Consider the following 58,154-nt stretch of genomic DNA (forward strand, 5'->3'; position numbering starts at 1 on the left):
CAACTTTAATATTGATGGTACCTGATCCCGCTTAGGCTAAGATGTTTTCAATTTAGAGGTCCATATTTGCTCTGCTCTCGATCTGTATGTTTAATTGAACTTTGACCTTGAATTTTGTTTGTTTTCTACCTATTTCATGTAAAAAAAAAATTTTGAAGGAAGTAGAACGTTTAGAGAACTAAACATCACTAGAATTCTCTAGACCTCTGTCATGTTGAGTACAATTGTATTTTTTTATTCCAAAACTCAAGAAAACAATCCAAGGAAGAGTTGACAATTTAGGTAAGCCATGGAGTACACTTCATCAATGATTTGTGAACATCCCTAAACGATAATGTATTGTGGTGCTCTAACCATGGATACAAAAACATTTGTGAGTAAAGGAATACGTCGAGGGGTAGAAATTGTTAAGAAACTGCTGTTTGTAGATAGCACTTTCCAAGTGTTTCGGAATATTATAAAAATGCACTATTCCAGGACATGTATAAATCTTAAAAATTAATGAAAATGTTAAAATCGACGGTAAATCTGATTCGATGTTTTCCCGTTGATATCTTTTGTGAAAAAAAAAAACCACCACCACAACAGCAACCAAAAAAAAAAAAACCAAAGTATCTATTCACTTGCCTTCAACGACAATCATACAGAACAAAAATAGCTTAGTGAACAAATGATGCTGAACGGTTTTATTGCATCTGTATTAGAATATCACAGGACTATTGTACAATCGTTTATCCGACGCTCATGTCCGGGGGTACGGTGCTGCTGGGGACGACGCACGGCCCGTCGTACGCCACTACCACGTTATCGTCATTCCTGTAAAAGGGAATAAAACATTGCTTATCAAAGTGGGGTGGTACATATTTTATTATGAACTGTTGTCACATATCAGAGGAGTTTACATGATACCATAAAAGTGTAAAATGTGCAGATGGTACCTCTTGTTTAGTATCTTTGTGTAACAGTAGCATTCTATGATTATATTAAATTTTCGTTTTACTATATAATTTGTGTTCACATACATGTATTTCATAAAAATGTTCTGTGTTCCAGGTGGGGAAAGGTAGATAATGAAACACACCAAAGTATAAGTACAGACTGTCAATCATACAGGACTTACAGACAATTGTGTACTCTCAGTAGGCAGTCATTGGCATACGTGTTTCCATCAGATCCACAAATGGGTCGATAAATGCGGGGACATATTTGGTTACAGTGGGCTTCCCGCTCTATTGCTGAGCAGTCTGCAAAAAATATGTTTGAATTGTACAATGCTACAATTGGTTGTATTATCACGGTAAGTTTGACGGAATACACCCTCCTCCCCCTCCCCCTCAATCCTTGCTTCCCCCGACGCATTCTAACCATACATATACTTACGTACAATGAAGCACAAGACAAAACACAAAGCAAACTTCATTTCTACAATAATCCTCACGATAAAATGAATCGCACTTTTGTACCGTATGGGAAATGGATCAGCTGTTAGATTATCATGTGAAAATAAATTTTCTAGAGCTCCATGTAATGAATTTAAAAAATATATATAATCTAATAAATAAACAGTTTCTTTTAATATAGATAGTCGACAATATAACGTAGCAAAACAGAATCTTTCTGACCTTTTATATACATGTATACATATCAGCATAGATTTATTGTCTCGTCTAATCCATATCGATTACCTTCACATTTATCGACAAAATGTATGAAATCTAGTCCACATATTTTGCAATATTCTGTTAAATCATTCATCCTATCCATTGATTGAAATTTAAGTATACGATGTTGTATATCTAATCAGACATCAATATCCACGATAAGGTCGATCTTAGCTCTCTTGTTATACTTGTAACTTCAACAATATTGTCTCTCTTATTGGACTCTTAAGGTAGACGGAAACTTAAAAAGAGATTTCAAATGCCCTCAGATCCATTTACATGCTTTTTTACCTTGTGTACATATAGATTTGTTCTTATTTTTCCGCACTGCTTGAGTTAATTTAGAAAAAGATTTCTACTCATTGGTCAAACACAGGAACTCTATCTTTATGTATTTAACTAGTCGTTTGATCAACGAAAAAAAAAGATATACAGCATATCATATTAATCTCGAAATGATTAATGGGTAGGGAATTTGGATTCATATCAAAGACAACAATCATACAAGAAAATGTAAATAAAAATAGTTTATTTAAATCTCAAAAGAAAATTGAAATAGAAAAATGGTCAGTTTCAAATTCATTTTCAATATAATCACGTAAAACAAAATTGAATGTAATTATTTTGAATGAAATTGCATTCTTGTCCACTGCAATTCTTATTAAGATAAGCTGTTACAGTAGTAATTCTCATCTGAATAAAGAAATATACGAATCAGTCAAAGAAAAGTGTTCATTTCATCTGGAGGTTCTCGAATACAGTACCCTAAGTAGTTGTTCGATTAAAAAAAGTCATAGGTTGCTTTATCGAAAAGTCCTTCGAGAAAGTTTTGATTGTAAATTTTCATTCATATCAAACAGAACAAATATTTTGCAGGATTTATTCTCTTCGAAATAAAAAAAAAATCCACTGATCAGTCAAAGTCAAGTTTTCCTTTCTTCGGAATGTTTTGCGCATACCAAAATTTTTCATCAGTACGTAACTTTGTCGAAATGTCTTTGGACACAAATACTAATGGTTAATTTTGATTCCTATAACAGAGAACAAATATGAATTTTAAAAAAAAACAAAACAATTATTCACTTCAAGTTTTTTTTAAAAATTCAGAAATAGAAATTGTGTGGATTCAGTTACAAATTGACTAAGTTTATTTTGATTGGTCAATTTGCAAGGCATTACAACGTGTTGCATTGTATTGCAGCAGAGTGCAGTCAAGCACAATTATTACACATGTCAGTGTAATGGAGATATTCCCCCACCATCCACCCTTCAAAGGCAGCCTTTATATACATTTTTCCTTTGCGACTGAAAGTAAGTTGTAAAATTTGCATAATGTGTGTTTGTTACAAAGTTCGATAACTCAAATTATGGCCCTTTGACCAACGTAGATAAAACGATCTTTGCTTTCTGCTTTATATTATGCAAATGTTCAGACTATGCTTACAGTCGGCAAGTTTGTAAACTATATAAGACTTCATACAGTCTTTTCCAGGATGAACAAGTGTCAATGGCAGAGTGACTTACAAAATTGTCACTTGTAAAGTTTGGTGTTAATGTGAGTTTATCTCACTAACCAAGGCTTGCCCTATAAAAACCAGACTTTAGAAAGCGCGTATGATTGTTCTAAATTGAAGTCGGCGCTTTGTATTATTGTGTCTCGGAAATGTTATTCGTTTGTCAAAGAAGAATGTCCATTTCTATGACTGTTTTGCATACCCCAATAAGGCATCACAACAAGATAATGTAACTTTATCACAAAGTATTGTCGATATTATTGATGTCTTATTCAGAAACATATAGAAAGATAATGACCCTATTAAAGTTCATCTAATAATTATAAACAAACCTACGAATAATTGTAGATAAACCTTAGAAGAACATTAAGTAGGAAAATGAGAACATCTTCAACATGATTTTCATAAAATCATACTTGAATTAATATTGACCAAGTATGTTTTAAATAGACAGTACTTCAAACAGTACAATGTAATGCACTGCAGTTTAGTTATATCTTTATTTAAAAGGAGAATTAATTAGCTTGCAACTATTAGAACTCAACTCAACACAAAAGTTCCTCTGGGTGTTTCGCATATACCCAATCAGATTTTGATATTAACAGATCAGCAAAAGTAACCGTTGTTTTGATGAGAACTCAGCTCTGAGTACTGTTCTAAGGGTAAATTCCGTTATCCTTCTTGGTATCAATATCTGTATCAATCTAAAACATTTCTACCCATCAGTCAAACACAAGAATTCTATCTATATATATATCTAAACTAGTGGTTTTTACCAAAGAAAAAAACCAGATATACGGTACAACTCATATAAGTAATCACTGCATTGTTAATTTGGATTCTTATCAAAGACAACAGGCCTACCAGAAAATATGAGTAAAATATTCTATTCAGTTTGTTTTTCAAATCCCTTTAAAAAGAAAACTGAACTAGAAAAATAGTCAGTTTCAACCTTATTTTCCATAAAATCAATAAAAACAAAATTGAATGTCATGATTTTGACTTCAACATTGCATTCTTGTCCAGTGCAATTCTTATCAAGATAATCTGTTACAGTAGTAATTCTCATCCGAATAAAGAAATTTATGAATCGGTCAAAGACAAGTGTTCATTTCATCTGGAGGATTTCGCTTACCCAAAATAGTTGTTGAAAAAATAGAAATAGGTTACTTTATCGAAAAGTCCTTCGATAAATTTTTGATTGTTAATTTTCATTCATGCAAAAGAGAACAAATATTTAGAAATTGCGAATAAAAAAAAATCCCCATTAATTAAAAAAAAATTTCTGGAACACAAAATAAGAAAGGTGTTGATTGCAGTAAAATTATTGTTAGGATACTCTTTGAAATAAAAAAAAATCCACTCATCAGTCAAAAAGTCGGAATGTTTTGCGCATACCAAAATTTTTCATCAGTACGTAACTTTGTCGAAATGTCTTTGGACACAAATACTAAAATTTTGATTCCTATCAATACGTAACTTTGTAAAAAAAAACAAAACAATTATTCACTTCAAGTTTTTTTTAAAAACACAAATACGTGATGGTTAATTTTGATTCCTATGCAGCAGAGTGCAGTAATCTATATAGATCAATGCATACTATCTTTGCAAGAGAAGCTCACACATATTGGTCCGACCAAAATAATTCCATCATGATAAGTAGATACAACATTATTGTTCATGATAAGAGTAAAGTTGTGTAAAATGTGAATTAAAAAAAAAAATAACAATTATTCACTTCAAGTTTTTTTGTTTGATTAATTAGTCATTCTTCGATTCATATCTTTTTTTATATCAACAATTGTATTTACATGTTTATAGTCCGTTAATTATCATACAATTTGTTCTTAAAGAAAAAATTCAGAAATAGAAATAGTGTGGATTTTCAATCAGGGTATGTGTTTTTCGAATTCAGTTGCAAATTGACTAAGTTTATTTTGATTGGTCAATTTGCAAAGCATTACAACGTGTTGCATTGTATTGCAGCAGAGTGCAGTATCTTAAACAAGCACAATTATTACACTAGTCAGTAATGGAGATATTCCCCCACCATCCACCCTTCAAAGGCAGCCTTTATATACATTTTTCCTTTGCGACTGAAAGTAAGTTGTAAAATTTGCATAATGTGTGTTTGTTACAAAGTTCGATAACTCAAATTATGGCCCTTTGACCAACGTAGATAAAGCGATCATTGCTTTCTGCTTTATATTATGCAAATGTTCAGTCAATGCTTACAGTCGGCAAGTTTGTAAACTATATAAGACTTCATAGAGTCTTTTCCAGGATGAACAAGTGTCAATGGCAGAGTGACTAAGAGAATTGTCACTTGTAAAGTTTGGTGTTAATGTAAGTTTATCTCACTAAACAAGGCTTGCCCTATAAAAAGCAGACTTTAGAAAGCGCGTATGATTGTTCTAAATTGAAATCGGCGCTTTGTATTATTGTGTCTCGGAAATGTTATTCATTTGTCAAAGAAGAATGTCCATTTCTATGACTGTTTTGCATACCCCAATAAGGCATCACAACAAGATAATGTAACTTTATCACAAAGTATTGTCGATATTATTGATGTCTTATTCAGAAACATATAGAAAGATAATGACCCTATTAAAGTTCATCTAATAATTATAAACAAACCTACGAATAATTGTAGATAAACCTTAGAAGAACATTAAGTAGGAAAATGAGAACATCTTCAACATGATTTTCATAAAATCATACTTGAATTAATATTGACCAAGTATGTTTTAAATAGACAGTACTTCAAATAGTACAATGTAATCCACTGCAGTTTAGTTATATCTTTATTTAAAAGGAGAATTAATTAGCTTGCAACTATTAGAACTCAACTCAACACAAAAGTTCCTCTGGGTGTTTCGCATATACCCAATCAGATTTTGATATTAACAGATCAGCAAAAGTAACCGTTGTTTTGATGAGAACTCAGCTCTGAGTACTGTTCTAAGGGTAAATTCCGTTATCCTTCTTGGTATCAATATCTGTATCAATCTAAAAATTTCTACCCATCAGTCAAACACAAGAATTCTATCTATATATATATCTAAACTAGTGGTTTTTACCAAAGAAAAAAAAAACCAGATATACGGTACAACTCATATAAGTAATCACTGCATTGTTAATTTGGATTCTTATCAAAGACAACAGGCCTACCAGAAAATATGAGTAAAATATTCTATTCAGTTTATTTTTCAAATCCCTTTAAAAAGAAAACTGAACTAGAAAAATAGTCAGTTTCAACCTTATTTTCCATAAAATCAATAAAAACAAAATTGAATGTCATGATTTTGACTTCAACATTGCATTCTTGTCCAGTGCAATTCTTATCAAGATAATCTGTTACAGTAGTAATTCTCATCCGAATAAAGAAATTTATGAATCGGTCAAAGACAAGTGTTCATTTCATCTGGAGGATTTCGCTTACCCAAAATAGTTGTTGAAAAAATAGAAATAGGTTACTTTATCGAAAAGTCCTTCGATAAATTTTTGATTGTTAATTTTCATTCATGCAAAAGAGAACAAATATTTAGAAATTGCGAATAAAAAAAAATCCCCATTAATTAAAAAAAATTTCTGGAACACAAAATAAGAAAGGTGTTGACTGCAGTAAAATTATTGTTAGGATACTCTTTGAAATAAAAAAAATCCACTCATCAGTCAAAGTCAAGTTTCCCTATCTTCGGAATGTTTTGCGCATACCAAAACTTATAATAAATATGTAACTTTGTCGAAATGTCTTTCGACACAAATACTGATGGTTAATTTTGATTCCTATAACAGAAAACATTAAAGAAAATGTGAATTTAAAAAAAAACAAAACAATTATTCACTTCAAGTTTTTTTTTTAAATTCAGAAATAGAAATAGTGTGGATTTTCAATCATATTTCGAATTCAGTTACAAATTGACTAAGTTTATTTTGATTGGTCAATTTGTAAGGCATTACAACGTGTTTCTTTGTATTGCAGCAGAGTGCAGTATTTTAAACAAGCACAATTATTACACTTGTCAGTGTAATGGAGATATTCCCCCACCATCCACCCTTCAAAGGCAGCCTTTATATACATTTTTCCTTTGCGACTGAAAGTAAGTTGTAAAATTTGCATAATGTGTGTTTGTTACAAAGTTCGATAACTCAAATTATGGCCCTTTGACCAACGTAGATAAAACGATCTTTGCTCTCTGCTTTATATTATGCAAATGTTCAGTCAATGCTTACAGGCGGCAAGTTTGTAAACTATATAAGACTTCATAGAGTCTTTTCCAGGATGAACAAGTGTCAATGGCAGAGTGACTAAGAGAATTGTCACTTGTAAAGTTTGGTGTTAATGTGAGTTTATCTCACTAAACAAGGCTTGCCCTATAAAAAGCAGACTTTAGAAAGCGCGTATGATTGTTCTAAATTGAAATCGGCGCTTTGTATTATTGTGTCTCGGAAATGTTATTCATTTGTCAAACAAGAATGCCCATTTCTATGACTGTTTTGCATACCCCAATAAGGCATCACAGCAAGATGATGTAACTTCAATCATCACAAAGTATTGTCGAATTTATTGATGTCTTATTCAGAAACATATAGAAAGATAGCGACCCTATTAAAGTTCATCTAATAATTATAAACAAACCTACGAATAATTGTAGATAAATCTTTGAAGAACATTAAGTAGGAAAATGAGAACATCTTCAACATGATTTTCATAAAATCATACTTGAATTAATATTGACCAAGTATGTTTTAAATAGACAGTACTTCAAATAGTACAATGTAATGCACTGCAGTTTAGTTATATCTTTATTTAAAAGGAGAATTAATTAGCTTGCAACTATTAGAACTCAACTCAACACAAAAGTTCCTCTGGGTGTTTCGCATATACCCAATCAGATTTTGATATTAACAGATCAGCAAAAGTAACCGTTGTTTTGATGAGAACTCAGCTCTGAGTACTGTTCTAAGAGTAAATTCCGTTATCCTTCTTGGTATCAATATCTGTATCAATCTAAAAATTTCTACCCATCAGTCAAACACAAGAATTCTATCTATATATATATCTAAACTAGTGGTTTTTACCAAAGAAAAAAACCAGATATACGGTACAACTCATATAAGTAATCACTGCATTGTTAATTTGGATTCTTATCAAAGACAACAGGCCTACCAGAAAATATGAGTAAAATATTCTATTCAGTTTGTTTTTCAAATCCCTTTAAAAAGAAAACTGAACTAGAAAAATAGTCAGTTTCAACCTTATTTTCCATAAAATCAATAAAAACAAAATTGAATGTCATGATTTTGACTTCAACATTGCATTCTTGTCCAGTGCAATTCTTATCAAGATAATCTGTTACAGTAGTAATTCTCATCCGAATAAAGAAATTTATGAATCGGTCAAAAACAAGTGTTCATTTCATCTGGAGGATTTCGCTTACCCAAAATAGTTGTTCGATGAAAAAATAGAAATAGGTTACTTTATCGAAAAGTCCTTCAATAAATTTTTGATTGTTAATTTTCATTCATGCAAAAGAGAACAAATATTTAGAAATTGCGAATAAAAAAAAAATCCCCATTAATTAAAAAAAATTTCTGGAACACAAAATAAGAAAGGTGTTGATTGCAGTAAAATTATTGTTAGGATACTCTTTGAAATAAAAAAAAATCCACTCATCAGTCAAAGTCAAGTTTCCCTTTCTTCGGAATGTTTTGCGCATACCAAAACTTATAATAAATATGTAACTTTGTCGAAATGTCTTTCGACACAAATACTGATGGTTAATTTTGATTCCTATAACAGAAAACAAATGTGAATTTAAAAAAAAACAAAACAATTATTCACTTCAAGTTTTTTTTTTAAATTCAGAAATAGAAATAGTGTGGATTTTCAATCATATTTCGAATTCAGTTACAAATTCAAATTGACTGATTGGTCAATTTGCAAGGCATTACAACGTGTTGCATTGTATTGCAGCAGAGTGCAGTATCTTAAACAAGCACAATTATTACACTAGTCAGTGTAATGGAGATATTCCCCCACCATCCACCCTTCAAAGGCAGCCTTTATATACATTTTTCCTTTGCGACTGAAAGTAAGTTGTAAAATTTGCATAATGTGTGTTTGTTACAAAGTTCGATAACTCAAATTATGGCCCTTTGACCAACGTAGATAAAGCGATCTTTGCTTTCTGCTTTATATTATGCAAATGTTCAGTCAATGCTTACAGTCGGTAAGTTTGTAAACTATATAAGACTTCATACAGTCTTTTCCAGGATGAACAAGTGTCAATGGCAGAGTGACTCACAAAATTGTCACTTGTAAAGTTTGGTGTTAATGTGAGTTTATCTCACTAAACAAGGCTTGCCCTATAAAAACCAGACTTTAGAAAGCGCGTATGATTGTTCTAAATTGAAATCGGCGCTTTGTATTATTGTGTCTCGGAAATGTTATTCATTTGTCAAAGAAGAATGTCCATTTCTATGACTGTTTTGCATACCCCAATAAGGCATCACAACAAGATAATGTAACTTTATCACAAAGTATTGTCGATATTATTGATGTCTTATTCAGAAACATATAGAAAGATAATGACCCTATTAAAGTTCATCTAATAATTATAAACAAACCTACGAATAATTGTAGATAAACCTTAAAAGAACATTAAGTAGGAAAATGAGAACATCTTCAACATGATTTTCATAAAATCATACTTGAATTAATATTGACCAAGTATGTTTTAAATAGACAGTACTTCAAATAGTACAATGTAATGCACTGCAGTTTAGTTATATCTTTATTTAAAAGGAGAATTAATTAGCTTGCAACTATTAGAACTCAACTCAACACAAAAGTTCCTCTGGGTGTTTCGCATATACCCAATCAGATTTTGATATTAACAGATCAGCAAAAGTAACCGTTGTTTTGATGAGAACTCAGCTCTGAGTACTGTTCTAAGGGTAAATTCCGTTATCCTTCTTGGTATCAATATCTGTATCAATCTAAAACATTTCTACCCATCAGTCAAACACAAGAATTCTATCTATATATATATCTAAACTAGTGGTTTTTACCAAAGAAAAAAAACAGATATACGGTACAACTCATATAAGTAATCACTGCATTGTTAATTTGGATTCTTATCAAAGACAACAGGCCTACCAGAAAATATGAGTAAAATATTCTATTCAGTTTGTTTTTCAAATCCCTTTAAAAAGAAAACTGAACTAGAAAAATAGTCAGTTTCAACCTTATTTTCCATAAAATCAATAAAAACAAAATTGAATGTCATGATTTTGACTTCAACATTGCATTCTTGTCCAGTGCAATTCTTATCAAGATAATCTGTTACAGTAGTAATTCTCATCTGAATAAAGAAATTTATGAATCGGTCAAGGACAAGTGTTCATTTCATCTGGAGGATTTCGCTTACCCAAAATAGTTGTTGAAAAAATAGAAATAGGTTACTTTATCGAAAAGTCCTTCGATAAATTTTTGATTGTTAATTTTCATTCATGCAAAAGAGAACAAATATTTAGAAATTGCGAATAAAAAAAAATCCCCATTAATTAAAAAAAAATTTCTGGAACACAAAATAAGAAAGGTGTTGATTGCAGTAAAATTATTGTTAGGATACTCTTTGAAATAAAAAAAAATCCACTCATCAGTCAAAGTCAAGTTTCCCTTTCTTCGGAATGTTTTGCGCATACCAAAATTTTTCATCAGTACGTAACTTTGTCGAAATGTCTTTGGACACAAATACTAATGGTTAATTTTGATTCCTATAACAGAGAACAAATATGAATTTTAAAAAAAAACAAAACAATTATTCACTTCAAGTTTTTTTTAAAAATTCAGAAATAGAAATCGTGTGGATTTTCAATCAGATTTCGAATTCAGTTACAAATTGACTAAGTTTATTTTGATTGGTCAATTTGCAAGGCATTACAACGTGTTGCATTGTATTGCAGCAGAGTGCAGTATCTTAAAGAAGCACAATTATTACACATGTCAGTGTAATGGAGATATTCCCCCACCATCCACCCTTCAAAGGCAGCCTTTATATACATTTTTCCTTTGCGACTGAAAGTAAGTTGTAAAATTTGCATAATGTGTGTTTGTTACAAAGTTCGATAACTCAAATTATGGCCCTTTGACCAACGTAGATAAAACGATCATTGCTTTCTGCTTTATATTATGCAAATGTTCAGACAATGCTTACAGTCGGCAAGTTTGTAAACTATATAAGACTTCATACAGTCTTTTCCAGGATGAACAAGTGTCAATGGCAGAGTGACTTACAAAATTGTCACTTGTAAAGTTTGGTGTTAATGTGAGTTTATCTCACTAAACAAGGCTTGCCCTATAAAAACCAGACTTTAGAAAGCGCGTATGATTGTTCTAAATTGAAGTCGGCGCTTTGTATTATTGTGTCTCGGAAATGTTATTCGTTTGTCAAAGAAGAATGTCCATTTCTATGACTGTTTTGCATACCCCAATAAGGCATCACAACAAGATAATGTAACTTTATCACAAAGTATTGTCGATATTATTGATGTCTTATTCAGAAACATATAGAAAGATAATGACCCTATTAAAGTTCATCTAATAATTATAAACAAACCTACGAATAATTGTAGATAAACCTTAGAAGAACATTAAGTAGGAAAATGAGAACATCTTCAACATGATTTTCATAAAATCATACTTGAATTAATATTGACCAAGTATGTTTTAAATAGACAGTACTTCAAATAGTACAATGTAATCCACTGCAGTTTAGTTATATCTTTATTTAAAAGGAGAATTAATTAGCTTGCAACTATTAGAACTCAACTCAACACAAAAGTTCCTCTGGGTGTTTCGCATATACCCAATCAGATTTTGATATTAACAGATCAGCAAAAGTAACCGTTGTTTTGATGAGAACTCAGCTCTGAGTACTGTTCTAAGGGTAAATTCCGTTATCCTTCTTGGTATCAATATCTGTATCAATCTAAAACATTTCTACCCATCAGTCAAACACAAGAATATTCTATCTATATATATATCTAAACTAGTGGTTTTTACCAAAGAAAAAAACCAGATATACGGTACAACTCATATAAGTAATCACTGCATTGTTAATTTGGATTCTTATCAAAGACAACAGGCCTACCAGAAAATATGAGTAAAATATTCTATTCAGTTTGTTTTTCAAATCCCTTTAAAAAGAAAACTGAACTAGAAAAATAGTCAGTTTCAACCTTATTTTCCATAAAATCAATAAAAACAAAATTGAATGTCATGATTTTGACTTCAACATTGCATTCTTGTCCAGTGCAATTCTTATCAAGATAATCTGTTACAGTAGTAATTCTCATCCGAATAAAGAAATTTATGAATCGGTCAAAGACAAGTGTTCATTTCATCTGGAGGATTTCGCTTACCCAAAATAGTTGTTGAAAAAATAGAAATAGGTTACTTTATCGAAAAGTCCTTCGATAAATTTTTGATTGTTAATTTTCATTCATGCAAAAGAGAACAAATATTTAGAAATTGCGAATAAAAAAAATCCCCATTAATTAAAAAAAAATTTCTGGAACACAAAATAAGAAAGGTGTTGATTGCAGTAAAATTATTGTTAGGATACTCTTTGAAATAAAAAAGAATCCACTCATCAGTCAAAGTCAAGTTTCCCTTTCTTCGGAATGTTTTGCGCATACCAAAACTTATAATAAATATGTAACTTTGTCGAAATGTCTTTTGACACAAATACTGATGGTTAATTTTGATTCCTATAACAGAAAACAAATGTGAATTTAAAAAAAAACAAAACAATTATTCACTTCAAGTTTTTTTTAAAAATTCAGAAATAGAAATAGTGTGGATTTTCAATCATTTTTCGAATTCAGTTACAAATTGACTAAGTTTATTTTGATTGGTCAATTTGCAAAGCATTACAACGTGTTGCATTGTATTGCAGCAGAGTGCAGTATCTTAAACAAGCACAATTATTACACTAGTCAGTGTAATGGAGATATTCCCCCACCATCCACCCTTCAAAGGCAGCCTTTATATACATTTTTCCTTTGCGACTGAAAGTAAGTTGTAAAATTTGCATAATGTGTGTTTGTTACAAAGTTCGATAACTCAAATTATGGCCCTTTGAACAACGTAGATAAAACGATCTTTGCTTTCTGCTTTATATTATGCAAATGTTCAGTCAATGCTTACAGTCGGCAAGTTTGTAAACTATATAAGACTTCATAGAGTCTTTTCCAGGATGAACAAGTGTCAATGGCAGAGTGACTAAGAGAATTGTCACTTGTAAAGTTTGGTGTTAATGTAAGTTTATCTCACTAAACAAGGCTTGCCCTATAAAAAGCAGACTTTAGAAAGCGCGTATGATTGTTCTAAATTGAAATCGGCGCTTTGTATTAATGTGTCTCGGAAATGTTATTCATTTGTCAAACAAGAATGCCCATTTCTATGACTGTTTTGCATACCCCAATAAGGCATCACAGCAAGATGATGTAACTTCAATCATCACAAAGTATTGTCGAATTTATTGATGTCTTATTCAGAAACATATAAAGATAATGACCCTAAAAGTTCATCTAATAATTATAAACAAACCTACAATAATTTATAAATTAGAAGAACATTAAGTAGGAAAATTAGAACCCTTCAACATTTTCATAAAATCATACTTCAATTAATATTGACAAGTATTTTTTAAATAGACAGTTTCAAATGTTACAATGTAATCCACCAAAAATATTTAAAAGGAGAATTAATTGTGTAATTACTCAATCAACACAAAAGTTCCCTGGGTGTTTGTTAAAAGATTTTGATATTAACAGATCAGCAAAAGTAATTTCATATGTTTTTGTTCTAAGGGTAAATTCCATTTATTTAATTTATCAATATCTCAATCTAAAACATTTCTACCCATCAGTCAAACACAAAAATTCTATCTATATATATATTAAAATGTTTTTACCGTGTATGAAAAAAACCAGATATACGTACAACTCATATAAGTAATCACTGCATTGTTAATGGTCCAAAGACAACAGGCCTACCAGAAAATATAGTAAAATAAAGTTTGTTTTTCAAATCCCTTTAAAAAGAAAACTGAATTATTTATTATTTTCCATAAAATCAATAAAAACAAAATTGAATGTCATGATTTTGACTTCAACATTGCATTCTTGTCCAGTGCAATTCTTATTAAAAATTGTTACAGTAGATTTTCTGAATAAATAAATTTATGAATCGGTCAGACAAGTGTTCATTTCATCTGGAGGATTTCTTACCCAAAATAGTTGTTCGATGAAAAAATAGAAATAGGTTACTTTATCGAAAAGGCTTATAAATTTTTGATTGTTAATTTTCATTCATGCAAAAGAGAACAAATATTTAGAAATTGCTAATAAAAAAATCCCCATTAATTAAAAAAAATTTCTGGAACACAAAATAAGAAAGGTGTTGATTGCAGTAAAATTATTGTTAGGATACTCTTTGAAATTAAAAATTAATCAAAGTCTCTTTCTTAATTATCCAAATTAATAGAAACAAACTTTGGAAATGTCTGGGGACACAAATACTAATGGTTAATTTTGATTCCTATAACAGAAAACAAATTGAATTTAAAAAAAAACAAAACAATTATTCACTTCAAGTTTTTTTTAAAAAAGTCATCCACATTTCAACATATTTAATTCAGTTACAAATTGACTAAGTTTATTTTGATTGGTCAATTTGCAAGGCATTACAACGTGAGCGCTTTTCCAGCAGCAGAATTAAACAAGCACAATTATTACACTGTCAGTGTAATGGAATAACCTCCACCCTTCAAAAGCCTTTATATTTTTTTAATTTTGTGTAAGTTGTAAAATTTGCATAATGTGTGTTTGTTACAAAGTTCGATGATCAAATTATGGCCCTTTGCAAGTAGGATAAAAATCTTTGTATCTGCTTTATATTATGCAAATTTTCAATGCTTACAGGCGGCAAGTTTGTAAACTATATCTTCTGCATTTTGTGTTAAAGTCCATTAATATAATTATATTAAGTGAAAAAAAATATTTTACTTCTTTTAATCCTGTTAAGTTTTAAATTTATATTGTCTGAAGCAGTGTAAAACAAAAACTTACGTGAGGACTTAGAAATTTTGATTAGTATAGAAAGATAGCGACCCTATTAAAGTTCATCTAATAATTATAAACAAACCTACGAATAATTGTAGATAAATCTTTGAAGAACATTAAGTAGGAAAATGAGAACATCTTCAACATGATTTTCATAAAATCATACTTGAATTAATATTGACCAAGTATGTTTTAAATAGACAGTACTTCAAACAGTACAATGTAATGCACTGCAGTTCAGTTATATCTTTATTTAAAAGGAGAATTAATTAGCTTGCAACTATTAGAACTCAACTCAACACAAAAGTTCCTCTGGGTGTTTCGCATATACCCAATCAGATTTTGATATTAACAGATCAGCAAAAGTAACCGTTGTTTTGATGAGAACTCAGCTCTGAGTACTGTTCTAAGAGTAAATTCCGTTATCCTTCTTGGTATCAATATCTGTATCAATCTAAAAAATTTCTACCCATCAGTCAAACACAAGAATTCTATCTATATATATCTAAACTAGTGGTTTTACCAAAGAAAAAAAAAACAGATATACGGTACAACTCATATAAGTAATCACTGGATTGTTAATTTGGATTCTTATTAAAGACAACAGGCCTACCAGAAAATATGAGTAAAATATTCTATTCAGTTTATTTTTCAAATGCCTTTAAAAAGAAAACTGAACTAGAAAAATAGTCAGTTTCAACCTTATTTTCAATAAAATCAATAAAAACAAAATTGAATGTCATGATTTTGACTTCAACATTGCATTCTTGTCCAGTGCAATTCTTATCAAGATAATCTGTTACAGTAGTAATTCTCATCCGAATAAAGAAATTTATGAATCGGTCAAAAACAAGTGTTCATTTCATCTGGAGGATTTCGCCTACCCAAAATAGTTGTTCGATGAAAAAATAGAAATAGGTTACTTTATCGAAAAGTCCTTCGATAAATTTTTGATTGTTAATTTTCATTCATACAAAAGAGAACAAATATTTAGAAATTGCGAATAAAAAAAAAATCCCCATTAATTAAAAAAAATTTCTTGAACACAAAAAAAGAAAAGTGTTGATTGCAGTAAAATTATTTTTAGGATACTCTTCGAAATAAAAAAAAATCCACTCATCACTCAAAGTCAAGTTTTTCTTTCTTCGGAATGTTTTGCGCGTACCAAAACTTATCATCAATACGTAACTTTGTCAAAAAGTCTTTCGACACAAATACTGATGGTTAATTTTGATTCCTATAAAAGAGAAGAAACATTAAAGAAAATGTGAATTTAAAAAAAAAACAATTATTCACTTCAAGTTTAATCACTTCAAGTTTTTTTTAAAATTCAGAAATAGAAATAGTGTGGATTTTCAATCATTTTTCGAATTCAGTTGCAAATTGACTAAGTTTATTTTGATTGGTCAATTTGCAAAGCATTACAACGTGTTGCATTGTATTGCAGCAGAGTGCAGTATCTTAAACAAGCACAATTATTACACTAGTCAGTGTAATGGAGATATTCCCCCACCATCCTCCCTTCAAAGGCAGCCTTTATATACATTTTTCCTTTGCGACTGAAAGTAAGTTGTAAAATTTGCATAATGTGTGTTTGTTACAAAGTTCGATAACTCAAATTATGGCCCTTTGAACAACGTAGATAAAACGATCTTTGCTTTCTGCTTTATATTATGCAAATGTTCAGTCAATGCTTACAGGCGGCAAGTTTGTAAACTATATAAGACTTCAGAGAGATTTCCAGAATAATCAAGTGCAGAGTCAGATTAATTAACAGTATTGTCGCGTGTGAAGTTTTGTGTCAATGTGAGTTTATCTCACTAAACAAGTACTGATACAGAAAAAGCAGTATTGAATATCGCATTTGATTGGTCTGTATTTGAATCGACGATAGAGTCGTATAAACTTTATTCATTTGTCAAACAAGAGCGTCCATTTGTTTTGACTGTTTTACATACCCCAACAAGGCATCACAGCAACAAAATGTAACTTTATTATAAAGTATTTTGTCGATATTATTGATTCCTAATTCAGATATAAAGTAAGAGAGCTACCCTATTAAAGTTTCTCTAATAATTGTAAACAAAACTATGAATAATTGTAAATAAACCCTGTATAGGAAAATGAGTACATTTTTAGCTTTCTTTTCATAAAATCATGCTTGAAATACCGGTAATGTTGACCAAGTATGTTTTAAATAGACAGTACCTCAAGCAGTCCTCAACTCACCACAAAATTTCCTCTGGATGTTTAGCCAATACCCTATCAGACTTCGATATTAAAAATTCAGCAAAAAATATAGTTGTTTTGATGAGACCTCAGCTCTAATTATAAGATTAAATCCCGTTTTTCTTCTTGGTGAATATCTGCATCATTTTCAAAAACAAGAATTCTGTCTTTATATCTGAACTAGTGGTTAGACCAAAGAAAAAAGTCCAGATATACAGTATATCATATTAGTCTCGACATAACTACTAGATTGTTAATTTGGATTCATATCAAAGACAAGAGGCATACCAGAAAACGTTAATAAAATATTCCATTCAGGCCGGAATTAAAAATATCTTTGTTTCCCCTAACCCGACCCTAAATTCTCAAGTTGGGTCGGTAGGTAGGTAAACAATTTTATTTTCTGAAGCAGCTTTGAAAATACATTCGAAAATTTAATGAAAAATTACCTTTCAAAATAAGAAAAGTACAAAAGAAAGCGATTTGTGATCAAAGTGCTACGTATCATACATATGCCGTTTAAAAGCAGAATTCATGATTAATTAATTCACAACTGTTATTTTACATTTATATAATTTGAATAAAATAGACAAGATTGTCAAAAACGGAAAGACCAGACATACGAGTATATACCAATGTACTTGTTTGAGGGCAATGAGACTTGCAGTGGTTCTGGAGCATTTTGCTTTGGAGTTAAATCGCAGGTTCAAATCCCAATGAGTAACGTTGAAAACGGTCCTTCAAAGGAGACCATAGAAACTTATGCCCAGTGTCGCAGAAGATGCTGGCTCAAGAAAGATCCCCCACTGCTTAATGGCAAAAAAGTGCCGAGTAGGTCTAAAGTTGGAGCAATGGGGAAATGCTTAAATGTCGTCCTAACAAATCTCGAAGGGATTAAAAGCAAAGAAACAACCAATCTTCAAGGGCCCAGTTAAAGAAAAATACACTGGACGTCTCAGGAAGCTGAATCCTAATTTCAAAACTATTTGGAAAGAGTATGTTAACAATATTTAATTGAACCAAACCAAATCTACAAATTATGAAAATGCTATATACAATGTCATAGTCACGAAGTTTAACCACTAAATAAAGGCAGGAAGAAAGGACATCTGAATTATATTTATCAGGATGAATATGTAGGCATATTTACAACAACTTCTATAGTTCCATAATGACATATAGTAAACATAGGAACAAGATGAACTAGATATTAGATCAAAACTCAAATAAAATAAAATGCAGTGAAATTGAAGGATGTGTTCACTAGTTGGGCCCCTCATCAGGCGGGCCTTACCGTGTATCATGTACCTTAAATTCAAAGACAGATTTGTTTGTTTGTTGTTTAACGTCCCTTTCGAAAATTTATTCACTCACATGGAGACGCCAAGACACCTCCGAAACAATCTTAATTAGTCATGGTAAATTTTATCATCGAATTGTTTCAAGAGAAAAGAATTCCAATTGGCTAAAACCATAAGACTGAGACATCGCCATTGTTTTATGAAGAGCTAATGCCCACATCTGGACGTTTCCAACAAATGCTTGAAAAATTACAGTAGAAAAATGTCGGCCGTTCTGATAAAAACTGATTTTGATGAAATTGTATTTTATAAAACCTGGTTAACAATAAAAAAAATATTTGAATCATCTTATTTAAAAAAATATTTTCAGTCGATGCGATTTAGTTGGGTCGGTCGTGTTAGGGGAAACAAAGGTATTTTTTATTTTAGCCTCAGTCTGGGCTTTTTCCCAAACATGTCTTGTTATTTTTCCAGTGTCATGTGTTCTGGAGGACATTTTGGTCAGTTTCATTGGTGAACTGAAATAAAATAGAATCCTTTCGAGAATTAAGTCATTTCCTGTTTCAAATATAAAGAGCTTTTATGCATTTTGTCGATAAAATCAGTAAATTATTGACATGTAATGATTCACGAATCCAGATTTCAACAGTTATCAAACCCAAAGGTCCTTTGGAGCAGGACACGTGCGACCCTCTAAAAACCAAGATGGAACCAAGTGCCATAAAGAAGTAAACATACCCTGTCGTTCGGACAATTTATCCAGAACATATTTTATTTTACATTTGATAAAATTATAATTTTATTTGTTTTTAAATCTGATTTATTTAGACAGACTACATATTTATCCAAGTTGCTGAGCCGAGTTGTCTGTGGTAGAACTTGGACACGGTCCTTGGCTTACCCTGGTGACTTGGGTTTTGCTTCTGTAAAAAACGAATAAAGTGATTAAAATACAATTGTAGGTGTAGCTCTTAGATAAAAAAAAATATATTAACAGACGGACTTTCAATATCTTCTTTGGGAAATCTTTGGAAAAGACAGATATGTGCAGCTAGCCTGAAATATATGCAGCCTCAAATGACAATTAATTTAACGCTGTCCTTAATATGATTTCGAGCATTTTAAAGAATTGTTACAAGTTATTTAAACGCATTTAAAAGTATTTTTGAACAGGCGCGGATCCAGAAATTTTTTCCAAGGGGGGGGGGGGGGTCCACCCCAGTCCAAAAAAAAAAAAATTTCAACCCAGAAATTTCTTGACAAAAAAAACAACAACAAAAAAAACCCCCTAAACTCGCCCAAACTTCAAAATCCTATTTCGTGGGGGGACGGGGGGGAGGCGATGACTTTTTTATAATGCTTCAAATCTTTTAACTTTTCATACCACTTTAATAAGTTCACGTTTACCAGGGGGGTCTGCGTATTCCAAGGGGGGTCAAAGTTAACTTTTTTCTTGCTTTTGTATATAAATTTAATAATCTTGGAAATTCCAGGGGGGTCCTACCCCCCCCCCCCCCCCCCCCCCTCTAGATCCGCGCATGTTTGAAGCATTAAAACGGAAAGAAAATCTATCTTTGTACCATTTCAGCTTTGAGAACTATACCAATGCATAAACCCTGGAGTCGACCAGAAAATCTCGGAGAAAAGAAAACATGCCATCTTATTAGACAGACTTACAGGCAATTCTCCACATTCATTTCACACTCGTTGCCATACGTTCTTCCATTGGATCCACAGATTGGCAAGTAGATGTAGGGGCAAATCAGACTGCAGTGATGGGTGTCCACAGGGGCGCAGTCTGTCCAGTGAAAAAAGAGTATTTAGATAGAGTTGAAGGAATACATCGGTCACCAAAACGACACATGAGAATGCATGCACTGCCGACAAAAATTGATAGCCTAGATGTGTTATCAACTGTCTTTCCAAGATCATTTTAAAGAAGTTAACATTATTGTAGCTATTCGTCATATCATTTCAATAGACATAGATTAAAATTAAAGTTTCACTTTAAAAAAAATCTGGTTGATTTGAATAAAGAGAGATGAAACATCCTTGATTTAAAATTCTTAATCCTGTTGAAGAAAAAAAAACTTCTATCATGCCTCGTATACTAGTAGATTGATGCCTCTCTGCTTTTTACAGTATATGTACTCACCTTGATTAAAGGTGTTAATTATAAGTATGTCAAATGTCACGGTTGATAGCCGAAATCTAAGAACTCTGTACGACTTTAATTAACTTGCAAGATATGATTGATTGATTGTATATTGTTTAACGTCATGCTCTCGAGAATTTTTCACTCTTGCAAGATATGAGAATTGCTTGTGGAGGCAAGGGGGGGGGGGTCAACAAATTGACCACCAGAAATACCTAAATTTTTAGATATGATATCTTAAGCTGTCGACTATCATTTGAGAAAGAAAATTCTCATACATATTAGTTTTAAATTTTGATCATTTTTGTAAATCTTTATATGGAGCTCTTTTTGCTTACCCAAATTTTATAGCCCCCCCCCCCTCCCCCCTAACCTCCATGATCTTTTCGAGAATATGAGTTTATGTTGAATTCCCTTGCTTAAATGTTGTTTCAAGTACTTTATCGCTGTCATCTTCTGCCTTTCTCACCATTCACAAAATTAGTAAGAATATACTAGGGCGTATGGCATTTTTTTTTTGTCCCCAACTTTTGCGAAAGCGAGGGGACGTTAAATCTCATTCGTCTGTCCGACCGTCCGTCTATCCGTCAGTCTGTCTAGGTGTCCGTTCGTCACAAAAACTTTAACTTTGCCCTTAACTTTTGATTAAGTGGAGCTATGCCTTTTATATTTCACATGTGTATTCCTTGTGACAAGACTTTTGGGTACCACCAATTCAACCTTTTGACCTTGACCTTAGACTTTGGCCCATTTTTACACAAAAATTCAAAACTTTTACTTTGGCCATAACTTTTGAATGGTAGATACTAGGACTTTCATATTTCTTATAAATATTCTTTGTGGCAAGACCTTTCATTGGATATTAACAACTTTGACCTTGACCTTGGAGATTTTCATACTTATGAAAAAACTTTGAACCTTGGCCATAACGTTTGAATGGTGAGGGCTAGGGCTTTCATTGATCACGTATGTAACTCTTGTGAGAAGACCTTTCATTGGATCTCAAGAACTTTTACTCTTTGACCTTGACCTTGGAGTTTGACCTTTTCTTTTAAAAAAAATTAACCTTGGCCACAACTTTTGAACGGTAGATACTAGGACTTTCATATTTCAAATATGTATTCCTTGTGGCAAGACCTTTCATTTGATACTAACAACTTTGAACTTTTGACCTTGACCTTGGAGATTTCCATACTTATAAAAAAAAAACCTAACTTTGTCCATAACTTTTGACTGGTAAGGGCTATGGCTTTCATACTTCACACAAGTAATCCTTATGAGAAGAACTTTTATTAGATATCAAAAATGACATTGACCTTGGCATTTGATCTACTTTTCAACAATTTTAACCTTGGCTATAACTTTTGAACTGATAGGGTTAGGATTTACATATTTCACATAATATGCAAACCTTGTAACATATCCTTTCTCAATAAACCAACAACTTTGACCTTTCAAAAATTTATCCTTGGCCATAACTTTTGAATAGGTGGTGCTAGGGATTTCGTATTTCAAAACTTTGTTTCTTGTGAGAAGACCCTACTTTGGGTAATAATATATTAAATTTGCACTTAAAAGTTTAATCTTCGCTGTGTTGCCATACGGGGTCTTCAGTGTTTCACAAACGTATCTTATTCCTTATACACATGTATTGAAAAGAGATAAGGATTTAACATGCTCATTACCTGTGACAAGATATTTCCAAGCATGTTATGATTTCTGACCCCTTGGCCTTCACAATTGACCTTATTTAAAAAAAAATCAACTGCAGTGATAATTTCTAAATAATATATGATAGGGCATTCATATTTTACACAATATGTCATAAAACATGACATCTCACCCACAAAGACACCGAAAGCGGAGGACTACAATTCTTTGTTTAAATTAATGATTAATAATTAAGAGATAATTTAAATAATAGATTGGCATTTGATTTTTAATGGAGAAATACTTACAGACTGTTGAAAATAAGAATATAAGGCACAAAATAACCTTCATGGCTGTGAGGACAACTTGTTCTATAGAACTGTACAGAAAGAGTGGGTATTCTCTCTTATCTAACACTTTGTTTGGGTCACTATATATTTATATATACTTGATATCTATAATATGCACGCACGTTTAATGTATACTAGGCAAAAATAGGGAAGAATCGTATTAAATATAAATATATGTAAAAAAAAAATATATTACATAAGAAAAATATTTCCATACCTTTGAATTTATATGACAACAAGGCGTTATTAATGTTTAAAAAATATGTCATTCACATAATTCTATACTTGAGTAACACGTGTTGAATGAGTTTTGCCAAATTGCTCAAGAAAGTGCGTGGCGTTAAAAAGGTTACTAGTTGTAGAACAATAGGAGCATAGAAGTATCAAAGAGAGTTTTCTTTAGTGACCACACGAAAGTTTCAGTATTTCTGGCCATAACTGGTGATAAGAGGCCATAAGTAGACATAATTATGTGTATTGATTAATGCTCCAGGGAAGTAGGGATGCTGGGAGCTGGCAAAAACGGAACGTCGCCATGCAGAGACTTCATGTTTCCAAAAGCGTAATTAGCCGTTTATGGAACCGATATTTACAGGCAGGAAATTGTAAAAAAAAAAAAAAAAAAAAGAAAAAAAAAAGCATGTCTTCTATCAGACTTGTCAGATCCAATGTTTAATTTTCAAACTTTGAATATAAAATATACTAAAATTAATAAAACTGCATTCTGTTTTCTATGATAGAGTTTTTATTTAAGATGGTGATCCTTAACTTTTTTGTCCAGTATATTTACATCTATATGGTTATTAAAATTTTGATAAATTCCGTCCGTCTGTAAACTTTTCACATTTTCAACTTCTTCTCAAGAACCACCGGGCCAATTTTAACCAAACTTGGTACAAAGCATCATTGGATAATGGGGAGTTTAAATTGTAAAAACGAGGGGCCAAGTCCCCTTCCAAGGGGAGAGAATCAAGAAAAGACAAAGATAGGATGGGTTTATTAAAAATATTCTTCTCAAGAACCAGTGGGCCAAAAAAAGCTGAAACTTATGTGGAAGCATCTTGGGGTAGTGTAGAATCTAAATTGTTGAAATCATGACCCCGGTGGTAGGGCGGGGCCACAACAGCACCAAAGTTTTAATAGAAATGTACTGTAAAAGAAATATTAATATCACTGTCAGTATTCAGAATTTTAGCGCCTTTGGCGCAAGAGCCCCTGAACGCTAAAATTTATTGTGCGCTTCCGGATTTCTAAATGTCAGTTTTTGTGTGTGTTCAAAGCTTTTACATAAGTACATGTAAACCGCAACGCGCGATTACGTAATGTCGAAGGGTCATTGAATTTTATATACACACTAGCATTGCCATGTTCGGAAGACAGAAAGTTCTGAAAAGACAAAAATAGGATGGGGTCATTAAAAAATCTTCTTCTCAAGAACCAGTGGGCTAGAAAAGCTGAAACTTATGTGGAAGCATCCTGAGGTAGTGTAGAATCTAAATTGTTAAAATCATGACAAAACACTGCAAAGGGGATAGGGCGGGGTTACAAACAAGAATGAATAATTTTCAAGTTTTACATAGAAATATACTGGGTATTGAAAAAATCATCACAATCGCCATACTTCTAAGGGTAATAAATTGTGTTTTCTTAATGGAACTTTGTATTCAAATTTTTGTATCCTAAAAGATGTCAATATGATTTTTATAAAACAAAAAAAAGGTGCAGTTGTCCGTGAAATTTCCTGATAGCTGCATCACTACTAGATATATTTTAGATAAAATCCTACACCAACTTTTTATCTGACCTTTAATCCCATAAAAGTTTTAGATATAAAAACAATATAGATAATTTTTAAGCAATATCAAAATTACAAAAAGTTATGAAAGCACTAAATAATTTTTTAAAAAGCTTTACATTTGTCCTTGGAAAGGTACTTTTAAAAAACCTTGTGATCATTGATTATAATTCTTTTCAGATAATTTCCAAAATATGTGACCTTTTAACCCGTCATACACTATAAGAGTAAAATAATTTACTTCTCCCATAAATGTCAAGGTGTATTAACATAAAATAATACATAATTTATTCCAATAAAATTAGATAATAAGAAACAAGTATCACAGAATAATTGTAATCTTCCGATCAGTTCTCTTGAAACACTTTGATGTAATGAATCAGTTGTGACAGTTTTTTTTATCAAAATGTTTTTTTCTTCACAGACTCCAGAATTATTAATCATCTTCTTCTGAACCTTCTTCATTCTACAACAGATAAATAAAAACTTACATGTAGGTAAAGATTTCAGAAAAATATTAAAGAAACGGTGTTGAAGAAAATATAACATTTTGTCAATTTATCCCATCTCAGTTTAAGTTTATATCCAAAGAAAAATGAACTAAATGTATCATGGTAGTACAAATCAATTCAAACATTATACAATTTAAATGGTCTTGAAAATCTGAACTAATACTTCTATCCATATACATCTAAAAGAGTCAAATGTACCTGTAGATAAATTTACATCTAAATCAGAACACTTTCCTTCCTCTTTTCATTTTTTCAACATTAAATACATTCTAAATATGCTAAGCTAAAACAGCACAAGAAAATGTCGTTTATCTTATTTTGAGTTAACCCCCTTAATAACTGAGTACGCTCATTTTACAATAAGTCTAATTAGATTGATTTTACAATTTATCAGTTTATAAATATCCTTTACAGTATTAGTGTTTATCATTTTATTACTGTATTATTGTTCTTCTTTAATTTTTTTTAGTACTATTAAAGAAACTTTTCCTTTGCTATGATAGTTTAGTGTGTGACCATGAAAAAACTTTGTATATAGCAGTATAGGTACCAAAAACAAAATATTAATTACTTATTAAAATATTTTTCAACAAAAAAAAATATATAGAGTATGAAATGAAAAAAAAACAAGACATGACAAGCAAGCAGTATGATTATGAAGCAGAATAAAAATATACAGTAAGCATGGACAAAGCACAGAAGCCAAATGAGAATAGTTTGATATACACATCATATATATAGATATACATTTTTTCTATTCTACATGATGATGTATAGATGCAATATATATACCCATCACCAGAATACACCAGATCTAAGTCATACATATAACTTCTACATTAAATCACCTTGCTCTCCTTCTGCTGTGTTCTGGAATTCAAACATACAAGTAAGTCCATATGTATAATGATTATTCATATATGGAGAAATGGGACAGTCTATTTTATGTGCTGGATTTGACCTTTGTTGTGTGACTAGTTGCTCTGTATAGTATTTTGCTGATCTAAGACAAATCTGTGAGACTTTTGTGGCTGATATGATTGCTTCGTTTGACTTACATGTATGTGGTACACCTGATTGCTATGTCTGACTATTGTGGTAGACCTGATTGCTATGTATGACTATTGTGGTAGACCTGATTGCTATGTCTGACTATTGTGGTAGACCTGATTGCTATGTCTGACTATTGTGGTAGACCTGATTGCTATGTATGACTATTGTGGTAGACCTGATTGCTATGTCTGACTATTGTGGTAGACCTGATTTCTATGTCTGACTATTGTGGTAGACCTGATTGCTATGTATGACTATTGTGGTAGACCTGATTGCTATGTCTGACTATTGTGGTAGACCTGATTGCTATGTCTGACTATTGTGGTAGACCTGATTGCTATGTCTGACTATTGTGGTTGACCTGATTGCTATGTCTGACTATTGTGGTAGACCTGATTGCTATGTCTGACTATTGTGGTAGACCTGATTGCTGTTTTTGACTATTGTGGCAGACCTGATTGCTTTGTTTGACTTGTGTGGTAGACCTGATTGCTTTGCTTATTCTAGGAATCTGATTGCTAAATGTAAAAATTGTAGTAGATTTATTTGCTCTGACTATTAGGTCATAGATCCGATTGCTCAGATTGATTTGTGTGGTGGAATAGATTGCTCTGTCTAGCTATTGTTGTAGATCTCATTGCTCTGTCTGACTGGAGTCAGACAATTGCTCTATTTGACCTACTCAGTGACCAGTAATGTGACCAGTTTCCCTGCTGTCTTACCTCTGCGGCTAGCTCCTCCTGCCTCCTCTGTTCGTAGATCTGCTCTGCCTCCTCACGCTCCTCATCATTATACTCCTCCTTGTCCAGCCTCTCCAGTTTCCTCAGCGTGATCAGCACCTCAAGTCTGTAGTCCTCCTCCTCAGCCGCGGGGTTCTCTGTTAATTACAGAATAGCCTCAATTTGATAATGTGTATACAGTAAAACTTGGCTATAATGAAGTCACTGTGACCTATGAAATTACTTCGCTATATCCGTAATTTGTTATATCCATATAAGGAATCCATAAATTTATATAGCTGGGGATCCAAGATAACTTTGCTACATCCTTGAATTCGCAATATCCATGTTCGTACTAATAAATGAGTTTTACTGTAGTTCAAATATTTTAGCCTTTTTCTTTTACAGTTATCTATACAATCTTTACTAGCCAAGGGTTTATGACAATATATAGTGCATTGGAATATCTGCCGCTATGCAATGAGTTTTTGCCCTTTTTCCCTATTAATTATTTAAGGTGTATTTGAACCTTATTTATGTCCTTTGCAAACATAGGAAACTGTTTGAATAAAGAATGTACTTTAAGCCCTTGATACAATAAATGATTCATTAAAGGAAGTGCTTTTAAAGCTGAATATCAAGAATACTTTGTATTTAGGAATGTTCAACATCTTTTGAAAATATAATTTTGTGGACAACAAATTGTTGATTGCACAGCAAAAAGACCCATCATGTTAGAAAAATAAAATGAGAGAATCCCTACAATAACAAATCCAATTAGATATTCATTTCAAGACATAAATATTCATTCCTTCGATCTATTCCTTCGATCTGGACAATGTTTCATTATTTCATTGTGTTAATTTTGTTAAAGACAGAATTTTGCAATGTTTAGAGGAGCTTCTTTACTCCATAGTTCTAAATCTGTTCCATGACTGAATCATTCACGAATTTATCTAACACAATAAGAGGAAATAACTCTTATATAACTAAAATACGTAAACTTTTTTCTTCACAATAAAAAAAAAAATCCAGGGGGTTTGGGGAAAAATCACACTTGCGTTAAAACTTGAGTGTAATTCAATGCTTGATTTCACCCTTTAAAAAATTGACAAAAGGAGATTAAACACAAAATTCACTGGATCATACAAAACATTGGAGATTAGTGGATTTAAGCTTCATTGTTGCACTACTCTGGTAGTTTTGTTGCAATTTATAAAACTTAAGGAATACATGACTATGCAAAAAAAAAACAAACAACAAACAAACAAACAAACAAAAACAATTAACACAAGCTGTTAAACATTTACAGCTGCAGTGTACATGTATTTGAAAACATATGTAGAATGTCTCATTGATAGACAGAAATGTGAATCACATTAATTTTACCTGATAATACCAGGGCTCTCAACATGGGTAGAACTTGGAGTTTCTGTAATTCCTTCAAAGAAGTTATATTGTTTCCTCTGAAATAAAAAATATTAAAAATGTAGAAAAATAAACATTGTGTAGAACAGAACTAAAAAAAAACATCTCAATTGTATAAAACTTCGTATCTTCTAATTATACAATACATTGAATCATGAATTTGTCAAAGCGACTGGTGGTCCTATATTTAGAGTGTTTATTGTCATCTTTTGACACGCCCATTTCTTTAGAAATTGATAAATAATATATGTAGAACAGGTTTTCCATAAATATAATAGCCAATCAAATTGAGGATCTAAATAAAACCATCATTTGCAAAAATGTGAGGGCACTATTAACTATCCTACAGATCTGATAGCTGATCTAAATTGTGCAAACATTTGTTTTACCATTTCCACTATATTTTTAAAGCTCCATTTCAGTGTAACTCGATCATGATGCTTATAAATAGAATGGGATGTCCTAAAACTCCAATATTACTTTCAGTTTCTAAAAAATTTCTTCATAAAGCTGTAATTGACCTTCAAAACATGACTCATAACTTTTCATCCAAACGGAGAATTTTACCACTTCAATGCGCTTCATTGTATTCTATGCATTGAACCATGAATTTGTCACAGCAACTGTTGGTCCTGACTTGATTAAGAATTCAATTCTCAATTAAATAATATATTAGTACTAATCTTGTACCCCCATTCAAATAGAGTCAATAAAACCATCATTTGCAAAAATTTCATGTTATTTAACCTTGAAAGACTGATAGCTGAAATTTAATTGCAAATATATTAATTGCCATTTATCATAATATTAAGTCACTGGTTCAACTCAGTTTGCAATGATTTCTTCAAATCCAAGATGACAGTTAATCCAAAATTTATTCCAATAAAGCTGCATACCTAAAATTGATGTATTGTAACAAAATCATAACAAAGTAGGGTTAACTGGTTGTCTCTCAGATTTTCACGACACCTTATTTTCACGAGGCCTAATCCTGACTTTCTTGATTGTATTTTAGCAAGAGTAAAAGTTCAATTTCTAATTAATTTCATGTTATTAACCTTGAAAGACATGAACTGAAATTTAATTCAGAAATATATTAATTGCCTTATCATTGCGAATATTTCTCGCTGCAAAGTTGTCCTGAAAGTATCTGTGTCTATTAACAACAGATACATGTAAAAAAGGCTTGATTGCCAAAATCGTAACAAAGTAGTTAACCCCCCGGTATATCGGGAAATAAATTTTTTGCAAATAAAGGTTGGTTAACAGTATTTTATAGATTAAGAAATTAGATTTCCAAGCAATATTGAAAAGACATTGCTATCACTTCATCATCCAAATGTTTACAGAATGTCAAAGGGAAAATAAAATACTGTAAAATCACATATTTCTATGGGCTCAAATTTTTGTGGTTTGAGGAAAAACTCTTGATTTGTGGGGATTTTATTTCGCGGATGAAAAATTGTTGAGTAGTTATGTATGTAGCATTTTACATTTCATGGTGTACATGAATTCATGTGTCTCTTCAGGCCTCCAAATCATGAAAATTAAACCCCCATGAAAATGTGTGACTTCACAGTAAATGGACAAGGAATCAGAAAAATTTCCTAAAATGTGGATTAATTCTCTTACCATGAATAAATTCTTCAAGTTAGGAAGACAGACACCGTCCGTGGTTTCCAGTTTGTTTCCTCTTAGTTCCAGTGTGTGAAGACGAGAAAGCTTGATGGGATCTAATCCTGATACTTGAGTGATCTCGTTATCTACAATCAGCCAAATTATTGTCAGAGTTCAAATAAACCATCAAAAAAATTGCTCTTTTAACCACTGAAAGTGGAAGGAACCTAATGATGCCTATAAGTTTTGTGATACCAGCATCTCATATTTTGTGTATGTCAATGTGAGCTGACTGCTCAGAGATACAGATGAGAGAATGGCAATTCATTTTCTAAATAATTCTTATCGTACCTTTTATGGTTTTATAAGGTACGGCATTTCTAACGTATTTGGATCTGTCAATATGTTGGGTTTTTTTCAAATGAGAGAATGGCACTTTTTTCCTAAAGAATTCTTATTGTACCTTTTAGGGTTTTTAAAAGGAACAGCATTTGCAATGTATTTGGATCTGTATGCTGACTACTTGATTAAAATACAGTAAAACTCGGTTATAACATAGTCACTGGGACCTATAAAATTACTTCCCTATATCAGTAATTTGTTTATTGGTATAAGGAATTTGTTAAATCTATATAGTTGGGGATCTAAGATAACTTTGCTATATCCCTGAATTCGCAATATCCATGTTTGTACTAAACGAGTTTTGCTGTATGTATACTTTTTTTTTTTTAAAAAGAGAGAATGGCACTTTTTCTAAAGAATTCTTATTGTACCTTTTAAGGTTTTTATAAGAAACAGCATTTCTAATGTATTTGGATCTGTATATTATGCTGACTACTTGATTAAAATATATATATATCTTTTTTTTTTTGTTTGTTTGTTTTTGTTTAGGGGGGGGGGTTATAATCCAACATATATTAAATATCAAATATTTAAAGATTTATATTCTTGGCATATTTTATTAATTTAAAAGTGTAAGTATATAGATGATCTAGGAACAATTTTGTAATCATGAAATTTTCTTGACATCTACACTATATGTTTGAAAGAGTTATCTCCCTTCACATGAACATAAACTGACAGATCTTACCATTCAGACTCAGATGTTCCAACATGGGATGATTTACTCCATCCAAAGTTTTAATTTTATTTTTGTTGAAGCTTGCAATTTGTAAGAAAGGCATTTCTTCTAACTTTGCTGTTGTGAGTAAGTTATTGTCTGCTTTCAATGTCAATAGATGAGTTAATACACTTAAAGAGCTGATATCCTTCAATTTATTTCCACTCAAGTCTATGTATCGGAGATGTATAAAACCTTTTAGTATGCTGATATCTGTAATTTCTCTACAAAAGAAAGGATACAAAGTATATAACTAAACAAATTTGTATTTGATAAAGTAAAACTGTCTATCTAAATGAAAAAATTTCTAAAAGTTTATTCAATAACATTTTTTTTTTGTGCATGCTTCACATTTCAGTATTGAACATATAACTTTATTTCAACACTTTCCTTTTCATTCTCTGTGTTAATTGTCAACAACAAACGTCATCACTTATCATTTGACCACTTGACTCTGGTATCAGGCATTAAGTGTATGGCTCACATAAAGCAAGTTTTACATTTTAAACACAAACCATAAAATATAGCAAAATACCAACACAACAAAATATGTTTTTTTTGACATAAAAAAAAGAGTTGATGACAATTGTAACCCAAATATTATTCACATCAACTTTTATTCGCAATTTGTCAGTTTGAAAACAATCTGCGGGCGATAAATTTTAGACTGAGAAAACATTCTCTATATAAATGGTTTGTGGTGATTTATATTCAAGAGTTAAGGTAAGTTGCAAAACTCGTGAATATTTCTCGCTCTTAAAATTTGTTTACAGTAATGTTTGTTGAATTAAATCATTATAATTACCTATCATGTATGTCTAATCTGACATAGGCATGCGCTAGACCATCACCTGTCTTGCACAATAAAGACAAGCACTCTCCAACCGTCTCCTCTGTCAGTGGATTCTCAGGAACTTTCTAAAAACATAATACAACAATATAGTTTATGATTGTTAAATTTTTTTTCAAAACTGAGAAACAATAAACATTTGGTATATGCCTACATTGTGTGTATGGAGAGAGAGAAAAGGGAAAAACAGATAGAGGCTGGGCGAGAGGATCAGAGAGAGAGAGAGAGAGAGAGAGAGAGAGAGAGAGCAAAATACATAAAATAAATACATGAGACCCAACGTATCTAATTACACTGACAGTAGCATAAAACATTTATCACCTCCTCCTCCTCCTCTTCTTGTTTTTCCTCTTCTTCTCCTAATTTCTCTTCTTCCTCACCTAACTGTTCTTCTTCATCACCACCTTCACGTACTGCCTCCTCCTCTTCTCCCATCTGTTCCTCGGTGTCCGACATTTTTGCAGTTTATTCTCTCACTGTTCGATGCACAACGTGAAAATGTTATGATTACAAAAAATGGCGGACCGTTGTCAAGGAGATCGCTTGTGTGGAGGCTAATATTTTTTAGATTGTTTCGCCCAAAAATATGGTTTTGCATAAAATCATGAGACAGTTCGCGACTTTTGATAACTTTAGTGTAAAAACACAAATAATCTAACAAACTGAGGTCTTTAAAGTAAACAAACAACAGAACGAAGACTTGTACTCAAATCTCGCAGCAGACGCCAATGAACGAGACCTCATCATATGGGCTGGAGGAGTGAGGTAAGGATAAGTAGTATATTTTGAAACTTTAAAAACTTTCCAAAAGTGTAAAAATTTGACCTATTTGGTAGTATTTTGCTTAGTAGACACATTGTTATTTTATTTCCGTATAGAGTCCGAGAGAGTGTTGTTCAGTTTTGTAGTTTTACCAAGGAAAACTGCCGTTAAAAAATTAGTGACAGTTTTGTACTTTTCACCCAAAAAAGGTAGTGTACAATTATTATCGAAGTACACATACTGCAATGTATCACAGGTCAGAAAAGGGTGCGTAACATTTTGATTGTTTGCCAAATACACTATTATTTTTGCTAAATTCTTTTATATACTTTCTAATATTCACGAGATTTGACTTTTAAGCAAAAAATTGCATGTTGTTATTTGGACTCGTTTCTGCTTGGGCTTTAATCCCAGCTGGCAGTATTACAAGTATGAACTGTATTGGCGTTGGTTAGTTGTCATATTGAATTTAAAAAAAAAAATAATGTTGCAGCATCTCTTTTTTCATTCTGCAATTTTTTTCCAGTATTTGATTGAGAGAGATCTAGAGGTTTATTATGATACGATGCATTATTTATGTACAATATAATATATTGTTACTCTGCATTTTATCAGTTTGAGATTAGCAGAAATAATATTCTGTGTTACAAAGTTCATTAGATATGACTCTATAAATTTGTGCACTTAAGAGAAAAGTGTAAACAGATTTATATTAAAAATATATAAGTACATAAATACACAGCATGAGAAAAAATCTATTAAGCCCATTTAAAATCTTTGTCATAAAAGATGCTGCTTATTTAAAGAATATATGAATAATTTTCTATTAATTAAGTTTCATTGAATTTTAATGTAGATTGTTTACTTTGAGCTATTTATTAGATTTCTAAAGTTGACTGATAAAATATTTTGTTTTTGTTGCCATAGGAACTGTCTTCATTTATAGCCACCAAAACATGTAGGATCATGTATAATCTGGTAAAGCCACCCTTTATATACAACAACTGTGCTATTTATCTTTTTACCTGACCTGAAATAAATTTCTTTGTTTGGGGTCACCCATTGGTAATTGTCATAGTTACGAGATACCTTTTTGTCTCAAATTTTGAACTTTAAAAGATTAGTCTTATATTTACTGTAGGGAGTTGGCACCCAACCAGTAAATTATTTTATTTTATTCTTGTCTTTTCATAATTGCTCTTTAACTGTAAATGTTAAATTCTTTAATAAAAATTTAATAGTACATTGACCACAGTTTAAAACACAAAGTCTCTCGAGATTAAGGATTTTTTAAATAAAAAGACCATTGCAGTATGAGGACCCATTGTGTTCTTTGCTTTAAACCCCAAATCGCAAGGTATGAGTATTTTTTGGTTGCCTTTTTTCCTCATAATTTAAACAAAGCAGAATTCAAAATTTCTAACTTGAAGGAAATTTTGCTGTCATTTCATACTCATGTATATGAAAATATGCAAAATAGTCAGCAAAAAAATTATGTTTCATATTTTAAAAGCTTTCTGTACACTTCATTTTACCTCAAAACTGTAAAATCTTTATGGTATATAAATAACTTTTTAATGATTTATCATACTAGAGAAAGCTTTGCCGATATGTCAATGGTTTCCAGTGGTAACTTCAACAATAAGTAAAGCTGTTAAACGACATTTCTCTACTTTACTGAAGAATAATACATGTTTGACCTCTTGTCAATAAAAATTTTACCTGAGAATGTTTATATATCTTTGGAAGGCCCAGAATTTTGTGCATTTAAAATAATTTATTGGGACGAAATAAAAGTCATCAATATTATGGCATATTTGTTTGAAATTATTTTTATTTTAATTTTATTTTTTAAGCAAAATTTGTAAAGAGGATTTAATATAAATTCTGGCATTGCAGATTTAATAAGTGCTGTATAAAGTAATTTAGACTAGATTTCCAATTTGATATAATACACAAATAAATTGTGAATGCAAACACCAGCTCATTTTACGTCATTCGGCTGTACTCTTTAAATTATTTGACATGTACATTAATTGACTTTGTGATATTCAGTGATTTTTGTTTAAATATTGGATATATATTTCCCTAGCAATGAGAGAAACAAAGGAGTAGCACATAAAATAGAAATTGCAATTTAGTGTGAATCTATGGATATTTTTCACTCAGTATGGATATCCAATAATTCCCCATCCAGATAATTTTCTGGCCCTCTCTTGAAATAATAGGTTTGTAGTATTCCTGCAACTGTTGAATGATTTGAATCTACAAAAGACAACAATTAAATCTTCTCATGTGCGAACAGTTTCAATTGACTAGCTTAAAAAAAAATTCTGTAGAATTGCTGAATCTGCCAGTGTATAAATTGTCTCTATATAAGATGATTGATTTCACCTTGTTTCATTGTTCATTCTACTTTGGGACCTAGGCATCGTTATAGCAACCCAGAATTATTTATGCATGCCTGTAGTTGCACACTAGTCAGGTTGTCATGGAAATGGCCAAATTCACAGGTATATTGAACAGGTATTGAATACCTAATAATAATTTGATTTGGTGTAAGCTGATAGGAGTTTTGTGTCCTGGGACAATCAGAGGAAAGGGAAACTGGTATAGTGTTAGCATGGAAACAGGCTGCAGCAGAATTAGCTTTTATTGATAGATCCATACATTTATCTCTCCAGGCTTGAATAGTTAGACATACCTGTATAATTCTCCCAGGATTGAGAACATTAGAACAGGTAAAAAAAAATATCATTGAGTAAGTGAATGAACCAAAAAAAAAGTTGATTTAAAAGTTTATCCTTGGTAAGAAAATGTTCAAATATTGAAAATTACATGATTTTGAATTTTAGAATATTAAAATTTGTTGAATATATTTGAATAAGTTTTAGTCAAGCATTATACTATTTTAAAAGCTTGATTTTCTAAATAATGATTTTTTTTTTTAATTTGATACATGTACATCTTTAATAATGCATGTATATGAAGAGATTTTCTTATTAAAAAAAATTGATGATGGAATTTTTTTTTGCAGCCATATAAGCCATTCTAGAATTTCATCTTTAAAATGTGTTCATTATAACTTCCTTGTTGATTTATTAAGCCCAATTTTTTTAATTGCTAAAAAAAAATTATCTTAGATTACATATGCAATTTATTAATACCAGTATTTGAATTTCATCTGTTGCCACACAGTTACATACTTACTTCTGTAAAACAAAAAGCATTTGACAGTTCATTAAAGGAAAATAATTTCAGCATATGACACATAAATCAGGTCTTTCAAAAATTAATGTAAAAATGGTTCATGGTAGTTCATTAGCTGATTTGAGCATGCATAATATAAATTTTCATGAATTCAGTCATGTAGCAAAATCTTGTGAATGACACATCCTTAATCACAGATGATTTACTGCTAAGTTGTTCCATTTTCTTCTGTAAGTAAAAGGGAAGAAAAAAATCTAGTTCCTGTGAAACTGAAGTTACCAAGGAAACAGACACAAATTTTTCTGTAAAATAATTGTGACAGTATAAGTGATCTAAATAAGGAACTAATTGTTATTGCTGTAGAAAAAAAGGGCAAATGCATCTAATGTGAATGTCTAAATTTGTAAAATCCTGCAGTTACTGTATGTCTGGAACATTTTAGGGGGTAAAATTAAAGCAGGAAAAAAAATGAAGAGAAATTTTATTTATAACATTAATACATATACTAGTCAACCACTGAATTGGTAAACTCAGGCTGGACTTTTTTTCTTTGGCAGGGAAATGTAATGAAGATTTTAAAGAAATAATTGAGAAGAATTTGGGAAAATGACAGCTAAGGTGAAAGTTCGAACTCTAGATGCAATATGTGCAAAGTTAAAATCGATAAATGGGGAAGAACATTCTGAAATCACACTTAAGAAGGAGGAAGATGGTGCACCAATTACAAATGAAGATGCTGAAAACCATCCAAACGATACTTCTGTAGAACTAGACAATGCAAAAATTCTCAAAGAAGTGGAAAAAGAAAACGATGGAAGGTCATCAAGGCGGAAGAGCAGGAAAGCTTCGGCCCCAAGAAATATCGCTCAGGTCAGGGAAATACTTGATAAGTTTGAATGTGCGGACGACGGTGATGAATTGGCAGGGTACGAAATAAACAATCAAAATACTGACTTTCCGCCTGAAGTCGAGGAAGATACAAGTTTGGAAGAAGATGACAGTTCGTCGAGGAAGGAAGATTTATCTAAGTCTGCAGAGTCAGAGAATAATAGCCCTGTATCCGTCAGTATTAAAAATTCTTTCCACAGTCGAAAGCAGTCACGAAAACCCCGCAAGTCAACTCAGGCCTTCAGCAACAAATGCAACATTAATAGCAACAGCACAGCACCCCTTGATCTCTCCATAGCCAAGTCAGCAGAAGACAGCAGCAACAATGCTGAAAAAGATGTTCAGGAATCGAATCAGTCTAGTCACGTAATGCAAACTTCCTGTGATCAGAGAACAAACTCTAATGTAGACTCTGCTAATAGTCAACCTAAACCAACTTCTCCCAAATTCAAAGTCACAGAAAAAACAGAGAAGCAAGAAATGACAGTATTAAAAGATTTTGCCGAGTCTACGATGAACGAGTTATTATCTATGTACGGTTTTAGCGGAGGTTCCGCGGAGTCAGTCATTCCACAAATTCCTTCCAATAACTTTACGTCTAATCTTATTCTTCATGAACAAACTTCTCCCGATGTGCCAAAGCTGCATGTTAACAAAGCCATTCCTCCCCTTGTCTCATCAACTGTTGTCGCAAATAATGTGGTAACCACTTCCCCTCCATCGCTGACCTCAGCGGAGAAAAAAGGCATCTTTACCAACTTTGTCAACCAATCCCCCAACAAAAGCACCCAGCCTCCCAAAAACATCAAATCACCCAATGTTGAAGGTGACAATGCACATGTAAAAACATTTGATTTTGATGTCTTTTAAAATTAAATCATTTATGCAAATTTTTTTTAACAATTTTTGCATTGGATAACTTAATATGAAGTATATATAAAGAATAAAATTAGGGTTGGATGAGTTTTGCTGTCATTCCTGGATTAGAAATCAGCTTCCTATGGTACATTATTTCAGTCTTATCCACAGTCAAACCCTGTTACAAAATATCAAACTTTGACAGATGGTACACCCCCTCCCCACCCCTAAAAAAAAATTATATCTATGAAATCAAGATATTTGTGGTAAAATAATCAAAGAAAAACTACTTGGGACTTGTTGACATTCATTCTATTTGAGTTATCAATGTTTGAGATACCAAAGTTCATACTGCCTTTAATTTTAAAATGTACCATTTCATACATTGAGAGAAAAGTATCAAGCAAATTTAAAGTGGTATTTTTCCAGTGGAATTAAATTTAACCTTATGTAATTACGTATATTTCATATGCTTCATTTATTAGCAGGAGAAGAAATAAATGTATCTGAAAATAATTTTGTAGTAAGTCATATATTTTGACTTAATATTTTATCAATTTGGTCTGAATACATAATCATGTAGTCTTACTTACTTAAAGAACTACAGCTATTGATTCAATATTTCTTGTCAAAATTTGTTTATTGATTTCAATTTTCTTTTTCATGACAAGTCTAAACAAAGTGCTGTTAAGTCGTAACACACACCAATAAATGAAGAAAAAAAATATTCTTGGCTAGGGTTCTGTATAAAATCTCTTTATAACCCCAACTATTGAACCATATTACCTTGGCAACCCAAAACATTCTATTGTGTAGATTTCTTTTTAAAAGACTGATTCTTAGTTCTGGTCAAATAACTTTTTCAAAAATACCCAAACTTGTTATTTAAAATAAATCCATTTAAAAGCCTATTTACAGACTTAAAATCTATACAGCTTGATTTTGGGTCAAAGACGATAAAATAACACTAAAGCATGGGATCTATTCAAGCATATAAGAATTATGTGAAATATAAAAAAAAAACAGTGATTGGGAAGGCTTATATTTGTGTGTAATATTGAATTTCTTGTAGCATTTAATTCTTTTAATCTTAAGAGCCCAAGTCGTAAAATAATTAGGAGATTTTAAGATATTAATTTGCACACACAATGTGTCCAACTCATTGTATACAGTCATCAATTATTACAAATTTGACAAATGCCTGAATTCAGGTCTGTAGAAGGGAAACTTTGTTTCAAAAGTTTTAAGCAAATGTATGCCTTTATTTTGTTTTAATTCAAATGGGACCTTCAATTTAAAATGAAGAGAAACTTCTCTTCACATAAAAAGTTGATAGGATTGCATGGAGGGATGAAGCTTTGAGCTGAAATCATGAGAGTAAGGGTTCTATTTAAAGAATTTCACACCAGTCTTGCAACCCCCACCCCCTTCCCAAAATAAAAAAGTTTGGTTAATAAAAGTTTCTTTACAAATATTTGAAAATACATGTAATTTCATTTATAAGGTGTTGCAGTGATACCTTATACCAGATGCCAAATCAAAAGGCTACATCTCAAATTTGTTAGGAAATTACTGTGTTAAAAAAAATTACAGCAGTTAAAATTTTGCCAAGATAGGATTTCATAGCATTTTAAGAAAATCTTAACAATTTCTGCTTTAATTAAATTAAAATCATGGAAATTGAACTCTCAGTAACATTTAATTTACAAAAAAATGGGTTATCAGTAAATATATAAGGGACAAAAATCAAATTATGACTCATACACTTATGAACATGCATATGCTGAACATGTAAATGGAAAAATATTCCACACATGAAATATTTTTACAAAATTAGATCATTAAAATGTCTGATATTACATTTGTATAGATTTGTTTTATTAATATAAATTGTTTTATATTTTGTGATCTCAACATGGGGTTGTTAGGAGATTTCTAGAATGCATGAAATATTTATTCTACAGATGGTAATTGAGAGATCGAAATTTAAATAACTTTGCTTAACTGTTGGATTGTTTTTTTTTTTTTTTTTAAAAACATACATGTTCCAAAATTAGCTGCATTTTAAACTAAGTGTCACATTCATTGAATTTTATTTCGTCAGTTGCCAAAAAGTGAACAATTTTAAAAGTATGGAAATAACAATTAAAAAAAAGAAAAAGAAAAAAAATGAAGAAAGATGTTTTTAAAATTCATAATTAAAGAGTCCTTAGATTTATCAGTTCAGCTTAAAAATCATATCTGTGTTGTTAAGGTATAAAAGATCTAAATATACTTTAGATTATACTGGTAAGTTCAAGCAGCTAGTATAAAGTTATACCTTTTGAAGTAAATGCAAGATAATATTGCTCCTCCCCTGGTGGATCTCCCCCCCCCCCCCCCAATGCCCATTTAGTAGATGCTCTGTCTAGGGACACAACATGACAGATTTGAGCAAGCAACCTTCTGGGTCATTAAATTGTCATTCTTTTATTTGCCAATTTTTGAATAAATCTTTGCTTATGAAAAATATCTTTGAAGCAGTCCTTACTATTGCCTTTAATTAGTAAGTGTCCAGAGCATTCAAATTGTAGAGATCGAGGTTACAGTGTAATTGCTCTACTGGTAGCCCTCCTGAAAGAAAAAAAGGGGGGGGGGGGCTTCTTATAACCTTTCAAATTATTTGTTCCTAAAGATAGGTAGAGAATTTTTTTGTGTGTGTCCTTAATAATAAAGTATGAAATATATATGGTAGGTATCTTATGTTGTACCCAAAGTGTGGGGTTGAAGTTAATACATGCAAGAAACAATAAATTCTGTATTATAAGTGAATACATGTATTTTTGTTTCATCCTATTTTGATGATTGATAGGTATTGAAATACTTTTTTTTATTATATGAATAGTTCTAATAAGTATAATTTAAGAAACTGTACATGTATTTGGGGATGGTAAAATCACTGTATATGCACTTAATGCAGCATGCATGGAATCTGTTGGTAACTCTGACATCTCTAGTTGCTTGAGAATTTTAGTTTAAACAGTATAATTCCTTAGGCACTTGTTATAATGATGTTTAAACAAAATGAGAATCAAGGAGGGATATTAACTTTAGATTCACAAAGTTCTTTTTATGTTTTTTAATTGATTGTTTGAAACAATGGTTTTGTACAAAAAAAATTGCTCGACTTCTCGTTAAGTCATTGTTCTCCACATAAGAGCACTGACGAGATTTGATATGGGCAGATTTTTTAATGATAAAACCCTTGAATTAGAATTCATTTTGAGGAGAGGGTTTTGATGATGTCAGGTCTTGAGATACTCTAAATCCATGTGAATTTCATTGTAAAATAGGCCATACTTAGTACTCAGATCCTGTGTGCAAGTATATATTTTTTTCAAAGAAAGTTTGACATTTAAGATTTGACGTGATAAAAAGTTTTCTACATGCAGAAGTTTGATAATTTGTAAATGAACCTTTCTTGCCACAGAAAAAAAAATCAATAGGCTCCCCCTTTCTTTTATCCCCGAATTGCTTTCAGGGTAGAATATTTATTTTTTACATAAATATTATTTGCCATTTTTTTCCTTTTCCTTTAGAATATTCTTATGTATTATGTAAAAAGGTAGAATTTTTCGGCCCCCTTTACTTTCAGTTGAATAAATTCAATAGCTCGGCTGTGGAGTTTAAATGAAAGGTTGCCAATGGCGCCTTCATTTTTCTGCAAAACCTGAGTAAGAATTTTGTTTGTAAAATGCGATTGATTAATTTTCCCAATAAGCATTCAATGATTTATCTACTTGAAGGACAAAAGGTTTATGCGGTTGCCAAGAAGACCTTTTTTCAATGTTTATCGTTGCTATGCTAGATGTGAATTATTCACTGAAAAGACCACAAAATCTTTAACCATTGAATAACTTCATATATAATTATGAAAGCATTTTAAATAAATTACCAAATATTGCACTATATGGATTGAAATTCTTTGAAAGCAATGGTATATTATACTAAAGTTCACTTTGATTTAATGACGTAATTCATCAATTTTAGTTTAAATATTCACAGAAGAAAAAAAATTAAATGTTGAATGTGTATTTCATGATTTGGTTGGCAGGGTTAGGGAAGTCTGTAATTATTACTGTTGTAGCTGTGGCATTGTGGCAATGATAGGAGGTAGCACAGAGAAAAGAAGGCTAACGGACAGGAACGGTCCGTTGGTTGCTGTGGCAATAGTTTAGTCGCGGTGGCAGGCACCTGTAAAATTTCTTCGATCTGTGTCATTGAATTATTAATCGAGTTGAGCAGATTTATGTGATATCAGATGTAGCATGTCCATATTATATTTCTTGGAAGCTCACCTTCCACAAAGCACAAGCTCCGAATCCCTAAAGCCTCTTGTCTCTCAGCTTGTCAATAACCAAATGACATATCCTTTGATTTCAGTAAATGAAAGATATTCTTTTTTTTCTCTCTTGTTTATCTTTTTGACAATTGTTAGCGGGTATTAATTGGCCTACTAAAGAAATGTCCAAACAAAGTATGTAAGATCGATATGTAAATTGGGACCCCAAAATTCACACCGAGATACTGCAATCAATAAATTTATTGATAAATATTGGTTTTTCTGTTTTATGTAACATGAAAATCGTTTTCCAATATCAAAGGTGTTTCCATGGCAATCAGGCTATTTTTCAATAATTTACTTAATGGGTTAGCTAGGTGGTTGATGTTGCTTGCAAATTCTTTAGGCTTTATGGGTGAGACAGAAAACAGTTCAATAATTCCTTTTAAAAATATAGATTTCTGATGGGAAATGGAATAAAACGAGCAAAAGAAAAAAAAGTGGAATAAAAAATGAAATATTAAGTGGAATTCAAAGAAAGCCTGAATTGATTTTATTTCTTCAGTTATCCATGACACTTTTCACAAATCTAAATATTCATTTAAGCCTCTATAAAATTTCTGGATTTTGTTATCGTTTGTCATACCATAAAAACCTTGGTAAAAATTTTTTTTAAAGTGCATGCCTAGTTAACCTGAAATGCAAAGTTTTTCTGGCTTACTTATCAACTTTCTCAATATATGATATGTACATGGGACACAATTCAAATATTTGACCTTAAATTTTATGTTCTTAATATCCAAATTAAGTGGGTGGTATCTAGCTTTACCTGGATTCCATAGCAACCAAAGTTTGTCTTATCTTGCCTGCCCTAGCGACGTTATTTGATAACGTAGGTTGTTAAAAGTATGAATTTTTATCTAGCTATTTATGATTAAATGGAAAACTGCAGTTTTTAAAGTTCCGTCTGTTTGACGTTTTTAAGTCGATCATTTCAAAATTCCATTGTCGTGAATTTCTGATTCAAACAGAAAGCTTCTTATAAAACAACAAAACCTGAATTTCAGAAGTATTTCAAAACCTATTGTGATATATCAGGGTTTGTTAAAATCTGTTTGAAGTTAGTATATTTAAAAATTTGATGCATGATCTTTTCAAAAATCTTTTCATAAAAAATGTGCCTCCATATTGTAAAATGTGTGTGTATTCTAAATTGTGCAAAATTTGAAATTATAAAATAAACTAAAATTAAAAAAAAAAAAGACATTTGCAACCCAATTATCACCGAGCGCATGTGTTTGTTTTGATATTGTTGAATTATAATATCAATGAAATATTTTTTTTTGAACAAACTTGCGCTCTATAAATTTTTAAAATTTTGAAATTTTAGCCATTTTTTTTTTTTTGACTAGTTTGTAAATAAAAAGAAAAATTTATTTATAACAAATCAAATTTTCCACTATATAAATATATAATTTTCTTTTTTTTTCTTTTGCTAATTTTGAGTTTTTTAATAAGACTGTTATGAATTCGTTTTTTTTCAAGGAATGAAGAGATTTTTATTCTTAAAGACAATCAAATAGTAGAAGGGTATTTATATCCAAAAATTTATCATTTCTAATATCATATGACATATGGCTTCAAAATGGACCTTGGAAGAAGTCGTGAAAAAAAATTATAACACTACATTTCTGTGGCCTGATTTTGTAATTCATCTTGCCAGATTCTGAAGAGGAATATAACTGCATGTATATAAAGCTAATTATCTAATTCTTAATGACAAAAATGTCCCAAAATAATTTACTTTTAGCATAAAATCATGCGTTGTATGTAAATTTATGTTATTATACATTCATAAAGGTGATGTCAAAATGATATATATTTGAGAAAAGTGACTAGAAATTTCTTAAAATGACAGAAATAGTGTTTTTGGAGCCGAGAAAAAACTTCAGGAAGTTTTATTCCATTATCTGTCAGTATCAGTGATTGGTTAGGTCAATTTAAAAAAAACGACAATATTCGATTGTCAATTTTCTGTCTTAAAATTAGCTGAAGAGTAAAACTTTTAAGGAAATCCCAAAAAAATTGTAAAATAAGTACAAAAGAGGAAATGCAATGAAATAAATCTGAAGATTTTGCAGAGATGAACCATAAAGTTTATAGTAACAAGTTGGAAGGGGAGGGGGGGGGGGTGGTCCTTGAATGTAAGCTTCTGTGCAGTTATGGTTTAACTAAACATATGAGCATTGATGCTTTTAACACATGCCTTTACATAAGAATTTTGTGTAATATATCAATTATTTTTTTGCATCAGAAACTTTAGCATTGGTAATTTAAAATAAAAGATGTTTTAAAGCAAATCTTACAATCTCTTACTTTTTGTAAATGTCAGTTGCATTTCTGTCAGTTTGCAGAGTGCATACTCATTTCTCAGATCAAATTAAATGTGAAGTTTTAAGGGAAAAAAATTACATTTTAACAAAATGTAAGATATTGTATGCCTGTTCTGCACTGCATGCCTTCGTGATATTAAATTGTTTCACTAAACTAAAAAAAAGGGGGTGGGGAGAAAAGAACAAGGTGTGTTTATGAAACACTGATGTCCCCATATTGCAGCTTATGGGAAGATTTGAAGTTTTTCCAATGCAAGTCAAATTCAAGGTCAAGGTCAAAAAGTCACAATTAGTATGAAAGCCCTAGTACAAGCTATTCAAAAGTTATGGCTTAGGGCAAAGTTTGGGTTTCTTTTGTAAAAGTAGGTCAAACTCCAAGGTCAAGAGGTATTTGGTGGTACCCAAAGAAAGGTCTTTTCACAAGGTATACACCTATGAAATATGAAAGCCATATCCCCACCCACTCAAAAGTTATGGGCTAGGTTTTGTTGATAACAGACAGACAGAAAAACAGACAGACAGGACAAAAACAATATACCTCTGGGATCTTTCGATCTGAGGGCATAAAAAGTATGCTCCATCTATCATGCCTGTATACCCTGTATCTAAAATAGTTTTATTCATTCCTGATTTATAAATAAAACAAGATGTGTTGGTGATACACTGATGCCCCCCTATGGTAGCCTAGAGCTAGGGTTGAAGTTTATCCAATGCAAGTCAAACTCCAAGGTCAAAGGTCAGAGTTGTTGGTATCCAAAGGAAGATTGTCATAAAGAATACACCTGTGAAATATCAAAGCCCTAGTACTAACAGTTCAAAAGTTATGGTCAAGGTTAAAGATTTTAAAATGTGAGTCAAGCTATAAGTTCAAGGTCAAAAGGTCAAATATTTTTTAATTCATTTCAAGGTCTTGTCATATTGAATACACATCTGAAGTATGAAAATCCTAGCACCAATTATTCAAATGTTATGGCCAAAGTTAAAGTTCGGATTTTTTTTTGTGGTAAAAGTGGGTCAAACTCCAAGGTCAAGATCACAAGGTAAAATTTGGTGGAACCTGTAGAAAGGTCCTATCATAAGGAATACACCTCTTAAATATGAAAGCCATAGCCCCATCAACTCAAAAGTTATGGCCAAGGTTAAAGTTTTTGAGGACAAACAGACAGACGGACAGGGCTAAAACTATATATTCCTGAATCTTTTAATACAAGGGCATGAAAATGTTTTACCCTCATACAAATATTATTATAAAGAAAATGGTGCAGATTCAGTTGATATTTAATTGGTTCCTGTAAAATAACAGTAACATAGGAAAGTGGTAATATTTTCATTAAAGTATCTACTCAGATATCACAGGGGGGATAAACTGGAAGCCTATAATTAAAATGTTTTTGTTAATTAGTCCTGTCATTTAACTTGCCTATTATTGATTTATTATTGAATATTGTATTCCATACAATTCTCCGATATTAAAGTGTTCCTTTAATTGGCCTAGGATAATATATTGATGAAATTTATGCTAACAAAAAAGAAAAAGAGGTTTTTAGAGGAAATTTTGAATGATTAAGAAAGTTTTTTGAGAGTAAGCACTTTATAAGAATCTTGACACATTCTGGGTGATATATTGGTTTAAATGGCGTGTAGATGTATATGTCTATTGTAGATGCAAATTGGAACTAATTATTATTATAAAGTCTTGCTAAGTTAATTAAACACTAATTACAATAGTCTGTCTTCATTTTCTTGTTTGTTCACTAGAATTCTTTTTTTTCATTTTGATGATGCCCTTTATTAGATATGGTAGATCACAAGATCATGGGATTTCAAATGGCACTGTATTGAGTTTTTTGAGCTGATTTTATTGGTTTTAAATGTCATGTGTATAGCAGGCTTAGACTGCAAAAAAAAGATGACTTCTAATTCAACATATATCCGCTAGGCACCTAATAGCTGTTTACAACATTCTTCTTTTTCTGAGCCATCAAAAGTTTTCCTTTTGGTCAGATTTCCAAATTTCGACACTTTGCTGTAAATAAAGAAACAAGATTTATGGAGAATTAATTTACATACCTGAAAATGAAATGTAAAGTTTTGGTTAAAAATAAAATATTTATAAACAAAAATTTTATGCAACAATTAATGTCAGGGTTTATGGTAAGCATTTCCACTTTTGTCACTTGGTAATGGATAATGTTATAGAGTTTTGTGTGAAAATGAAATGTTTTTCCACAAATTGGCAATGTGTTTGTCCCACAAGTCCCCGCTCTAGGTGAGATGATGATAAAAGGTCAAAACTGTATGGACTTTGTATTGATAAGTCATTTGTTGTTTATAGTGTTCTGTTAGGTAAAAAAAAATTAATAACCTGCATAAAAGATTGAGTTTCATGTGTAGATTTGTTGTACAGTGAAGCTTGCATTATCCAAATGATGTATTTTCCGAAGTCTTGCCTAATATGATGTAAACGAAATTGAATTGTTTGAGATCTTGTTTCACCTGGAATGTTGACTGATCTGGCAACTTTCTATGGAACAAAAAGTGTCCAGATTAAATGTTTTACTATTATATGTTACTGCTTAGGGTTTTATTTTTTTCAGTGGTATTTCTAAAGGGGAGAAAAAATAACAGCATGATTTTCCCATGAAACTTTGGTTATGCAATTTCTTTAATTTCCTATTGATTGCAGAGGTTCAAAAGAGAAAAATTAATGTTTCATCTATTAGATCCCATTTTTTCTTTCAAATAAGTAATGCCAAGGCTTATCCAAAATTATATTTAAGTGTGCAAATGCAGGTACTTGTACCTCTAGCAGGAAGTTCTCAAAAAGGAAGTTGAAAGAATGTTGCAGGTGGAAATTTGTACCATTTCACACCTCTATACATACAAGTATGTCTCACTGTTTTGACATACTTCTTGGAATGGAAAACCAAGGGTTGCTACTTTGTATAGCATCCGACAATCAAACACAGGTGCATGCATTATAAAAAAAAATTTCAAATCAAGATATTTATGAACTTTTAATTTTATACATCATATACATACAGTTACATCAACTGATGTAAGGGTGGACATACTCATTATTTATTAGGGGGGGGGGGGGGTATGTTATACTTTTTAAAAGTTACGTAACAGCTGACTTAACCTTTTTAGTCGTATGTCTAATGTTTTAAATCATTATCACCATTAAAATTTGTACTTGATTTGAACATGAATATGAGTAAATAAAAATATTTAAATATTAAATGTTGAATTTTCGTTTATGTGATGAACTTTGATAATATATTACGGTGAAAAAAAAAATCTTTAAAGGTAAAGATTAATGTGTTAGACAGAAAGGAAAAGTATTTTCTTTGGGCTAAAGATAAACCTATAATGACACTGAAGTGTGAAATTTGTCTAAATTTCAAAATTTTAATCAATGTGGGATTTTTTTCCTTCTAAAGTTACTGTATCGATAATCTTCATAACATTCTATAAGGTCTCAGTCATTAATTGTCCTTATAATTCCTCTTATTTAAAAAAAAAATCAATGAGTTTTTAATTCACACAAAGACATATTTATTTCTTGGAAGTAAAGAAGTAAAGAACTACTAAGGGTATTTATGATGAGTAAACTGGTAATAGATTAGGGGCAGGGGGGGGGGGGATAGTAGCTCTAGTTGAAATAAGCACAAAAAATGTTCCCACTTCCAAAACAAAGAAGAAAAAAAATGGGCTTTTGTTGATCTACAATCTATATCTTTTTTTCATGTCGATCTGTACTTTAGCAGATTTTGTAAATTTTTTTGTAAATTATTAGATATTTCTTTCACGTTTTGATTCCTTTGTGTGACAATATCGACATGATCAACATGCTACAGGTGCAAGAGCATCATTAAGATGTATTTTATGTACAAGCTATTTTACAAAATCTTTGGGGGAAAAGTTTTATCTTCTTGCATTCTTTTTTCTTTATTATTCTGTCTTAATTAGATGAAAATTGACTCGGTAAATCATTCTGTCATATAATCGTGTTTTCATAATAAATTAAAAACCATTTAATGAATTTGTTCTTTGGCCTTTTGTTATTTTATTATTTTCTTTGCTATTCTGATTTTGAAGAATTATTCAAATTATTTTTCTATGTTTGGGGCAGAGAAAAAGTTTGAGTTAAAAGTAGACAAATTCAAAATTTTCTGAAAGATTTCCATTTACACAAATTTAATATTCAAATTTTAAAAATTTGCAATTAAAATTTCAAGAAATTTATTAATTTCTTGACATATTGTCATTTAGTTATGTGCTGATGTTGATGGAAGGTTTTTATAATTAAAAATATACAAGATTTTGTCATTTTCTGTTGTTTCAAGAAAATTTATTTTCCAAGGTGTCAAGGGGTTTGGTATGAAAATTAGTTTTTCACATTTGATGTATCTTTTTTACAAAGAAAACTTCTGTGAAGTTGAAATATTTATGATAATGAAGATATACATCATAAATTGAAACTTTAAAAAACAAAGGATAACATTTCTTTCAATAAATGTTTTATATAATTTGAGGATTTTTTTTTTACCTTTTATTTTTGAAAACATTGTCAATCTTGAGAACAGTATCAGGTTTTTGAAATTCTGCCAAAATGGACAGCATTGAAGATTTATTTCACTTTTATTCACAATTTAAGCTGTCATTTAAAAACAGAACAGTTTTTCCTCCAGAAACGACAGTTTGAACACGTAAAAATGTACATAATCTTCTATTGTTGAATGCTGTCCAAGATTTAAAGGGACATGAATTTTATAAAGAAAAGTTTTCAAAAACAGTCAAATATTAATCTTTTGAAAGATCAGAAACTTGAACGCTTTAAAAGAATTAACAGAAATATAGGCAAGAAATATGTGTGATTAATAAATTTCTCAATATTGAATACTTATGTTGGAGAACAAATGAAACTTTTAGGTATATAGAAAATTAAAAGGCAATTGCAAAGTTTTCCTAATGGTTAAAATTTTTGCATATTTTTGTGGTCTTAATTATACTTTGTTATTAAAAACTTTTTTCTTTTTTAATTAATGAACGTCAGTAAATTCACTCTGCATTTTTATCATTTACATGTATTTAGAATTTTTTGAGAATATGTGGTTTTCAGAGCTATTTAAATGCTCCAAATATACTCCATTTTTATCAACATTTGCAAGAGAGAATATAAGATTTATAATTTGTCAAACCTAAAAATATTTTTACTACCAAAAGTTTATGATAAATGTCCATAAGGTGGACATATATATATATATCATGGTACCATATACATCTTAGATAACATGAAACATAAATATTCCTTAATATTCAATTTTTTTTTTTTACAGTTATAAAGGATGATAAATTTACAAACAGTGCAGCCTACATCAAAGCCGTATTCAACAACCAGAGTCCTGGTTCCCCGAGCCCAATCAAACACCCAGGACTTCCTGACTATTCCAAATACCTTAAAAGGTAGGATTTTGTCCCCCACCCCTAAGCTGTTGAAGGGGGGAGGGTGTTGGATTGACCTTGACATTATGTCGTATGCCTGTACATCCCCAGACTACCACATGCATTGGGATCAAGGTCTCTTCCCAGCTTATCACAATTTTGCTCAAACGTGTATCTATAAAAGTTTAGTTCCTTCTTTGCTTAGAATGCTGCATTTGACCTACATTTTATATTTCAAAGTACAAAATATCAGTCAGTTTTTGCTTCAGAAGCTACAAACTAACCATTACACAATTGCTGTTTTTGAGGTCAATATAATAATTTAGCCACCTGAGGAGTACAATCTTCACCAAGCCCAATGAGCCGAGGTGAAGATCGTATTCCTTAGGTGGCTAAATCATTGTATCTACCCCAGAAACTGTAATACTTATTTGTTTAATGTTTGTCTTGTAGCTTCTGAAACAAATGCAGTGGCACCAATTGTAAGATTATGAACTGTAAGGATATATTGCTATATTGTAGGTTTAGCAGTGGTACCGACTGTAAGATTAAGTACTGTAAGGAGCTGGGATACAGGGAACACTTCCACTGCATGGACTGTAATTTCCGGGTCTTTGTTAAGAAGGAGGAGATGGTGCGCCATTACAAGTGGCACCGTAAGAGAGAGGAGTCCCTCCAGCACGGCTTCATGCGGTACAGTCCCCTAGACGACTGCTGTCAGAAGTATGGTAGCTGTACCCACAATGGCCGCCAGACCCACTACCACTGTCTCCAGGTAATACTTCCTTGTCAATATCATCTACTGTAAATCAATCTTTATTTGGGAGAACTTTATTTTTTCCTATGTATACAAGACAAATTTGCTTGCAAAAATTTCATTCTCTCATATTTTTATCTACATGAATATATAGAGCAATAGTGAGATTTTTTTTTAAAGTATCATCATTAGGATAGCAAATTCATAAGTCACAAAAATCATGTTTCTTGAAAATTATATGCTGGACAGTACTTTAGCTTGTCAGTTATATCAGCAAACTATTCAAGGCACCTATGTACATGTATTTTTGACTTTACCATTTATTTTCTTAAGCCTGGATGTGATAAAGTTTACATCAGTACCTCCGATGTTCAGATGCATGCTAACTACCACAGAAAAGACTCCGCCATCATACAGGAAGGATTCCAGAGATTCCGCGCCACAGAGGATTGTGGGACACCAATGTGTGCTTTTTACGGCCAGAGAACAACTCACTTTCATTGTAGAAGACCAGGATGTAACTTTACATTCAAAAACAAAGCAGATATGGGTGAGTTTGAGTTATTTTACCATCTGTAGTGTGTTGTGAAAAAATATGCTCTGAAGAAAGGGGAGTAACTCTGTTCTGTTTTTGCCTCAGAAAAACATAAAACTTATCACCAGAAGGATGAAGTACTGGGTCGTGATGGATTTAAGAAGTTTATGAAGTATGAACACTGTGGTTACATTGGATGTAGATATTCCAAACTCAGTAACCATATCCACTGCATCAGGCCAGGTAAGTGTTTAAAAATCAAAGCACCAAAAAATGATGAATAGTAATAAAATGCATTTTAATTACCAAGTTGTTCTATTCTAATAATCTTTTCCACTATTTTTCAGGCTGCATTTATGTTCTGCATTCGACTGCTCAATTATTTTCCCATAAGAGAAAGCATGAACGGCGAGATTTTGAAACTGCCTACAGAAAATTTCGAGAGGACAGTACTGACATGGATTCCAGTATGCAGTTTGGGGGAGGTGTAGTGGGAGAAAACTCCTCCTTCACATCTAGCCCCCTTAGTCACATGTCTCTACCAATCTCAATTAAAACAGAAATCACAGAGGATGATTTTAAGGAGGAGAGTTGCGACTCCAAGATCCCGATGTCAGAACAATCGATGGAGGACAGTAATTCTGATGTGAAAAGTCTAAAGTCTGATTGTTCTGACACCAAAGATATTTCTCAGTCAGAGGAAGAAGCCATGGTTCTGTCCAAACATGCAGATCAGCTCAGCGGGGAGAAACTGAACGATTCCCTTACCTTACCTATACCAGGATGCACTGCTGTGGGGGAGAGTCCAGGTGCAATGTCTACCCCGATTAAGTCTGAGACTGGGAACGCCATCATGCCAAATGCAATACCAGGGATGAAGGAGTCCTCTCCCAAGGTCCCTCTTCCAATCTCTGTCCCTCCCATGCTGTTATCCAAACCCTCCCCCAACACCCAGGAACGCAAGGAGAGGGACGAGTCTTGGAAAAACTACCTCATCAGGTAACTAGCAATATTAATATAAAATGTGGGAAAGCAGAGCTACATTTGTCTAATATTCAAGAATAACTACCTTTTATATGTACCGGTTGTATAATTCTAATGACTTTCTGTTGACAGATATACAGCCAATGACCCCTGTAACTCTCGCTGTCAGTACCTGTACAAGGACCACTATCATTGTAGAGTAGACGGATGTCTGGTCTTATTTAAGTCTAAAGATGGAGTGAGAGAACATGCCAGGTAGGCTAATCTTCAAGGATGTGTAAATGTATACTGCTTCTAAGAGACATTTTCTTGTGTGTTTCTTAATTCCTGGTATTAAGATCATTTTTTTATGTTTTGTAGATTTCATGAATTACAAGATCGTATTACTCCTGTGGCCTATACTATGTATACAGAGACTGAGGCCTGCCCAGAGAATTGTCAGTATAGCGGTAACCAGAGACACTACCACTGTATATGGGTAAGGGGTACTAATCATATGGACTCTCATTCATCATTGAATTTGTTTCACATTTGTTATCTTGTGCTGCAATTCATTTTGCGATATGTTGATCAGAATTAGCCTCACTTAACTGATGAAAGTATGAATTCTTAAAAATAAATCAATGAATTCTATTGTAATTGGTGAAACCTAAACCGTTGCTTCATTTATACTATCCTTTATTTCAGTCTGGTTGCACCCATGTAGTACCACATGAAGGCCCCACATTTGGCAGACTAGAACACTACCGCATTCATGAGTATGCTCGAAGCTCTGCTGGAAAGACATACAAGACCTCACCAAAGTCAACGGAGGATACACCAAGGAAGAGGGGTCGACCTCCAAAGTACCCCCGTAACACCATCCCCGTCATCCCCAAAGTAGAACTCACAGAGTCTGAGATGCTGAATTCTTCTGGTGAAGACCCAACAGTTATCAATGGATTCAAGAAGTTTGAAGAGAACAATCCCTGCCCAGATGAGTTGTGCCTTTACAGAATGAAGGAACATTACCACTGTGCTCGCCCTCGCTGTTACCAGGCTACTGATAGACTAGATGTCCTAAACCTGCACGCCAAAGATTTCCATAGCTTTGTCACCATTTACGAAGGCTTTGAATTCTTCGATAGGAATGTCAATTGTCGCAGACCTCATTGCCACAACAACAAGGCTAATCGTCATTTCCATTGTGTGAGACCTAAATGCGATTATTCCTTTGTCCGTCACAGCACCATGATACAGCACAACAAGAAGCACGAGCAGACAGAGACCCCCAGCACAAGCAAAGAAGATCCCCCTCTAATCCCACCCTCAGAGACCATTTCCACTGCTGGCTTCATTCCCATTGCCCCAGCAGATGCAAAAGCTATGATCAAAACATCAGGAACATTTTATCCTTTATCAAGTATTGCCTCAGGACAGTCAGGTCAGATGCCTTCAGTTCCAGCTATAGATTCCACTATTTTCCACCCAATGTCAGTTTCTGGTGCACTCACTGCTCTGCCCATGGTATCGGCAGCTATTGCTCCAACCATGTTATCTCCAGGGCTGTTAGCTAGTGCAGGACACCCTCTACCTTTGGCAGTTCTTTTGCAGCAAGGTGGAAACCCTATTCCACAACCAAGCTGGATCGATTTGAAGAACAAGATGCATTATGGTTTGGAGCAAAACTGTGGTCGACCATTTTGTAAGCTCAAGAAGAAAGACCATTATCACTGTTTTGAGTGCAATCAAGCTTTCTCTGACATGAACAGGGTGAAGGCTCATGTATCTAAACATGGATTGAAATTTGGCAAGAATGATACCCAGCCATTAATGGGAAAGACAGCTTTTCCCATAACCATTGCACCAAAGCCTGATCAAACACCAATGGCTACAAACCAAGATCACGTGACCTCTGACCCAGAGAAAGGGTCAGCCCAGGAATCTGACGATGAGCATAATTCATTGGAAGGGGAACTCAATGCATCAGACTCTCTTAATCTGAATCCATCCACCTTCTCCAATCTTATCGCCAAAGCTCAGAAAGCTCACTCCACATCTGATCTTCAAAACAATAACTTAGATGCAGATGATGATGAAGATGGAAAATTGGTTATATCTGAGGCTGAAGGTAGCAATAATATTGAAGAGGAGACAATGGATGAGAACAGCTTTGAGACTTCAGCTGATGACAGCAACATGTCGGAGAACATTACTAGCATTTCTAAGAGGTCAGGAAGAAAACGAGTGAGAACCAAACATAATGATTTCGTCGACAGCGGTGAAATTGTTGTCAAACAAAGAAGGATCAGTAGTGGTAGTGCCAGTAGCAAGAGCAACAAAGACGACAGTATTCCTGATGGATATATCCGAGTCAGACATAAGGATGACTGTCAGTTTGTAAAATGTGCCTATCGCCAGGGAATCACTCACTTCCACTGCAGACGTCCAGACTGTGGCTACAGCTTCAGTGATCGATCTCGCCTCATTCAACACACACTGAGGCACGAGAGAATCGATAGTCTCACTGGCGGAGAGATGCAGCAGTTCAGAATGAACCAACCCTGTGGACGTGACGCCTGCGAATTCGAAGGCAAGGCCTCCCACTTCCACTGTCTGAAGTGTAACTATAACTGTACAGACTCCAGCAAAGTCCTCACTCACCGAAAATACCACGCCAAGCTGGATAACATCAACTCGCAGGGATTTCAGAAGTTTGGAGTCGGTGATAAGTGTGAGGTTGCGAAGTGCCCCTATGAACTGAAACAGACCCATTACCATTGTATGAAGTCTGGCTGTAACTATGCAGTGCTGGGCCCCGCTCAGATAGCATCCCACAACATCAAACATGCTAATGACTCTCTGTAGAAAATGCAAGTTTATGGACAGTTTTATAAAACTTCACAAATTATTTCACTTTGTTACTAAATCAACAATCATGGACTGTCAAATTTTTATTTTTCCCCCCTTGTTTAAATCAATAGCATAAAAGCTAGATTTGTCATATATTTTAGTTTATTTTTCATCAAGTATGTTCTCTCTCAGAGTCTGTAAACATTATTGTTTTTGATATATGATTCATATTGTCAAAATTATTTATACATGTGTATATTGCACCAACATTCCTTTTTTAGTACATTTCCATGCCATAAACATTTTTTTTGTAGCATAATCAGTATTACTATATTAACTAGGTCATTCCAATTAAGGTTCATTCCATGTACATTTTTTATCATCACACTTTTTCTGATGGCAGTTAATTCAGTTATTGAATTCAGTTTTCAAGCATTTTCCTGTGATATTCAAAGCAATGTTGATAAAACTGCTGGATATTTTTTTTTAAAACTAAACATTCCACTTTTGGACCACATTCCATTTTTGTCAGATGCTGTTTGCAGTGCATTCCTCTATATTCGTGAGATGTAACCATTTTTGATGGCATTATAATTTTTTCTGTCATGCTAAACCATTGTTGATTTTTGAGTGAAATACTAATGTACCGGTATTTATTTTTGTAGTGTGAAAGATTTGAGATATAAATAATATATAAATACTGCTGAGTTTACACTTGAAAGAGTAATTATTGTATAGATCATAATATTGATGAAATCCAACAGTATTACAACAATTATAAGCTGTAAGCACAATCATTGAATGGATGCTTGATTTTAATTTCTGCATTGCACATATGATTTCAGTTCTCAGTTTGTCAGAAATTAACATTCCAGTCAGCTGTTATGTTTATTTCATGTCATTGTCTCGGGCATTGTAGAGTTGTGTCCCTTTGTAATGCATTGAAATTTGGTAAAAAAGATAAAAACTCAGTTGTGTGTAACCTTTTTGTTTTTGAAGAATGCATTGTTTAATCATGCACACATATAGTGCCTTAGTTATAAACTTATTACTGCTTTGTTTTACACATACCACATTTGTTATATAAGAAAACTTAGTATGTGAAACTAAACATGTTAGGAAATTTTATTTTTGGTGCCAATTTGTTTTGTGAATGTGATTTTGTGTGTTTCTTTTCTGTCCAGTATTTTGTTATCTACATGGCAATTACACAAAAAGTTCAACATAAACTTAATGACACAAGTTATTTAAGTCAATACAGATATCAATATACAAACTTTGATCATTATGTATTCATTTCTTAAAGATTAACTCATGTGGTACAGTAATATATCTGAATGTACACATATTTCTTCATGTTTTAAAGTACTTATTTTTACATTATATACACTTTCACTGTAAGCAAAAGTACTTTTTTTGCATACTATACACTACAAAACAGAGAGCAAGAGATGAATTAGTCAACTATCTTTACAATTGATGTGATATCACAACCAATAGTCATAAATTATTGTCATATAGACCCCCCCCCCCATAGCCAGTCATGTCATTTATATACATTATACTTTTTTTGTCATTCCAGTTGTTATAATATACAAGCACCTATGATTTGTTTAATTATGTGTTTTGTACACTATATAGGTTGTAAGCGAATGTGAAATAAATTTTCTTCTGGGAATCGTTTTATCTTTTGTATTTGTCTAATATTGAGGTGCAGCAAGCTATTGAATCTGTTCCAAGATTTTAACAGTGTTTAAATGTGGTATGATTTGAACACTTGTTGATTAAGTAAAAATTATATTATTTGACCAAACTGGAACAGACTTGTTATTGCTGAATGATGGAAGTTCTCATGGGTAACTGAGAAGAAAACTGTTCAGTCTATTTATTTTCATAATGCATTCTCCTTTTGTAATTTATATTATGGTCAATTTCTGTTTTGTTTGTTTTTTTGTTGCTGCATCCCAAGTGTGCCATAAATCTTTTGCAAACAGTGTAATGGCCGATATGATATAAATTGTACAAAGAAAAACATTAATAATGGGTACGTTTCATTTATAGTTGTTTCTTAATGCGGTATATTGTGATTGGATTCTGTTGCAGAGATTTCACAATTTTTTTGCCAGGTAGAAAAATGGATTCATGAAAAGAATTTATTGATGTACATCCATTAAAAATAAAGAATCATCGGACTGAATTTGTAAAAAACAAGATGTTTTTGTGAAACACTATGCGCCCAGTGGCAACAAAGTTCGAAAAAGCATATTTTTAGCAATAAGTCACAGTCAAGGTCACAAAGTCATTGATCTTGGTGTCATTTGAAAGAACCTGATTAGTGAAGTATGCATATCAAATATGAAGTCTCTATCTCTCATGGTTCAAAAGTTACGGTGAAGGTTCAAAAAAGCTATTTTAGCACATATGACAGTCAAGGTCACAGGGTCATTAACCCTGGTGTCATGTGAAAGGGCTTAATTAGTGGAGTATTTATGCCAAATATTAAGTCTCTATCTTTCATCGTTCAAAAGTTATGGCGAAGGTTAAAGTTTGCCGACAATAAAGCTATGTTTAGCATATAGGTCACAGCCAAGGTCACAAGGTCATTGACCATGGTGTCATTCAAAAGAGCAATCAGTGGTGTATGCATATTAAATATGAAGTCTCTATCTTTTATGGTTCAAAAGTTATGACGAAGGTTAAAGTTTGCAGAAAAAACTATTTTTAGCATATAGATCACAGTCAAGGGCACAAGGTCATTGACCTTGGTGTCATTTGAAAGAGCTTAATTAGTAGAGTATGCATACCAAATATGAAGTCTCAACCATTCATGGTTCAAAAGTTATGGCGAAGGTTAAAGTTTGCAGACAAACAGACAGACAGACAGGACAAAAACAATATACGCCTCGGATCTTTTGATTCGGGCGCATAAAAATTGTTGCTTGTCATTACGGTTGTCTTAATCACAACATAATCATCAGAAATTCAAACAAGTTACCTAATTATAAATGTCTCAATTCAATTTAGTTGGCTTTGAATTTTGATCTTGAAATTGGCAAATGTTGAATCACATATGA

General features: G+C 32.1%; 4 protein-coding genes across 5 annotated transcripts; 1 reads left to right on the forward strand and 3 right to left on the reverse strand.

Annotated features, from left to right (window-relative positions):
* Positions 1–663: 663 nt before the first annotated feature.
* On the reverse strand, positions 664–1,482 carry LOC134251805 (serine protease inhibitor Kazal-type 1-like). Its single transcript, XM_062734228.1, has 3 exons — positions 1,381–1,482; positions 1,121–1,244; positions 664–816 (listed from the first exon to the last, which is right to left on the reverse strand). The coding sequence occupies exons 1-3, from the start codon at positions 1,418–1,420 to the stop codon at positions 732–734; spliced, it is 249 nt and encodes an 82-aa protein (XP_062590212.1). The 5' UTR covers positions 1,421–1,482; the 3' UTR covers positions 664–731.
* An 18,176-nt stretch (positions 1,483–19,658) lies between these two features.
* On the reverse strand, positions 19,659–23,041 carry LOC134251815 (turripeptide Lol9.1-like). Its single transcript, XM_062734237.1, has 3 exons — positions 22,957–23,041; positions 20,521–20,641; positions 19,659–19,766 (listed from the first exon to the last, which is right to left on the reverse strand). The coding sequence occupies exons 1-3, from the start codon at positions 22,997–22,999 to the stop codon at positions 19,685–19,687; spliced, it is 246 nt and encodes an 81-aa protein (XP_062590221.1). The 5' UTR covers positions 23,000–23,041; the 3' UTR covers positions 19,659–19,684.
* Positions 23,042–25,015: 1,974 nt separating this feature from the next.
* LOC134252261 (leucine-rich repeat-containing protein 23-like) lies at positions 25,016–32,661 on the reverse strand. Its single transcript, XM_062734701.1, is given in 9 exon segments — positions 25,016–25,259; positions 27,081–27,235; positions 28,467–28,543; positions 29,402–29,434; positions 29,436–29,474; positions 30,094–30,268; positions 31,213–31,466; positions 32,048–32,160; positions 32,414–32,661. Coding segments are annotated over 9 exon segments (1,011 nt in total). The 5' UTR covers positions 32,549–32,661; the 3' UTR covers positions 25,016–25,229.
* Positions 32,662–32,781: 120 nt separating this feature from the next.
* Positions 32,782–55,565, forward strand: LOC134252249 (zinc finger protein castor homolog 1-like). 2 transcript variants are annotated; one of them, XM_062734684.1, is made up of 10 exons: positions 32,782–32,857; positions 36,622–37,778; positions 49,867–49,993; positions 50,495–50,747; positions 51,063–51,279; positions 51,370–51,507; positions 51,612–52,263; positions 52,381–52,503; positions 52,609–52,726; positions 52,936–55,565. In XM_062734684.1, the coding sequence occupies exons 2-10, from the start codon at positions 36,671–36,673 to the stop codon at positions 55,093–55,095; spliced, it is 4,896 nt and encodes a 1,631-aa protein (XP_062590668.1). In that variant the 5' UTR covers positions 32,782–32,857; positions 36,622–36,670; the 3' UTR covers positions 55,096–55,565. The 2 variants fall into 2 exon arrangements, with proteins under 2 accessions (XP_062590668.1, XP_062590676.1); XM_062734692.1 differs by lacking the exon at positions 32,782–32,857 and adding an exon at positions 32,920–33,121.
* Positions 55,566–58,154: the final 2,589 nt, after the last annotated feature.

Source organism: Saccostrea cucullata, unplaced genomic scaffold (assembly GCF_032062105.1).
Source record: "Saccostrea cucullata isolate Sc308-1 unplaced genomic scaffold, CSIRO_AGI_Scuc_v1 ctg1, whole genome shotgun sequence".
Taxonomy (NCBI): Eukaryota; Metazoa; Mollusca; class Bivalvia; order Ostreida; family Ostreidae; genus Saccostrea; species Saccostrea cuccullata.

Excerpts from the sequence above, each read along its gene's own strand:
- LOC134251805 (XM_062734228.1), bottom strand. The coding sequence starts at position 1,420 with ATGAAGTTTGCTTTGTGTTTTGTCTTGTGCTTCATTGTAC. Across the intron at positions 1,245-1,380 it reads TGTCTTGTGCTTCATTGTAC|ACTGCTCAGCAATAGAGCGG; the intron begins GTAAGTATATGT and ends TATTTTTTGCAG. Across the intron at positions 817-1,120 it reads CTGAGAGTACACAATTGTCT|GAATGACGATAACGTGGTAG; the intron begins GTAAGTCCTGTA and ends TCCCTTTTACAG.
- LOC134251815 (XM_062734237.1), bottom strand. The coding sequence starts at position 22,999 with ATGAAGGTTATTTTGTGCCTTATATTCTTATTTTCAACAGTCT. Across the intron at positions 20,642-22,956 it reads ATTCTTATTTTCAACAGTCT|ACTGCGCCCCTGTGGACACC; the intron begins GTAAGTATTTCT and ends TTCACTGGACAG. Across the intron at positions 19,767-20,520 it reads ATGAATGTGGAGAATTGCCT|AAGCAAAACCCAAGTCACCA; the intron begins GTAAGTCTGTCT and ends CGTTTTTTACAG.
- LOC134252249 (XM_062734684.1), top strand. The coding sequence starts at position 36,671 with ATGACAGCTAAGGTGAAAGTTCGAACTCTAGATGCAATATGTGCAAAG. Across the intron at positions 37,779-49,866 it reads CAAATCACCCAATGTTGAAG|TTATAAAGGATGATAAATTT; the intron begins GTGACAATGCAC and ends TTTTTTTTACAG. Across the intron at positions 51,280-51,369 it reads CAAAAACAAAGCAGATATGG|AAAAACATAAAACTTATCAC; the intron begins GTGAGTTTGAGT and ends TTTTTGCCTCAG.